We start from the raw sequence: 72089 nt of genomic DNA on the forward strand, positions 1-72089 counted from the left end.
GGAAGTAGTTATATGTATGTGAAAGAATGGATGTAGATGTATGTATGTGAAGGATGTATGTGAAAGGAAAGATGTATGTGTATGTGATAAGTGTGGATGTGGATTAGTTGCATGGCCATGTGGTAACACATGCCACAAGGCACGCCATAAAAATTAATTAAAAAATATATAAGCAAGCCAATTAGGCCAACAAGAGAAACTGAGGCTGGGCATACAATGGATAAACCATGTTAAGCGAGACATCAAAAATCCGCAAGCATCCAAACAAGGAACCACATTACAACCAACACGGTAAAAGACCTAGGAGAAAAGCTGGCAATGCTATTGAAACCGAAAAAAAGGCCTAAGAATCAAGCAGGCTCCACATCTCCCTCCAAGGTGCAAACCATGCTTACAACCTTGCTAATCAAAGTGTGGTATAGATGCCCAAGATACCAATGCAAATCTACATGATGACAATGCCAAGTCGGCATTATTGGCAATCCAAAATTTCATCCCCAAGTCGGCATTATTAGAAAATGCTCTAGAATGCTTCACTTCTTATGTGGATGTGGATGTATGAATGTGGATGTGAAAATGGATGTATGGATGTAGATGTGAATGTGGATGTATGAATGTGGATGTGAAAATGGATGTATGGATGTAGATATAGATGTGGATGTGAATGTGGATATATGAATGTGGATGTGAAAATGGATGTATGGATGTAGATATGGATGTGGATGTGGATGTGGATTTATGGATGTATGGATGTGGATGTGGATGTACGAATGTGAATGTGAAAATGGATGTATAGATGTGGATGTGGATGTATGAATGTGGATGTGGATGTGGATGTATGAATGTGGATGTGAAAATGGATGTATGGATATAGATGTGAATGTGGATGTACGAATGTGGATGTGTATGTGGAATAATGAATGCGAATATGTATGTGAATGGATATGAAGTCGATATGAACAAATGGATGAGATGAGATATCATGTGAATTAGAATGTGAATGAATAATATAAGATGTGAACGAATGAGATGTAATGAGAAATGGATGTGATGAGACGTAATGTAAATTAAGAAAGATAAGAATGGATGTTATGTGAAGTGAATGAATCTGATGTGATGGGATGGAAAATGATGTATCTAGTTAAGAATGGTTACACATATGATTTGGATTTGGGTTAAGTAATATGGATTGATGTGGAACAATCTGGATTATAGAAACTGTATTTGTAAACTGTTTGTAAATGACTGTTTTATGTCAAGAATGCTGGGAAAGCATTTTGACTGTCTTGAGAATGTGGTCGTGGAGACCTACCTCATAAAGTTGCAATAGCTGACGGAGAGTCAACGAAGGACGTCTCGCGTAGCAAGGTCGGTCGAGGTCTTGACCAGCCTTGGTTCGATTTAAATGGTGAGCTTCCGATACGGTGGATGAAGGACCAAGGAAGCGGCCTATGAAGCGCTAGGTGACCTGCGAAGGATCCTAGAGGGTGCTGACCATACGGTGCTCGGGCTCTGGGTCATCAAAGATACCCACACGTGCATCGTGGAAGATATTGGAACAAGGAGTAAGAGTTGTTTTCTGAAACCGAGCATGGATCTGGTTGATTGACCTTACTGGTCCTCAACGGATGAGTCCATGGCTCTTTTATATGGATCTGTTGGGGTTGATCTTGCTGATCTTCAATGGAGATTCCATCTTGATTTTTCTAAGTGATTATATTGCCGAGTACTATGAGCTAGGAACTATTGAAAAGGCCCCTGAGTGGACAGGTGGTGAGCGTTCTGGTTGCCAATGATGCCATAGATACTCTGATGAAGGAACAATTGAAAATTAAGACTCAACCGGATATTTTGGAGGATTGTGATCAGTGATACTATGGTTTCATTAAATGATTGTTTTAAAGATGGCTGAATCTGTGAAAAAGGAAATTTCATATTGGGTGTGTAAGTGGTGTGACTAGTTTTATGTTTGCATGAACATCCGGCTAGGGGGCCTGGGAACTCTTTTCCCTGGTACCCGAGACAAAACCTAACCAAATTTCTAATTGGATCCCATCACTACAATGGTTGGGCGGTTGGCTAACCCATGGGATTGGATGGGGTGGACTGATGGGTCCGTAAATCAAGACTCAATTTCTGTTTAGTTCGATAGATAAAGTAAATCCCGGACAAAAATTGTTCTATGGAAAAAGAATCAACGGCTATGCCTCTCGATGAGGAAAAAAGCGTTGGTCTCTATGATCCAAGTGCAATCTGTCCCTTGATCTGACTATGAAACTTACGAGTTCGGTCAGATCAGTTCAGTTAGTTAAGGCTTTTGACTACGCTAGGGAAAAGTTATCCTGGTGGAATCGCCTGTGCTTTTCGGGCAAAGGAAGTTTTTTCGGGTTTGGTTTTGGATAAACCGATGGATTAGTCTCTTGTCCGAATATCCGTGGTGGGCGAGGCCTTGAGTGTGGGACCCTGCCCCGTGCAAGAAGTGCTACTTCCACTGCTAGCACCCTAAAATTTGTTGCGCAGTGGGGTCATGGATCTCACAGTTGGTATCAGAGCTATTTGGCTAATGAGGATCAACCAAGAAGCCAAATATGTCAAAAATTTATCAAGAAGCACTAAAAGGTTGTAATTATGTGATAAAATTCATACAATTTGATATTCAAATTGAAATTCGTAAATTAGTAATTAGGTCTTCAGATGGAAGTACCGCAATTGTATAGAATCCCTGACTTGCTTGAGGCCTAGACATGATGGTATTTACCTTATAGTTCCAAGAACCATGACTACCCGTATATACCGAGGGTATAACTGTAGCTCTTTACTGGCAGTATATACAAGTAAATCTAAGACTTGAAATTATAAGCATTAATGCTATCCAGATGATGAATTCAAATGTGATTAATATGATTTTAAATTCTGATTGAGAAATGATGAGTTGATTTGGATTCTGATTGAAAAATGAAGATTTCTGAATTTTGGCTGAATTGTAATAACTAAGCAAAACCTCAATGAGGATGAATGGGACGAGTCCCTGTGATAATGTTCGTAGTTACAATGACATTAATGACTCCAGTAAATCACTATGAGATTAGTGGATTGTGCTAACAGATTGCTGCTGTTAACACTTGACCCAGTGGATCAAGTTAAAGGAGGTTAAATTAAAAATCTGCATAAATGAGAAATTTCTATGAAGGACTGTTCAGATAGAAATTTCAGTCTAATGGACCATTATTGTGATAAGGAATTGAATGTTATGATCTGAGTGAATTGTTATTTAATAATGAGTTTTATATAAGGGATCTTAATCCGAGGATTTTGTTTGGGTTCACCAAAATATAAGGAACCCATAATCAGTTGGATCTTAAGAAAAAGAATTCTCCTCTAGTTTTGTGAGATGAGGACATCTCACGTTTTTGAAGTGGGGTAGAATGTAAGATTCCTCCCCAGCCTCTCAGGATGTCCAGTATCTTTCCCTGTAGTCAAATCCCTCTTCAGAAATATCAAAGATCTTGTTTCTACCTGTTTTGGCCTAGAGAGAGAAAATATTCTAGAGAGAGGTTATTCAGATTTTGGATATTTTTGGATAGAAAAATATCTCTTCATATTTAAATAAGTTTCCTCAAAACATAAGTTCAAAAAGATTTTCAGAAGGTGCATTCGAAATAAATTATAATCTGTTCAAAAGACCTTATCGTGGGAGTCCAGATTTTCTGAAAATTTTAAATTAAGGTTTTGAGGGGCCAATCAAATTCATCCAAATGTGTGGAGGAGATAAATGGAACAAATAAAGAAAATCCCCTCAAAAATGAGTAAATGCTCACATAAGATGAAGAGTTGACTATGTACAAGCGTTATTAGTAAAAAACTATGAGTATTACTAAAAAAATGAGATATTTTGGGTATAATGATTCCATTTTGACACATGTGTAAGGAAGGGGAGTCCCTTCAAGGAGGCGCCTACTTCACATGCTTGAAGGAGTTTTAAACTAAAAAATAATGTGATATTTTTATCTCTCCTCTCTCTTGGATCAAACCGAATCAAAAAGGAACCAAACTAGGTCCAAATCTGGTCCAAATTCAACCAAACTGAATCTGGAAAAGTCTAGAAATTAGTTGGTCTTAGTTAGAGCCTCCCTCTCCTATAAATAGAACCTGAGCCCTTTGTAAAAAAAATAGGAGAATTATACTATGCCAGAATTATGCTGAAATAATGATAATTTTTACTATTCTCTAAAATTCTCTCCAAATTGAAGAAATTGGAGCTTCCCTCCTTCTTCAATCTCCATTGGTGGCTCCATCAGCATACCAAACCAATTGATTGGTTGGGGGCCTCTACCGTGATCAAAGAATCAAGCAATTTGTAAGGTAAAGTGTGAATTTTGATCTTTTTCCATAATTTCTCAATGTTTCTCTCTTCTCAACCCCTCTCAAGCTTGAGAAGCTTAATTGGAATGGCTTTTTAATGCTATTGAAGTTAATTGATGAATGGCTTTTTAATGCTATTGAAGTTAATTGATGAATGGAAGTAAGGAAATACATAAATTCCCATGTATGCTCAATTTTTTATGGTTTTTTATGATTTTTGTCTTCTCTAAAATGAATATGACGTTATGCCTCATTGAAAAAAGGCATTCCCCTCTCTTCTTTTTAGTAAATCCAACCATTCTTTATCCTAGATGAATGATTAATAACACCATATTAGTGAATTTGGGAATTTCCCAATTCCCATTTTTGAATACTTAAAAAAGGGGACATGGATAACATGTTTGTAAGTTTCTCAAAACCCTATCATATGACCTGTCGTTGGAAAGCGCTTGAAAAATGGAATCTAAAGAGCTATAAAGCGCTCATTTTGGATTAGTGGTGTTCAAGTCATGGTTAATCCAAACTTTTGACCACGTGTCCCAAACTTGTGAGAAATTCCCATATTCCCCAATATGGTGTTTAATGGATAAAATCAAGTTTTCCATAATGTTCCTCTTAAATAAGTAGAAAATGTTTACATTAGAATAATTTGAATACTCTTGGTGAAATTCTAATTAATTTTAGAGAGTTAAAAATTGAAAAATGGTCAGCTATACAAAGGAGGTTATGGCAAAATTTTCTAAAATTGTGTAAAATAAGTTTTTTTTTCTTCAAAAAGAGTAATTCCCATTGTATATGTATTCTTAAAGTGTTAATTTTCATGCTAGATATAAGAAAATGCATACTAGAAATATTTTATTAAAAAAGTGTTACTTCCTTTAGAATTAAATTCTATGCATAGAAAGAAGCATATTGAAATTGTTATTTTGATTATAAAAGTGTTATTTTCATCATAAATGATTTTATGCATAAATTAGATGCATAAAAGAAATTCTTTTATATTAAAAGAGTTATTTTCATCATAAATGATTTGTATGCATAAACATATGCATAAAAGATATAAATTCCTACCCCCTGTATGCACTCAGAGAAGTCGCAAACTTCTATCTCAATTTTGTTTCCATCCTACTGTGCTCTCTTGAATTCAAGGAAAACCTCAAGTGCACTTCTAAACTTGTCAAGAGATGTGTGCTTCTCTTCCATCTCTCTAGCTTTATCTGAACTCTTTCCTTGCGACGAATCTCCTCTAGCTTTTCCTGTTCATCACACACATCTTCCATCAACTCTCTTATGTTTTCAATAGCTCTTTGCGCTTCAATAGTCTACTCTTTCTATGTCCTGGATTCTGTTGTTGTTTGTAGGTGCAAAGCTTCTTCTGCCATGTGCTTTGTGTGCAATGGTGATACTGTAATGGCCTTCTTCACACATTATTGCTATCCTCTCGTCAACCCATGCACTATGAACACCTGTGTGTGGGCTATAGTACATGCCGCTCATGTGAGTTGTTACCACATATATTGTGTTGAGAAGGTCACGCTTCTCCCTCTGTGTTAGGAGATATGTTGTTCACCTTGCTTTGATAGGTTGTGAGTCTCCATTAACCAATAGAATGTCCTATTGTAACCTCTAGTTTGAGCTTCACTTGCAGCTTCTCTACTAGTGCTACTACAACTTCTTGCCTACATATACCTCTATCTTGAGGTTCAACCATAGCCATTAAAATAGCTACCATGAGCTCTCCATATGTAGAATGCTCTTCCATATACATGCCAACATCTTCAAGGGTGCTCTTGATAGATTTCTTTTGAGAAACCAAAGGTCCCAAAAAACATTGTATAATAAGCCTTTCCTGGCTTCCACACCACTTTTCTCATCTACCATGAGCAAACTATTATGCTTCACCATGGATTGCAAATTAGCTCACAATCACTTGCCCCCAACACTACAACAGAATGAGTGTCTAGCAGTGTTTTTATAACTAGAAGCGTAGCTAGGTGTCGGGTCATTTTCGCTGCTAGAAACACTGTTATTTTCCCTGCAACAGGTTTGCTGCTCAGCAGCAAAAAATTTGCTGCTATTTTCGTTGCTCAACAGCGACTAATATTTTCTACAAAGTAGCGAATGCTCTGCACACAGCAAAAAAAGAGTTGGGGTAAACTCGGGAGTCTGCATAGGACTGCCCAATCTGCCCTAGCTCTTTTTTTTAATTAAAATAGAGTCACATATTCAGATTTATAATAGAAACATAAACACAAGAAACACATACATTGTGGATAATGCAATTGCCCAAAAAGTTATTATATTTCAAAAATTGTTGGGCCTTTGGCCATATATACATAAAGTCTTTACAAAAGAGGTATGAAGAGGCGGGTATCTAACTAGAATCCTCATCAAATTTTGAGTGATCTTCATCATCAGATTCTAGTTAGATACCCACCTCTTCATACCTCTTTTTTTAAAAGAGGTATGAAGAGGTGGGTATCTAACTAGAATCCTCATCAAATTCTGAGTGATCTTCATCATCCAATTCCTCATCTTCTTCACTTGCTTCAAGCTGATAAATCTGGATCCTCCTCTTCTTCTTCCCCTTCATCCTACATACATGCCATCAAGCGTAAGGTAAGGAAAGCATGGAAATACAATTAGACATAGAAAAGAGAATGATTTAGGCAACACATTACCTTATCAGCTCGAGTCCCCAAAATGGACTCATCCAAGCATACACCTCGTGTACACATCCATACCCACAATTGCGGATAGGGGACTCTATACCCATAGTCATGTTTCTCCTTTGTTGGGTCACACCCAACAAACCTCCCTCTACAAAAGACAATGAAGAAAATATACAATTATTTCAAGAAAACAGTATAGTACAAAACAAAATGAAAGGAGAGAGGAAATGATACGAACGAAACGAGCAAGAAAGAACACCATATTGGGGAATATGGGAATTTCCCACAAGTTTGGGACACGTGGTCAAAAGTTTGGATTAACCATAACTTGAACACCACTAATCCAAAATGAGCGCTTTATAGCTCTTTAGATTCCATTTTTCAAGCGCTTTCCAACGATAGGTCATATGATAGGGTTTTGAGAAACTTACAAACATGTTATCCATGTCCCCTTCAAAAATGGGAATTGGGAAATTCCCAAATTCACTAATATGGTGTTAAAGGAGGATTTCCCGCCGGAGCCAAAGTGCGAAGCCCCTTGCTTCTGTAGTCGGGAAGCACTCGCTGTGCCGCTTGTTGTTGAAAAGCAACTGGGTGCTTTCTCACGAAACTGCGTGCGTGCCTCCACTCCTTGGCTGTACACATGCTAAGCTTCTCCAAATTATTTTTCGCAGCTCTCTTGATATTTGCTCTCCTATTAGAGAGAAAAATCTTGATGCCTCGCTTCATCCACTCCTCACAGAAGCACAGACCCGCATGTGGCATGAGGAACTCCGTCTTAAGAACATCGATAACATATTGCTTAGAAAGTTCATCTTGTGCTTTTAACTTTTAGCCTTTAAACTTTAAGTTTATATCTCTATCTCAATCATCTCAATTAAAATAGGTTTGGCAACCTCCAGACATCATGCATGTCCGAATTGCGGACCATCACTTGTTTCGGAAAGACCCTCTACAAGGTAGCAACAACGAATAGTATTGTCGGTTTGCTTTGTGCAGGGTAGCAACAGTGTGTTTGCTGTGTTTTTTTCTCCTATAGGCTGGCTTTTTGATGTTGATTGCTTGATTTGAGGCTTGGTGGCATCTTCCCCTCTTGCTCGAGACTTGTACCAGCATGTGTTTCTTGTTTGATGATTTTGAGAGCAGGTATATACATGTGTTTCTCTCTCTCTCTCTCTCTCTCTCTCTCTCTCTCTCTCTCTCTCTCTCTCCTGTGTTTCCACTTTCCCATCTTCCACTGTGCATTCCTTCATGGTTTCAGAACGTCGGCCACTTACAACATTAGTTGCTCCCTCCTCTTTCTTGCGTTTTCTTTTTCTCAATCTGCTGCTGTGCTGCTGGTCAATTTGCCCTCTTCTAGGCGCTTCACTATTGCACTTTTGTGGTCAATCTTCATTAGCCTATGTCCCTGGGAAGCAACGGTTTCCTTGATTCTCCTATAGGCTTGTTTGATCTGTGTTTTCAAATTCTGCCTTATCTACTGCCCCTTTCACTTCTGCATTTTCAAATTTGGAGCCCTATTTTGCTGCGTTTTCTAGACTCTTCCTGCTAGTAGCTCTACCTTCACTTGGGCTTTAGCATTTGGACCTGAAGGTACTTTCTCTTTAGCATTTTTTCCTCATCTGAGGTGTGGAAGCTGGTTGGCTTTTATTTTCAAACTTGCAGCCTCTCTGTTGGCTAAGTTTTTTCTTCTCAAGTGGACACATCACTTGCAGAGGGGGTTTTGTGTGGATTGTGGCTTTGGTGACAGTTTGGTACCTGAGAAAGGACACTGAATTTTGTGATTTCAGTCAGTGTTTTGCTGATTTTGGAGCAGCTAAACCTACGTTTTGTTCCTGGCCTACACAGTTTCCCGGTTTCTTCATGTTCCTTGCCTTTTGTTGGCGGTGGAGTGTTGTTTTTTGGCAGTAGTGTTTTGGCTGTGTTTTGCTTCCCAAAAGAGTTTTCTACACCACTCAGAGGGGGCCCATCCCCAGCTACTTCACTTGAGGATCAACTTTGAGAGCTGTTTTGTATCTGTGGAGATTTTCTTTTGCGAGACTGGAGTTTGCAGATTTTGGAGGAGAGTAGTTCTTTCTTGAGGGACGAGAGTAGTCATCTTTTCAAAGATCTTGAGTAGAGTTCTTTTTGTCGAAGCCTATGTTCTTTGTAGTGTTTGCAGAGAAAGTAGGGTGTTTTGCTTGTGAGGTGTGATCCTTTCACAGGGATCATTTGTTTGTTGCTAATTCTTGGGATCTGATTCTATGGAAGAGTCTTTTTCTCTCAGTGATTCTTTTGAGGACTTTGTTACCACTACAGTTTATATTCCTGCTTCCCTTCCTCATTTTAAGGGGTCTACCTCTGGCTCTCTTTGTGATACTTCTGAGGCTACCCCTCCCCCTACTAGTTCTGCATTTGGTTTGATGTGGCGTGAAGGGTTGTTTTGGAGGATGGACTTTTGAACCCGATGGGATACTCTGGATTTGTTGTTTCCATTGATGGCTTCAAGAAACTCTACCTCTATAGCTCTGTCTGAAGTTCACCACCTTGAGAGGAGGCTAACACTAGCACCAAACCCCAACCAAAAGAAAAAACACCAGAGGACACCAACAACCCCAACTAATGATCCCTGGCCCTTAATTGACACAACAAAAAACTTCACTACCCTCCCATCATCCCTATCATCTCATCTACCTATTCAAAATGTCCTCTAAGGTCAACACTGACCTCCAATGCCTTCAATCTATCAGTTCAAAACCTGTATTGACTACAGCTGATGCTCAGTTGACAAGAGCCACCTCGAGCAGATGCAGAAAGGCTCAAAATCTGCCTCTTATGTCCTCTCTTTGTTTCCTATCAGAATCATGTCCTCTAGAACCTAAAGTGTCCTCCACTATCATATGGCTTCACAAATAGGTCTCTAAACCTTTAGGAACTAGCCAGCTGACCTCTGTCTGACTAGAAGCCCTCCTGACCAACCCAAACTTGTCAGAAACCCACTGTCTTTTGCCTCCAAATGATTATTTTGGTACCTAGGCAGAAAATTGTCCTCCAGACTCACAGATTGTCCTTTAATAGTCAGCTGACCACATATCCACAACCTCAGAGGCCTCCTTGATTCTCTGCTGACCCACTTTTGACCCCTCCGCCGCTGGACTGGGTTAAGCTGGCTCCACAGTTGAACTTCCCCCTCATCTTCCTCAGAGCTTTCCTCCTCCTCTTTTATTGTACTCTCAATGGAGTTGGTTTCTTCATCATCCTCTTCTTCTGATGACGTGATGAGCTCTCTTTTGATATCACCTCTCTTTCTTTTCCCATGTCATATCTAACTTTATTTCTGTAGGCTGATCCAAACCTTGGATGAGGTGCCTCTCCACTAGTCTTGTCTTGCCTTCATGGCTATCAACAGTGGTCTCCCTAATATTAATGGATAGGCCTCTAGCTCAGCTTCTAGACCAAGTATGGTTACCTTCAGCTTCTTCACCACCCCGAAGCATCTCACCCTCGCATTGTTGGCCATTCTCACTTTGAATTCTGAAGGAGCACTCACCTTTAATCTCAAGGCTTCCATGGTGTGTTGGGTCATAACACAGACTTGAGCACCACCATCTATGTATACTTTTGGAACCTTAAACTGCTCTATCATAGGCAGGTAATCCTTGTCACCTTTAACTCTTACTATGTTCAGTTGTCCTCTCTTCTTCACTTTCTTGGGAATCCTTATGCTAACCAGTCTGCTCTTCTATAGGTTCTCCTAAGTTTGGGACACATTTGCAACAACTAGGGCCAAGATAGAGTGGGTCCTTTTTCCTGGAGATCTTTCTTCATATCATACTCTTCCTCCCCTTCTCCTAGTGGAAAGTCCTGCATCCCTATCTTTCTCTTGGGTCTCCTCTTCTTTTCTCCTTCCTTGAATTGATCCTCTACCTGCTTCTCCTTTGTTCTTCTAGATGGTCCAGCTTCATCCTCACCTTCAGCACCCCTGGTCCTTTTGTTTGCTAACAACTCAGCTTCTTCATCCATTCCCAGCAAATTAATCTCCCCAGGCCTAGGTCCATTTGCAGGTTGTGGTTGCACTTGAGGTCCTTGAGGAACTGGATTCTTCTCTTCTCTCATGGAATCCCTGTCTCTCCTCCCTTCTAGGTTCTAGAGGATATATGTCTCCTCCCATTCTCCTAGGGTAAGGACGTTGAGGGAAAATATTCCCTCTTTCCATGCAATTAAAACATTGAACATTTAGGTTGGGACCACCTCTGCCCCCCTAACTCTCATTCCATCTCTTTCTCCTACCCTAGGGGTATTTATGCCTCCCTCCAGCAAACTCAGACTTAAATTCTCCATCTGCTCAGTCAACTGGTTGATCCCTTGCATCAATTGGTCAACAGCAGGCAGCTAGAGCTAGGGCAGTTTTAATCTCTTCAGGACTTCTCTCTCATATTACAACAGGTCTGGTCTCCACTAAAACCTCCCTCTGCTTCTTTATTAGCCTCTAAAGCTTCCACTCTTTTTCTCTTGCTAGCCTCAAAGCTTCGTCATATGTACCTGGTCTTTTTAGGTTAACCTTCTCCTTCAAGTCAACATGCAAAGATTGAATAAACATATCTCGCTTCAAAATAATGGGAGGATGCGATTGCTAGCATGCTTCACCCACCCTCTTGCTCTAGTTTTCTAGTGTGGGCGCCCTCCCTCCCTGGTTGTCTCTTTTGCCTATCCCCCCCCTCGCCTGCTCCTCCCCCTCTCTCTTCACTTCTTCTCTCTCCCCTTTGCTACCTTCACCTCTCTTCACTTCTTCTATCTCCCCTTTGCTGCCTTCACCTCCCCCCTGTAAGATTCCTCCCCAGCCTCTCAAAATGTCCAGCATCTTCCCCTGTAATCAATCCCCTCTTCAGAAATATAAAAGACCTTGTTTCTAGCTGTTTTGACTTAGAGAGAGAGAATATTCTAGAGAGAGAATATTCAGATTTTGAATATTTGTAGATAGAAAAATTTCTCATCTTATTAAAATAAGTTCCCCTAAAACAGAAATTCAAAAAGAACTTTCCAATGTGCAATTGGAATTAATTGGAAATGAGTATGAAGGACCTTAATCTAAGGGTCTAGATTTTCAGAAATTTTTGGATTATGGTCCAATTAAGGTTCCTATTGGCCAATAGCATCAATCCATGTGTAGGGAGGAGATAAATCCAATTTTGTAAAAGAAGATACCCAAAAATGGGTAAATGCTCACATAAGATGAAGAGTTGACTATGTACAAGGTTTATTAGTAAGAAACTATGAGTAATATCAAAAATATGAGATATTTTGAGTATCCAAAAATGAGTAAATGCTCACATAAGATGAAGAGTTGAAAATGTACAAGGTTTATTAGTAAAAAACTATGAGAAATATTAAAAATATGAGATATTTTGGGTATCCAAAAATGAGTAAATGCTCACACAAGATGAAGAGTTGAAAATGTACAAAGTTTATTAGTAAAAAACTATGAGCAATATTAAAAATATGAGATATTTTGGGTATAATGATTCCATTTTGACACATATGTAAGGAAGGGGAGTTCTTTAAAGGAGGTGCATATTTCACATGCTTGAATGAGTTTTAAACTAAAAAATAATGTGATATTTTTATCTCTCCTCTCTCCTGAACCAAACCAAATCAAAATGGAACCAAACCGAATCAAAAAGTAACCAAACTAGATCCAAATCTAGTCCAAATTCAACCAAACTGAATCTGGAAAATTCTAGAATTCAGTTAGCTTTGGTTAGAGCTTCCCTCTCCTATAAATAGAACATGAGTCCTTTGAAAAAAAAGGAAGAATTTTATGCTGAAATAATGCTAATTTCTACTATTCTCTAAAATTATCTCCAAATTGAAGAAATTGGAGCTTCCCTCTTTCTTCAATCCCCATTGGTGGCTCCATCAACATACTTAACCAATTGGTTGGTTGGGGGCCTCTACCGTGAACAAAGAATCAAGCAATTTGTAAGGTAATTAGTGAATTTTGATCATTTTCTTTAATTTCTCAATGTTTCTCTCTTTTAAACCCCTCTCAAGCTTGAGAAGCTTAATTGGAATGGTTTTTGAATGCTATTGAAGTTAATTGATGAATGGTAGTGAAGAATTACATAATTTGATGAATGCTATTGAAGTTAATTGATTAATGATAGTAAAGAATTACATAAATTTCTATTTATGCTTAATTCTAATGGTTTTTATGTAATTTCTCTCTCTCACTCAAGAAATGGTCATACTTATGACCCATTCTCAATCCAAATGAAGCTTTTCATAAAGCTTTTCCTTAATCCAAGATTAATCTATGCTTGAGGTCAAATTAATGGTTTTTTTTTTATGCTTTTAGTTTATGTATTTCATGAATATTGATGATTCAATCCATTATTGGGTTAATGATCCAATTAGGGATCATTCTAATCATTCTCTTAATGATAAGCTTTATCCTTCAAAATAAATTGAGATTTATCAGTCATAGTAGCGGAGCTATGGCAAAATTTTTATAAAAATTACACATAAAATAATTGCACTCAAAGCATGAAAAGAGAACTTCCTACCATATTCTAGGAATTATCATCCTAGATTAATTGAAAGAATTTTATTGTAATCATGGAAAAATTAATTTTTATGTTATGCATAATTGATGATTATTTTATTATAAAAGTATTACTTTTATCATATTTGGATTTCATGCATAGAGGTATGCATAAAAGAATTATTGTTTTAATATAAAAGTGTTTCTTTTATCATATTTGGATTTCATGCATAGAGGTATGCATAAAAGAATTATTATTTTAATATAAAAGTGTTTCTTTTATCATATTTGGATTTCATGCATAGAGGTATGCATAAAAGAATTATTATTTTAATATAAAAGTGTTTCTTTTATCATATTTGGATTTTATGCATAGAGGTATGCATAAAAGTTGATTATTTTATTATAAAAGTGTTACTTTTATCATATTTGGATTTCATGCATAGAGGTATGCATAAAAGTTGATTGTTTTATTATAAAAGTGTTACTTTTATCATGTTTGGATTTCATGCATAGAGGTATGCATAAAAGTTGATTGTTTTATTATAAAAGTGTTACTTTTATCATATTTGGATTTCATGCATAGAGGTATGCATAAAAGTTGATTGTTTTATTATAAAAGTGTTACTTTTATCATATTTGGATTTCATGCATAGAGGTATGCATAAAAATTGATTATTTTATTATAAAAGTGTGACTTTTATCATATTTGGATTTCATGCATAGAGGTATGCATAAAAGTTGATTATTTTATTATAAAAGTGTGACTTTTATCATATTTGGATTTCATGCATAGAGGTATGCATAAAAGTTGAATTTTTTACTATAAAAGGGTGACTTTTATCATATTTGGATTTCATGCATAGAGGTATGCATAAAAGTTGATTATTTTATTATAAAAGTGTGACTTTTATCATATTTGGATTTCATGCATAGAGGTATGCATAAAAGCTGATTATTTTATTGTAAAAGTGTTACTTTTATCATATTGGATTTCATGTATAGAGGTATGCATAAAAGATATTCTTTTTATACTAAAAGTGTGATTTTCATCATAAATGGATTTTATGCATAACTTAGATGCATAAGAGAAATTCTTTTATTCTAAAAGTGTAATTCCTACCAAATTGAATTTATGCATAAGAAGATGCATAAAAGATTGATTTTTAAAATCAAAGTGTCATTCTCATCTAAATTGAATTTATGCATAGGAAGATGCATAAAAGAATGGAATTTCTATTCAAAAGTGTTATTCTCATCCAAATTGAATTTATGCATAGGAAGATGCATAAAAGATGGATTTTTAATTCAAAGTGTCAATTCTCATCTAAATTGAATTTATGCATAGGAAGATGCATAAAAGAATGGAATTTCTATTCAAAAGTGTTATTCTCATCCAAATTGAATTTATGCATAGGAAGATGCATAAAAGATGGATTTTTAATTCAAAAGTGTCAATTCTCATCTAAATTGAGTTTATGCATAGGAAGATGCATAAGTGATGGAATTTTAATTCAAAAGTGTCATTTTTATTTAAAATTAATTTATGCATAAGAAGATGCATAACAGATTGATTTTCAAATGAGATGTGATAATATGTAATAAGATGCGTATGGGAAGTGATAGGATGTGATAAGAGGTGTATGAGATGTGATAAGATGTGATAAGATACGCATGGGAAGTGATAGGATGTGATAAGAGGTGTATGAGATGTGAAAAGATGTGATAAGATGTGTATGAGATGTGATAGGATATGATAAGAGGTGTATGAGATGTGATAGAATGTGTTAAAATGAGTTAGGATGTGTTAAGATGTGTATGGGATGAGGTAGAGAGTGTATCTGATGGGATAAGATGTATATGGGATGTGTTAGGGTGAGAATGGATGTAGTATGGATGTATGGATGTAGATTCGGATGTGGATAAGAGGTGTATGAGATGTGAAAAGATGTGATAAGATGTGTATGAGATGTGATAGGATATGATAAGAGGTATATGAGATGTGATAGAATGAGTTAAAATGAGTTAGGATGTGTTAAGATGTGTATGGGACGAGGTAGAGAGTGTATCTGATGGGATAAGATGTATATGGGATGTGTTAGGGCGAGAATGGATGTAGTATGGATGTATGGATGTAGATTCGGATGTGGATATATGTATGAATGAGGATGTGAAAATGGATGTATGCATGTAGATGTGGATGTATGCATGTGGAAGTGGATGTGGATGTGGATGTATGGGTGTAGATACGGATATGGATGTATGTATGTGGATGTGGACGTATGAATGAGGATGTGAAAAATGATATATGCATGTAGATGTGGATGTATGGATGTGAATGTGGATGTGGATGTGGATGTATGGATATGGATATGGATGTGTATGTATGAATGTGGATATGGGATGTGGATGTATAAATGAGGATGTGAAAATGGAGGTAAGCATGTAGATGTGGATGTATGGATGTGAATGTGGATGTGGATGTATGGATGTGTATGTATGAATGTGGATATGGGATGTGGATGTATAAATGAGGATGTAAAAATGGATGTTTGCATGTAGATGTGGATGTATGGATGTGAATGTGAATGTGTATGTGAATTAATGTGTCGTCGATATATGAGGAAATGGATGAGAATGAGTACACATTGAATGGAATGTAAAAAAAGTAATGTGGACTAAGGAGGGATAATGTGGAAAGACGAGAGTTCGATTTAGAAACTGTATTTTATGACTGTTTGTAAATGACTGTTTTATGTCAAGAATGCTGGGGAAGCATTTTGACCGTCTTGTGGATTAAGGTCATGAAGACCTAACTGTTAAAGTTGCAACTGCTGTGAAACGGAGAGTCAATGGAGGACGTCTCGCGTAGCAAGGTCGACTGAGGTCTTGACCAGCCTCGGTTCGATTTAAATGGTGAGCTTCCGGTACGGTGGATGAGGGACCAAAGAAGCGGCCTATGAGTGAAGCGCTAGGTCACCTGCGAAGGATCCTAGAGGGTGCTGACCATACGGTGCTCGGGCTCTGGGTCGCCGAAGATACCCACACGTGCGTCGTGGAAGATATTGGAACAAGGAATAAGAGTTGTTTTCTGAAACCGGGCATGGATCTGGTTGATTGACCTTGCTGGTCCTCAACGGATGAGTCCATGGCTCTTTTATATGGATCTATGGGTTGATCTTGCTGATCTTCCACAGAGATTCCATTCTATTATATGAATATATTGCCGGTTACTATGAGTTAGGAACTATGGAAAAGGCCCCTGAGTGAACAGGTGGTGAGCGTTCTGGTTGCTAATGATGCCATAAGTATACCGATGAATGAATGACTGGAAATAAGGATTCAACCAGAGACTATGAGGATTGTCATCAGTGACATAATGGTTTCATTAAAGGATTGTTTTAAAGTTAGCTGCTGCTAAGAAAAAGGCAATTTCATATTGGGTGTGTAAGTGGTGTGACTAGTTTTATGTTTGCATGAACTTCCGGCTCGGGGGCCTTGGAACTCTTTTCCTTGGTACCCGGGACAAAACCTAACCAAATTCTTAATTGGATCCCATCACTACAGTGGTTGGGCGGTTGGCTAACCCATGGGACTGGATAGGGTTAGGCTGGACTGATGGATCCGTAAATCGAGACTCAATTTGTGTTATTACGATAGATGAAGTAAGTCCCAGATAGTAATTGTTCTATGGATAGGAATCAACGGCTGTGCCTCTTGAAGGGGAAAAAAGCGTTGATCCCAATGATCCAAGTGCAAGTTTCTTCCCTGATCTGACCGAGTATCTTTATAGGTGCAGTCAGATCAGTTTGATCACTAATGGTCTTGACTACGTTAGAGTAAAAAGTTATCCTGGAGGAATCACCCGTGCTTTCTGGATAAGGGAAGTTTTTCCGGGTTCGGTTTTGGAAAAACCGACGGATTAGTCTTTTGTCCGGATATTCGTGGACGAGGCCCCGAGTGTGGGACCCTGGCCTGCGCAAGAAAGGCTACTTCCGCTGCTAGCACCCCGAATCCGTTGCGCGGTGGAAACAGGGATCTCACAGTTGGTATCAGAGCTAATTGGCTAATAAAGATCAACTGAGAAGCCAAATATGTCAAAAATTTATCAAGAAGCACAAAAAGATTGTAATTGTGTGATATAATTCATACAATTTGATATTCAAAAAAAAATATAAATTAGTAATTGGGTCTTCAAATGGAAGTTCCGCAATTATATGGAATCCCGGACTTGCTTGAGGCCTAGACATGATGGTATTTACCTTATAGTTCCAAGTACCATGACTACCCGTATATACCGAGGGTATAACTGTAGCTCTTTACCGGCAGTATATACGAGTAAATCTAAGACTTGAAATTATAAGCATTAATGCTATCCAGTTGATGAATTCGAATGTGGTTGATATGATTTTAATTATGTTTGGGAACTGATGAATTGAATTGGATTCTGATTGAAAAATGATGATCCCTGAAAATGGGTTGAAATGTAATAAGTTGAGCAAAACCACAATGAGGATGAATGGGACGAGTCCCTGTGATGATATTTATAACTAGAATGATGATAATGATTTTAGCAAATCTCTATGAGATTAGTGGATTGTGCTATCAAATTGCTACTGTTAACACTTGACTCGGTAGATCAAGTTATGGAATGACAAATTGAGAACTTGCTTGACTGAAATTCCCGTGGAGGAATGTTCAGAAAGAAATTTTTGAGGACATCTTGCACTTTTTAAGTGGGGTAGAATGTAAGATTTCTCCCCTAGCCTTCGAGGTATACAGGAGTAAGAATCCTATAATTATTCCCTCTCTAAATAAAAGAAAGATTCTGTTTAAAAAGGGAAGACACTTTACCCAGAATACCTTCTCAGGAGCCCACCTATTTTAAGGATTCAGAACGATGAGTTCAGAAGTGAGAAACGGTGTTTTGGATGCCAAGGTTTTGGTCATCAGTTAAAAGACTGCCCGACTCCTACCATGAAAAGGGCACAGGGAAGTCTAGAACCCAAATTGAGAGACCAATTCCTTCATACCAATCTAATCAGGGTCCCGTCTCGGACAAGATTGCTTAACTCCATTAACTAGGTCCGACCCATTGATTAGGGTCGAGATGACCAGTCAAATGCTTGGCGACTTAGAGCAACAGATGCACGCAATTCATAAAGATATAAACGCTGCCCAGGATCGACAGAGACAATATACAGATAAGAAGAGGACAATCACAGAATTCAAAGAAGCTGTTATAGTCTTCATTTGAATATGGACCAAAAGAATTTCTTTATCTCTAGGGGAGTATAAGTAGTTATCCCCCAGATATTGTGGACCAAAGAAAGTAGGTGACTTAGCCTACGAACTTCTTTTATCTCTTCATCTCAAAGTTCTTAATGCCTTCTATAGAAAAATGTGCCAAACCCAAATCATGGAAAGACGGTAAAACTTCAGTGGCAAGATACCGTTGGCTTCTAAGTTACGCTAGCTCCTTCCTTTATATAAGTCGTAACTTTTACTTGTCACTCACAGTAATCTTACTTCCATCGATCTCCCTTCTTCTTAATCTCCTTCATGGCTTGGCAACAGGAATTAGTTTTATCCATGATGATTTCTCACCTTCAAGACGCAAGTGAGTCTGTGAAGAAGGATTTTATAGAACAGTATGAGCGCTCACTTTGGAACTTCTGTAGCTCAGACCAAATGGCGGACCTATCAAGATATAACTAGGGTAACACCCTGGGGTCAGCAGCACTTTCGTAACAATGTCCGTTTGGCCATGGTTATTGAAGCCTTGGGTTTGGGTCCCCGATACTACTGCGTCATGAGATCAAGACATCTTGGGTTTTCTGAGCGGGTCTTCTTACTGGCGTGTTTTCTTCCTCATCAAAAGATATGCCTTTACCCCGTTTTTGGCTTGCCTCTCAGAGGTCCTTTTGTTAGATCACCTCATACCACTGAGATAGGTGCGGTAATAACCAACAGAATTATTCCCATAGATGAGTTACCTTATACGTGCGCAGCTTGTGAGTGCTGCTTTTGTGATCATATGATGGACGGACTTATGGAAGTGTAAAGAGTTCTTCTATCTTTACTGTATATGTTCCAAGAATGAATAAAGTTTAAATCTTGTTCTTGTCTGGACCCTTACTCTCTTTGAGACTTTTTTATTTGGTGGTTAATCTTAATTAAATTTTTCTCTAAGTCTCACGTTCGTGCATCTTGCGAAATTATCCCAAGTTTGCGAGATGAGGACATCTCCCGCTTTTCAAGTGGGAGAGAATGTAAGATTCCTCCCCAGCCTCTCAAAATGTCCAGCATCTTCCCCTGTAATCAATCCCCTCTTCAGAAATATAAAAGACCTTGTTTCTAGCTGTTTTGACTTAGAGAGAGAGAATATTCTAGAGAGAGAATATTCAGATTTTGAATATTTGTAGATAGAAAAATTTCTCATCTTATTAAAATAAGTTCCCCTGAAATAGAAATTCAAAAAGAACTTTCCAATGTGCAATTGGAATTAATTGGAAATGAGTATGAAGGACCTTAGTCTAAGGGTCTAGATTTTCAGAAATTTTTGGATTATGGTCCAATTAAGGTTTGTATGGGCCAATAGCATCAATCCATGTGTAGGGAGGAGATAAATCCAATTTTGTAAAAGAAGATACCCAAAAATGAGTAATGCTCACATAAGATGAAGAGTTGACTATGTACAAGGTTTATTAGTAAGAAACTATGAGTAATATCAAAAATATGAGATATTTTGAGTATCCAAAAATGAGTAAATACTCACATAAGATGAAGAGTTGAAAATGTACAAGGTTTATTAGTAAAAAACTATGAGAAATATTAAAAATATGAGATATTTTGGGTATCCAAAAATGAGTAAATGCTCACACAAGATGAAGAGTTGAAAATGTACAAGGTTTATTAGTAAAAAACTATGAGCAATATTAAAAATATGAGATATTTTGGGTATAATGATTCCATTTTGACACATATGTAAGGAAGGGGAGTTCTTTAAAGGAGGTGCATATTTCACATGCTTGAATGAGTTTTAAACTCAAAAATAATGTGATATTTTTATCTCTCCTCTCTCCTGAACCAAACCAAATCAAAATGGAACCAAACCGAATCAAAAAGTAACCAAACTAGATCCAAATCTAGTCCAAATTCAACCAAACTGAATCTGGAAAATTCTAGAATTCAGTTAGCTTTGGTTAGAGCTTCCCTCTCCTATAAATAGAACATGAGTCCTTTGAAAAAAAAGGAAGAATTTTATGCTGAAATAATGCTAATTTCTACTATTCTCTAAAATTCTCTCCAAATTGAAGAAATTGGAGCTTCCCTCTTTCTTCAATCCCCATTGGTGGCTCCATCAACATACTTAACCAATTGGTTGGTTGAGGGCCTCTACCGTGAACAAAGAATCAAGCAATTTGTAAGGTAATTAGTGAATTTTGATCATTTTCTTTAATTTCTCAATGTTTCTCTCTTTTAAACCCCTCTCAAGCTTGAGAAGCTTAATTGGAATGGTTTTTGAATGCTATTGAAGTTAATTGATGAATGGTAGTGAAGAATTACATAATTTGATGAATGCTATTGAAGTTAATTGATTAATGATAGTAAAGAATTACATAAATTTCTATTTATGCTTAATTCTAATGGTTTTTATGTAATTTCTCTCTCTATGCTTAATTCTAATGGTTTTTATGTAATTTCTCTCTCTCACTCAAGAAATGGTCATACTCATGACCCATTCTCAATCCAAATGAAGCTTTTCATAAAGCTTTTCCTTAATCCAAGATTAATCTATGCTTGAGGTCAAATTAATGGTTTTTTTTCTATGCTTTTAGTTTATGTATTTCATGAATATTGATGATTCAATCCATTATTGGGTTAATGATCCAATTAGGGATCATTCTAATCATTCTCTTAATAATAAGCTTTATCCTTCAAAATAAATTGAGATTTATCAGTCATAGTAGCGGAGCTATGGCAAAATTTTTATAAAAATTACACATAAAATAATTGCATTCAAAGCATGAAAAGAGAACTTCCTATCATATTCTAGGAATTATCATCCTAGATTAATTGAAAGAATTTTATTGTAATCATGGAGAAATTAATTTTTATGTTATGCATAATTGATGATTATTTTATTGTAAAAGTATTACTTTTATCATATTTGGATTTCATGCATAGAGGTATGCATAAAAGAATTATTGTTTTAATATAAAAGTGTTTCTTTTATCATATTTAGATTTCATGCATAGACGTATGTATAAAAGAATTATTATTTTAATATAAAAGTGTTTCTTTTATCATATTTGGATTTCATGCATAGAGGTATGCATAAAAGAATTATTATTTTAATATAAAAGTGTTTCTTTTATCATATGTGGATTTCATGCATAGAGGTATGCATAAAAGAATTATTATTTTAATATAAAAGTGTTTCTTTTATCATATTTGGATTTCATGCATAGAGGTATGCATAAAAGAATTATTATTTTAATTTCTTTTATCATATTTGGATTTCATGCATAGAGGTATGCATAAAAGTTGATTATTTTATTATAAAAGTGTTACTTTTATCATATTTGGATTTCATGCATAGAGGTATGCATAAAAGTTGATTGTTTTATTATAAAAGTGTTACTTTTATCATATTTGGATTTCATGCATAGAGGTATGCATAAAAGTTGATTATTTTATTATAAAAGTGTTACTTTTATCATATTTGGATTTCATGCATAGAGGTATGCATAAAAGTTGATTATTTTATTATAAAAGTGTGACTTTTATCATATTTGGATTTCATGCATAGAGGTATGCATAAAAGTTGATTATTTTATTATAAAAGTGTGACTTTCATCATATTTGGATTTCATGCATAGAGGTATGCATAAAAGTTGAATATTTTATTTTAAAAGTGTGACTTTTATCATATTTGGATTTCATGCATAGAGGTATGCATAAAAGTTGATTTTTTTACTATAAAAGTGTGACTTTTATCATATTTGGATTTCATGCATAATAGAGGTTTGCATAAAAGTTGATTATTTTATTATAAAAGTGTGACTTTTATCATATTTGGATTTCATGCATAGAGGTATGCATAAAAGTTGATTATTTTATTATAAAAGTGTGACTTTTATCATATTTGGATTTCATGCATAGAGGTATGCATAAAAGTTGATTATTTTATTGTAAAAGTGTTACTTTTATCATATTGGATTTCATGTATAGAGGTATGCATAAAAGATATTCTTTTTATACTAAAAGTGTGATTTTCATCATAAATGGATTTTATGCATAACTTAGATGTATAAGAGAAATTCTTTTATTCTAAAAGTGTAATTCCTACCAAATTGAATTTATGCATAAGAAGATGCATAAAAGATTGATTTTTAAAATCAAAGTGTCATTCTCATCTAAATTGAATTTATGCATAGGAAGATGCATAAAAGAATGGAATTTCTATTCAAAAGTGTTATTCTCATCCAAATTGAATTTATGCATAGGAAGATGCATAAAAGATGGATTTTTAATTCAAAAGTGTCAATTCTCATCTAAATTGAATTTATGCATAGGAAGATGCATAAAAGAATGGAATTTCTATTCAAAAGTGTTATTCTCATCCAAATTGAATTTATGCATAGGAAGATGCATAAAAGATGGATTTTTAATTCAAAAGTGTCAATTCTCATCTAAATTGAGTTTATGCATAGGAAGATGCATAAGAGATGGAATTTTAATTCAAAAGTGTCATTTTCATTTAAAATGAATTTATGCATAAGAAGATGCATAAAAGATTGATTTTCAAATGAGATGTGATAATATGTGATAAGATGCATATGGGAAGTGATAGGATGTGATAAGAGGTGTATGAGATGTGATAAGATACGTATGGGAAGTGATAGGATGTGATAAGAGGTGTATGAGATGTGAAAAGATGTGATAAGATGTGTATGAGATGTGATAGGATATGATAAGAGGTGTATGAGATGTGATAGAATGTGTTAAAATGAGCTAGGATGTGTTAAGATGTGTATGGGACGAGGTAGAGAGTGTATCTGATGGGATAAGATGTATATGGGATGTGTTAGGGCGAGAATGGATGTAGTATGGATGTATGGATGTAGATTCGGATGTGGATGTATGTATGAATGAGGATGTGAAAATGGATGTATGCATGTAGATGTGGATGTATGCATGTGAAAGTGGAAGTGGATGTGGATGTATGGGTGTAGATACGGATATGGATGTATGTATGTGGATGTGGACGTATGAATGAGGATGTGAAAAATGATATATGCATGTAGATGTGGATGTATGGATGTGAATGTGGATGTGGATATGGATGTATGGATATGGATATGGATGTGTATGTATGAATGTGGATATGGGATGTGGATGTATAAATGAGGATGTGAAAATGGAGGTAAGCATGTAGATGTGGATGTATGGATGTGAATGTGGATGTGGATGTGGATGTATGGATGTGTATGTATGAATGTGGATATGGGATGTGGATGTATAAATGAGGATGTAAAAATGGATGTTTGCATGTAGATGTGGATGTATGGATGTGAATGTGAATGTGTATGTGAATTAATGTGTCGTCGATATATGAGGAAATGGATGAGAATGAGTACACATTGAATGGAATGTAAAAAAAGTAATGTGGACTAAGGAGGGATAATGTGGAAAGACGAGAGTTCGATTTAGAAACTGTATTTTATGACTGTTTGTAAATGACTGTTTTATGTCAAGAATGCTGGGGAAGCATTTTGACCGTCTTGTGGATTAAGGTCATGAAGACCTAACTGTTAAAGTTGCAACTGCTGTGACGGAGAGTCAATGGAGGACGTCTCGCGTAGCAAGGTCGACTGAGGTCTTGACCAGCCTCGGTTCGATTTAAATGGTGAGCTTCCGGTACGGTGGATGAGCATTAGGGAAAATTTGGACTCAAAAAGGGGCCTTGTAAGAGATCCCTTGGGATGGTGATGTGGACAAAGCAAGCCAATAAATCCACATATAATATTGGAGGGCACGTGCGTCGTTTTTGAGTTCTTTATTCCATTAACTGACATGTAGGGTGTTTTTTAATTCAAAACAATGCATCTTGAGTATAGTTTTTTATTCCCACTATGGTGCCTTATTTTATTGAAAAAAGACACCACTCTCTTTCTTCATTACACTTTTGAATGTAACGAAGCCAACTCTGCTAACTGAACTTCGTCCCTGCAACCCATCATCTTGCATTGTCTCCCTCATTGTCTTCCCGATTGCACAACCACTACCACTCCAAATCCGAGTTTTTTTGAGCGGGAGGTTTTTGATTTTCTCTTCTTCTCAAGGCGGCAAGTTTTGAAAAAGGATGGAAAAGTATTTGTTCTTCATGCGCCATACCTGCTTGTGCATGAATAACAATCCCATTTCTTACCTTTTTCAAGTGAGGGTTGTGCTTACAAGTACTCTGTACATTTTGGTTCATCCAGGATACCAACAAGTTTGTTTGATGGACAAGGAGGTATTATTTAGTGATGTTGTCTTTTGGTTTTAATGAAGCAATCTTCTTCACGGGAGATAAGTGTAATATCTTTGGTTTTTTTTGGTTAAAGTGTGAGTTCATTATGCTTTTTGGTGTTGTTAAAGCACAGAACAATGCAATGGAACCTGTGCAGCAAAAGAGGAAAAAGGTGGACATCCACTTCCAAGTAGAACCCGATTATGCTCCCTGCTGTAAGAGAAATTGGTCTAGGCCAGCATGCGAAGCCCGCATTACTGAGCTTCGAAATGAAGGAAAGAAAAATATGGACCTTTGGTTGGATGGTAGTATTTACCCACCAGATCCAACCTCCTCTCAATCTCCATCATTCTTTGGGTTGACAAGTTTCTTCAAGTTTGTGTGTGAGGGTGAAAATGGATTGCTTGGGTATTGCAAAAGACTGTTTGGCCAATGTCAAAGTATCTTTGAAAGACATTTGAGTGATAGAGATGCCAGGATAAAAATGCTTGAAGGTGCGAATTTTTACTTGGCATCGATCACAACAGCTTTGCAAGCTTCAAACGAGGACAAGGCAAAAGTTTGTGCTGGGTTACAAAAAGAGTTTGATCATTTGCAGCAGACTATTTGTAAGATGCAGGACACTATTAAGGAGAAGAATGAAATTTTGGCAGTTCGAGAAATCAACAATTTCACATTGGAGAGTGAGAATGCACACCTTCGAAAACAACTTGAAAAGTTCAACAGAAAATTGCAATATTTGAAAGACACGCCATTGGGTGCTCGATTACGCAAGAGACAGATCAAACCATTGGAAGAACTCAATGTTGGAGGTGGCCAATGGAAGCGTCGTGTAAAAGCTTGCAGGTATTGGGATCTATAATTTCTTTGAGCTTAAATTTCTTTGAGCACTCACTTTCATTTTCATCTTTAGTTCCTTTCTTGGAGATGGGGGATTGGGTGTGGGGGTGGTATAGTTAGATGAATGGTGGACTGAAATAGCTATCGTTGTTGCTTCAGGATGGTCACAGATGTTGTGGGTCCAAAAGAGCAAGGTTCTGATATATTTGGCAAAGTTCTGACAAAAGACATCGTGGAGTCAGCAATACAGCATCCTAAGTTTGCAAGACTTCGATCAGACATAGCAAAGCAATCCTTGCAGGAGGTGAGTGAAGCATTCACGCCTGCAGATGCACAAGGTATATGTGACATGGCTGGTATAAGCACAAAGTCTTACAGGATGTTGTTTAATAAAGTAAAAGAGGGTTTCAATTGCAAGCTTGGAAAAAAAACAGTAATTTCCATTCCAAAACCATTTCACGTAAACAAAGCTCGAAATATTCTCAACTTGGGAATGGTCGAACTTGTTGGAGAGCCTTGTCACGTGTCTAGCACATTGACAGTGACTAAAAAGAGCGGGGAACAGAAAATTATAGAGCTTACAGAGTTCAACAATTTCATCATGGATGTTCGGAAATTACAAATGGCTATGGTGAAATTTTATGACATCAGTGTACATGAGTGCAATGGAAGGCTGAAATTTGTTTTGAAACTTGATGAGAGTGAGGTGATCAAAGGACAGAAGCTGGAAAGGGTTAGCATTACTTTAATGAATAGAGCTTTGGATGCAAGTATCAGTAATGCTGATGAGAAGCACTTTAGTGTACAATCCGAAAATGAGATTTGGTGGCTGGCTGCATTTGAGGTGACGTGCTATCCATTTTTAAATAAAGAATATTATGTTGCTATCCTCTTGTTATGATGTTGTAGACAATCTAACAGTTGTTGTTAACAGGTTCCAACAGAGACCCATGAAATTCTGAAGTGATACTTCAACCAGACTGAGCTTCCTTCCACTATCCAGCAGCAGTCGAATGGCGAAAAGCTTTATGTAGAAGGATATGGTGAATATGAGATTGAATGGCACCTGGCTGCAGATCTTAAAACCTTGAAATGCATGTTTGGTATTTCCCAAGGAGCAATGGCCAAGTATCCTTGCCTGTATTGTATGACCGAACGAGGTGTCTCCAAAGGAGGAAAAGAGAGAGAATGGAAATGCCTAAATGCAATCAGTAATAGGCGTGAATCCCCAAATCGTGATGCTCGAGGAGTGGATCCTACTTGGGATCCAATTCTTCCTATCCCTTTGATCAGAGTTCATATTTGTGTTTTGCATGCGCTGGTTAGAATAATTGAGAAACTAGTCTACATGTACATCGAATTTTCATGGAATATGAAGCCAGCAGTAGAGAGTGAAAGAACTATTAAAAAAATAGAGCAAGTGCTTTCAGATGCAGGTTTACATTGTGGTCAAGTGAAGATTGAGAAGGACTTGAGAAGATCAGGGAAGACCGGAAATGTTCCTAGCAAACCATGTTTTGGAGGTGCAAAAGCCAGAAAGTTCTTATCTAATCATACCCAGAGAGGTCATCTGGGTACAGATTTTGAGGTGTGGAGGAAGCTTCATGCAGCTGTACCTGACCGAGGCTCTTCAGGACAAGCAAGGGTGGCAAAGGCCAAAGCGTGGTTGGCACTTGATCGCCTAGCACCTTTGTTGCAAAAAGCAAGGTTTGAAGATGGGGATGTTGAGAAATTTGAGGCAGTTGTGACAGAGTTCTACACTAGCTATGAAAAGGCATGGGGTGCGACAAACTTGACACAATACATGGTTATTACTTGAAAACCTACAGCTTTGAGTATTTTTTGTTGTTCAAAAAATATTGTATGATACTAAATGTCTTGTTGTTGTTGAGCATTTGTAGCACATTTTGCATGCTTGTGAAAAGGGCATAGCAAGGCTCTCTTCTTATCACATGGCACCTTGTGCCAATCCCTGTTTAACCTCTGCTTCTTCTCCGGCGACACCTTGAGATTAAAATGAATGTGACTTTTCCCATCAATCATCATTGGTTCTTCATTTGTGAGCTCGTCAAACTCTTGCTTTGCCTCTTCGAAGTATCCATGATGGCTAGACAATGTATCCTCCAGAGAAAAATCGCAATTGAACATCAACGAAATTGCAGGGTGCAAATCATGATGTCGACATTTGTAGAGGAAGTCATATAATAGAGTTGCAGGTGTTTCTTTAATCTCTTCGTCCACATCAAATTCGACTTGAACTTGCGCCATGGCTGAATTCAAGTCTGTAGAAAAGACATGGAAAATATTAGTTCAGGCAATGAATCAAGAGACAGTCGATCTTAAACAACAAATCTCTGCGTGGTGTAAATGGATTCAACATAACGCGAGAGGAGATGCCAGAGGAATCCAGGTATTCCTCCTCGCGTTGTAGTGAATCTATTTTCCCTAACGCAAATAAAATTGCAGCTAAGTCAAGGACCTCTTCTCGCGTTATGGTGAATCGATTCACCATAATGCGAGGAGGAATATTGTGCTTCCTATGGGACCTTCGCTCGCGTTATGGTGAATTGATTCACCGCAACATGACGACTTTATCATCCTTTGGCAACGCCTCTAACGTTATGGTGAATTAAAAATAAAGATAGTTCTCCAGTACCCATACTGAGAGAGGAGGTGTCAAACGAATTAAAATACTCTTCTTCGCAGTCAATTCACCATAAGGCGAGGAGTCATAGGTTTTCAATTCACCTTAACGCGATGAAAGGACAAAGCAAGAAGTTCTCCACGACTGAAACCAAAACAACGAAATAACAAAAGAAGAAAAAAGCACAAAGGAGATAAAAATACCAGGAAAACGAATTGTATACAATCGTCGCAGGAGATGGAGATGAAGGAGGTTGGAGGTTTGTCTTTGACGTTGGATACAGGAGGATGATTGATGAAGGAGGGTTGGAGGAGATAGTCAGTCGTTGATGGAGATGAAGGCCGTTGGTGGGGAGATAAATGAGAATACGAACTCCAAGAGAGGCAATAAATGAGATGAGTATCCTAGAAAATCCATTTTTAATGCTACGCGACACGTCAGCGCCGCGTTTTCACCCGCCATTCCATGAATGCCACGTGGCATCCCGCCGTGTACCTAGCATGTGTACAAGCTATAAAGTTTAATCAAAGCCCTTTTTAATGCTATACGACACGTCAGCGCCGCCTAGTCGCCCTGGCAGCCCGCCAGCACGTGTGTTCGCTCTAAAGACTAATCAAAGCCGTTAATCACGCCACCTTTTCGTCCTCTTATCGATTTTGCCTTGTCCGTCCTCCTGCTTGCCTCCAGGTGACTTCCGACTACCGCCACAGTACTGAACCGACTTTCCAACTCCTGCACGACAGTCTCCATCCATTCACACACAAGAAATGTAAGTTCTTGTATAATACTTGATTGTTTTGTAAGTTTCTTGTATATTGCTTGTTTGTTTTGTTTTTTCTTCGACTGTTTGCCCTGTGCCATTGTTTCTTCTTCGACTGTTTGCCTTCTGCCGTGGTGATTCGATTCACCTTAAAGCACACGACGGGCCATTAGAATCTCAATAAGCTCCATGTCTTATGGTGGATCGAATCACCATGGCAGAAGGCAAACGTAAGAGATTCGCGAAAATCGATTCACTATAACACGAGGAGGATTGTTTTGCTTTGACTGGCCCTTAGACTCGCGTTATGGTGAATCGATTCACCATAACGCATGACCAAGGGGCAAAGGATTCACGATAATCCACCTCTTATTGGTGTCAATTAAATCACCTCCTACACAACAGTCTCCATCCATTCCCACTCATAGAATGTGATGAAAGTGTATTACTTGATTGTTTTGTGTTTCTTGTATAATACTTGATTGTTTTGTTTTTCCTTCGACTGTTTGCCCCCTGCCATTGTTTTCTCTTCGACTGTTTGCCCTCCGTCATGGTGATTCGATTCACCGTAAAGCAGACGACGAGTCATTAGAATCTCAATACTGCTCTATGTGTTATGGTGAATCGACTCACCAAACTGCAAGACGGAATGGTAAGAGATTCGGGAGAACCCTCCTCCCGTTGTAGTAGATCGATTCACTATAACGCGAGGAGGATTGTTTTGATTTGACTGGCTCTTAGTCTCGCGTTATAGTGAATCAAATCACTTTAACGCAAGATCGAAGCTCAAAGAATGCACGATAATCCGCCTCTTATTGTTGTCAATGAATTCACCATAATGCGAGAAGGATTATTGTGTTTCTGTGGACCTTCATCTCTCGTTATGGTGAATGGATTCACCATAACGCGAGGAAGTGCATATTGCTTTCTTGGCCCCCCTCTCTCGCTTTATGGTGAATTGTTAATCGTGTACTACTGAATAGCAAAGTTTTCTGCTTTTTCTTGCGTTTTCAGATGGCTCGTGTAAGGCATACAGCTAGACCCATTGACAATGCAGCTCCCTCATCTACTGGGAAGAAGATGGGCGTTCTGAAAGCCTCAAGATCAAGAAAATCAAGCAGTCCTTCCCGATTGTCCAAAACGCAGCCTAGACTAAGGCGTTTCGCAGAGCATTCGGCAGCCCTGCGAGAAATCAAAAAGTTTATGAAGCACCCGACAGCTGCTATTCCCAGATTGCCATTCCAGAGGCTTGCCAGGAGAATTTGTGAGCAGAATGGAATTTTGTTTAGGTGGAAGGCATCGGCCTTGTTTTGCTTGCAAGAGGCCACAGAAGATTGGATGATCGAATTTTTTTTGGATAGTTACGTTCTTGCTGCCCACGCACACAGGGTGACAGTAATGAACAAAGATTTTTTCAGCCTAATAGCCCTTCGTTTTAGATACGATAAGTTACTTAGACCAGTTACGTTTACTGATGAACGAATGTTACAAATTTTGGATGTCCGGCCTGTACAAAAAGTGAGAATTGAAGAGGTGACCGAGGGAGGTCCAGATCATGAGCATCAGACTCGGGCAAATTTAATGACAAGCGCTCAAAGGGAACATCAAGCTGCAATGCTTGCATTGCAAAGAAAAAGGGAAAATGTTCGCGCACTCCACGCCATGAATCGGGAGGCGCTGCAATTTTTGTTGCCGGAGTTCTATGTACCCTTTAATATTAGAGGGCATAGATGTTATTTCCCGATTCATGCTGAAGAAATCAACATTTTGTTTGATCCCAAAACTGAAGTCAACGACAAAGTGCTCAGATGTGTTTTAAGGTATACTCTTTTCTCTGTCCTCCCACAATTTTTCATTCTTGGCTCTTAAAGTTGATGCCTCACTCTTGATATGTTTCCTTGTGAAGTTTTGTTATTTCGCTATTGCCCGAGGATGTACAGCAACGAGTGTTCCAGATTGATTCACTGGTCTCAACACTGTTGCTAGTAGAGTCAGTTCCGTACCTCGATGTGCTGAACTGGTTTCGGGAGGTCCAGCTGGACGATGCCCGAGTATTTTTTTTGGCATATCATGAAAAGTGAGTTTCTCTCTCTCTCTCTCTCTCTCTCTCTCTCTCTCTCTCTCTCTCTCTCATGATGTTTATAGGAATCACCGTACACGAGTTATATAGTGCTTCCTTTGGATTGAAACTAATAGAATTCTATTGTGCAGTTCCCATTGGAGTCTTCTACTAGTCGACGTGCAAGAAAATGTCATTTACCTTGCAAATTCGACATCTGGTGTCCATGGAAATGTTTTGCTGTAAGTAAAAATCATTAAGATACATATTATTGTTTGAGTTAGAAGTCCGGATTGATCAGGATAATGATTGGTCTCTGTTTACAGTGGAGTCAGGAAACTAATGGCAGCTTACGAGAGCCTCAGCATGGACATCGACACCCTGGATTGATCGACCATCCGAAGGGTTAGTGTCCCCAAACAAGAAGATGGCTACAGCTGTGGGTGGAGGGTTGCACTTAATGCAATGTTGCTGCTACGAAGCATTTTTCAGCTCCCTTCAGAGGATGTAAGCATTTTCAGCTCCCATACGCATTTGTGCTCTTGTTTATCTTCTTATATATTGTCATGTTGATCTTATTTATGCCTTGATGAATTGTGATGGCAGTTTCCATCAATGTCTCGCTACGTGGACCTAGACGTCCAAACGTTTAGGGAGGAAACGATTGCGAAATTGATCGAGGTCGCTGAAGTTATGCCTCCAGACGGGCCAGTGGACTTCATCCCGCCCAATCCACGAGGGGGGATAGGCCCCTCTGAGCCTCTTACATGGGCTCCATACTTGGGAGAAGAGCCCTGGCTCCATCTTGAAGCCGATACCTATGGGTTCCAGCCATAAATAGTTTTTTCCTTCTTCCAACAAATGTACGTTTGTAAATATGCAGCTATACATGTATTGGAGAGAGAACATCAAATGTAAATACACTTATCATTTGAAAATCAGAGGATCAAATTTGCTACTGTGTTCCTTCACTGCTTGCTTTCTTACTTTAAGCCTTTTTTTGTGTACATAAAAATTCAATTGGGGAATTCTTGCCTTCATTACATTGTTTTAAACAATAAAGCATTACAAAAGCAATGTTCTGAATAGATAAGTTTATTGCATATGGAAAATACATTGTCACCGTATACATGGTCACATCATATATCTTCTAGTGCCTCCAATTCATGTGGGGCTGCAACATCTTTACAAATGATCTGATGCTCTCTTCTTTTACTTAGCTTCCGACCATCGAGCTTGAAGCAAAATTGATCTGGAGGATTTTGAATAGCTACTTCTAATTCCTTCCTAACATATTCGAGAGTCCAATTCTCTTCCACTTCCAATGTCAAAGATGGGTGACCCTGTCGAATCATAACTATATCTATCAAGCAAGAGTGGCTGCCATCTCTTGTATCTTGGTCCATGCTTTCCCAGTTGTTGTTGATCCATCGCCACCTTCTATAAGTAAATGACATGCACAGATGTTGCCTGGCAATATAGTATCTGATTCCAAAATATCATTAGGATAATTTTTCGAGTATAATCAAATAAGCGTTGTAACTGTTTCACAAAAATACATTTTAATGTTTTAACACTCACCGAAATGCAATGTCGGAGGTGTTCAATCGACATTCGATCAAATCATCTCCCTTTGATGATTTCACTCTCCAACCTTTGTCAAACAAATGATCAAGCCAGGCTTCATCTACATCTTTGCACACAAAAGTTGTTCTAGTTTTTCTCAATTGTTTACAATCAGAAAATAAATGAACAAAGCATGCAATTGGAACAAACAAACTTAAGTGCACATTTCTTGCACCAATGCTAGGCTTCATAGCACATTTAATATCATTAAACATTTTGGTCCTGTATGACTCTATCACTTCTGTGTCAAGCAATGGCCACTCCGGACTATCAAGTGCGGGCAACGGAATACGTTCCAACTTTCCATGTCGACTCGATTGAGTGGGCAAGGTATAAAATGAGTCATAGAAATATGTTCTACTTCTTGCGAGATCACTTGGTGCACGACCTTCATATTGAAGTTCCCCCACCTCACCATGTACGACATTCAAGAACCCCGTCAAGCATTGTGCAGGCTCCCACTCCTGAAGATTGGATGGGTACAAATTTGTGCAAGGCAGAAAAATGTATATCAATCACCTTATTTGCAACATTGAAATACAAAACACAAGCACCTACAATGTGGTCTGTGTCTTGGAAGTCCTTCCAATGGTCCCACGTTGATCTCTTTTTGCATGAATACATGCTGGATCAACACTTCTTTGACAGTTTTCCCTCCTGGTGCCATCTTAAAGTCAAGGATCCTTCCTTTCCAATGTTTGGCCAAGTCTTCAGATGCCTTTCCCTTCACTCGGTAGTGGCCTTGTTTTCCTAGCTGCATAGTGACCCAAGAGTACTTCCTGTATACTTGGGGAATCCATTCTTCGTTCTCGTCTTTTATGTTATACAACACAACAGATGAGATACTGCTCCTTGCTCGTTTCAGTCCACTTTCGGGTGCCATGATAGATTAACAGACGTATGAGAAAGAAGAAGTAGCAGAAAGTGGATGACTGGGCTAACCGCTTTTGTGGATCAAGGAGGGAGGATGAAATGAGGGACGGTGTGTTCTTTTGGGCGCCAAAGATGTTTCAAGATTCAAAAGTGGAACCAAGTTGAGGGAATAACCGGGAGAATGTGTATCTATCTATTCCAAGCATTCAAGCTTCATTAGTTCTAGGGGTGGTGGAAAGAATTTTTTAGTGCTCCACGTCTAACACAGGAATGTCGAAAACATTCTTTTATTGTGTTAGTTTCTGACAAAAAAATGGTTTTAAATATTTTAAGACAAGGTGATGGTTTTTTTTAATATTTCATGAAGATAAGAGTTTCTCCACGTTTTGGGTGGGTTTGTACAGAGGTCCCACCACCGGTGAATCTCGTTCGTAGATTACATGTCACTCAATCTATGTGTCTATTATTATATTATTGTTGAAACAGCCCTCTTTTGAGTCCAGAATTTTCCTAATGGGACCAAGGAAGCGGCCTATGAGTGAAGCACTAGGTCACCTGCGAAGGATCCTAGAGGGTGCTGACCATACGGTGCTCGGGCTCTAGGTCGCCGAAGATACCCACACGTGCGTCGTGGAAGATATTGGAACAAGGAATAAGAGTTGTTTTCTGAAATCGGGCATGGATCTGGTTGATTGACCTTGCTAGTCCTCAACGGATGAGTCCATGGCTCTTTTATATGGATCTGTGGGTTGATCTTGCTGATCTTCCACGGAGATTCCATTCTGTTAAATGAATATATTGCCGGTTACTATGAGTTAGGAACTATGGAAAAGGCCCCTGAGTGAACAGGTGGTGAGCGTTCTGGTTGCCAATGATGCCATAAGTATACCGATGAATGAATGACTGGAAATAAGGATTCAACCAGAGACTATGAGGATTGTCATCAGTGACATAATGGTTTCATTAAAGGATTGTTTTAAAGCTAGCTGATGCTAAGAAAAAGGCAATTTCATATTGGGTGTGTAAGTTGTGTGACTAGTTTTATGTTTGCATGAACTTCCGGCTAGGGGACCTTGGAACTCTTTTCCTTGGTACCCGGGACAAAACCTAACCAAATTCTTAATTGGATCCCATCACTACAGTGGTTGGGCGGTTGGCTAACCCATGGGACTGGATAGGGTTAGGCTGGACTGATGGATCCGTAAATCGAGACTCAATTTCTGTTATTACGATAGATGAAGTAAGTCCCGGATAGTAATTGTTCTATGGATAGGAATCAACGACTGTGCCTCTTGATGGGGAAAAAAGCGTTGATCCCAATGATCCAAGTGCAAGTTTCTTCCCTGATCTAACCGAGTATCTTTATAGGTGCAGTCAGATCAGTTTGATCACTAATGGTCTTGACTACGTTAGAGTAAAAAGTTATCCTGGAGGAATTGCTTTCCGGATAAGGGAAGTTTTTCCGGGTTCGGTTTTGGAAAAACCGACGGATTAGTCTTTTGTCCGGATATCCGTGGATGAGGCCCCGAATGTGGGACCCCTGTCCTGTGCGAGAAGTGCTACTTCCGCTACTAGCATCCCAAATCTGTTGCTCGGTGGGAACAGGGATCTCACACCCCCCTTTGGTTCGCCTGTGCTTGGCCCTTCCCCTCTTCTCCCCCTTGCCTGCTCCTCCCCTGCTCTTGTTTCTTCCCTTTCCCCTTCGTTGCCTTTGCCTCCCCCCCTCTATTTCACCTCTTCAGTTCTTCTCTCTCCTCGCGGCCCCCCTCTGGTTCACATGCGTCCTTTCCCCTCTTCTTTCCACCTGCTTCTTCTCGCACGCTCGCCCTTTCTCTCCCATCATTGCATGTCCCCCATGTCTTTTTTCTCTCTCTTTCTTTTTTCTTTTTTCTTTCTTTTCCTCTCTTTTATTTTTTCTCTTTCTCTTTCTTTCTTCTTTTTTTTCCTTCTTTTTTATTTTTTTATTTTTTTGTTTCTTCCTTTTTCCTTTGGTAGTGCCCTCAGCTTGTGGGCAATCCTTTATTTTCAACAAGTATTAGCCTCTTCTCTGGTCTTCGCCCCTACTAGGAGGACTCCATGGCAGCTACTCCGTCTCCCCCAACCGAGTCCGTCGTTACCTACCTTTCTTTTTCTGAAATGGACCTGCAGCTTCTTGCTATGACTGTCGCATCCCTAGAGGCCCCCACTCTGGTATGCAAGATTGTTGGTAGCCGTCCCGTGCATGGCTAACTCAGAGATCTTCTTCATGCTAGCCTCCTAGGTGCACTTGCAAAGATCGCAAACATTCATCCTTTGGGGCATGGCTACTACCAGGTTGAGTTTGACTTGCCCCAGCAGTGTCTGATCGACCCAACATCCCACCCTCTTGCTGAGTTTCATGCTTCCCCACCATGACAATCTTCTTTCCAAGCCTTAGGAAGTAATACCTTCCTCTTATCATGGTGATTGGTGGTGCCATTGGGAGAGTGATGGAATCCCCCACCATTACCTCGGCCCTCATACGAGCAGCCAAGATTCCATCTCTTTGCATCTGTGTTGCCTCATCGAATACTGTGCCTCACATGGTATCTATTCCCAACCTTTGAGGGGGGTGACCCCATTATGCAGTGATCGGAGTACTCTGGCCTTCCAAGCCAACAATTCTTTATTTTTTGTAGACAAATGGGATGAATGTGCGTAGCCCTAGGAGTCTTAGCTTCTCTCGATCGGATAGGAGATGCACTCGCCCCACCAACATCTCTCAGCCGATGGACAAGTTTTACGTTAAACGAGTGGGCTTGCAGCCATGGGGTCATGGTTTTGGTATCTTGGCAGGCACTAATTTTTCATATCATGCCCCAGTTATTTTGTCCCTAGAGGACATGACAAACATACGAGCTCCAGGATTCCAGACAACCTCATTCAAGACCCCGAGATCTGTAACCAGATTGAGCAGACATGAGCGGGACTGGACTTTTCCTCAGGCTCTGCAGCATGCACTTTACATGGTGGCTTGGGGGAGATCAATGTTTTCTTACAAGAGGCTCCCACAGTAGATTGAAGGGATTTCGGGAGCATGAGAGGAGTCTCAGGAGGGGACTAGCCTTTTTATAGTGTCTTCAGGAGAGTTCCCCAAACAGCCCATGGATAGAGAGTCAACTTGCTGCCTCCCGTAGGGAGATTGAGTCCATAGAGGAGAGGAGGGTGGAGTAGAGATACCATGCCAGGGCTTCATTCTAGACCTAGGCCACTGATAGAGTGAGATAGCTAGCCCCCATAGGAGGAGAGATGGTATTTGTAGGCTGTGTGGCCAGGATGGAGCTATTGTTTCTGATCCCCCCCATGTGAGAGCCATCGCCATGGATTTATTCTGATCTCTTCTCACTGGTGACCCATTATCCCCCAAGGTGATGGATGCATGTGAGAGGGTCTGGCGACACACAAGAGAGGTGGTTCTTGAAAGAGTGCACAAAGCGGAAGCATACAAGCACTAGAGTGTGCTGAGAGAGAGTGCAAGAGAGAGAGAGAGAGAGATATGAAGCAACTATGCTAAATATTACCCAATGAAATAGTCCCAAGTAAGAGACATAAATGGTCTCATAAGTGAGGGATACAAACTAAAGACTAGACTATGAAAAAAGAGGGAGGCAAGCCCACCTATAAATAGGTAAAGAGGGCTGGCCGACTGGACACCTAGAGTTGGCTGACTGGACACTATGTAGCTGGCGGACTGGACATAAAGTACTTGACCTGGGAAAAATGCCAAAAAAATATGGAAAAAATAGGATGGCCAACCCACAACCAAGGGCCATGAAAAGGGACCAAAAGGAACTCCAAATATGAGCAGAAACTAGGGATGAATGTGCTAACACCCCCTCTCAGCAGCACGAGATGCTTAACAAACTCCGAGAAGCTGAAGATGAGGAGCCAAGGAAGCCTAAGAAGGTGACTTGGTGAACAAATCTGCTACATTCTTTGCCAAAGGACAATACTCCAAACTCAAATATCCAGCAAAAGAACCCATTCACAAACATAGTGATATTGAATCTCAATGTGTTTCGTACAAGCATAAAACACAAGGTTCTTGGCGATGGTGATGCAACTTTGATTGTCATACCAAAGAAGAGTAGATCCGGTAGGAGGAAAGCCAAGCTCTCCCAATAATCTCTGCAACCAAATCGCCTCACATGTAGCATAACAAACTGCATGATACTCCACCTCTTTAGAGGAAAGCACCACAGTAGGCTGCTTTTTACTGCTCCATGAAATGGCTTCAAACCTAAGTGAAAAAATAAAATTAGTGCTTGAACTCCGAGTATCTAGATCTCTAGCCCAATCTAAATCATAACATCCAAGAAGAGTGCACCCTTGGCCATAGAAGATGCCAAAGTCCAAAATACCATGCAAGTACTGAAGAACTCTGAGAGCACACTGCCAATGTTGCTGATGGGGTTTGGATGTAAAAGAACTCGATAGGATAACTGCGAAACAAATGTTCAATTAGGAGTAGGTAAACCAAGCTAAACAACCAATGAGAACCCGATATTGTCCCTGATCAATCCCTAGAGAAGCATCAAGAAGAGAAAGCTTCTCACGTATCTATAGGAGAAGATATTGATCTACATCCAATCATCTAAAACTTGTCAAGTATCTCCCGTGTGTACTTCTGTTGAGAAGAAAATACCCTTAGAGGTCTGTCGAATCTCAAAGCCAAGAAAATAATGCAAAAGACCAAGATCTGTCATCTCAAACTCTGTCTCCAAAGCATCCATGACTGAACGGATCAGAACCTGTAAAGATGAGGTCATCAACATAGACCACAATGATAACAATCAACCTCCTCTCAAGGAGGATATAAAGGTTTGAATCTTCATGACAACGGCACAGGCCAAGCTTCCAAAAGAACTTCTCAATCTGCTGGTACTACCAAACCCGCGAAGCCTTCTTCAAACCACACAAAGCTTTCTTCAGCTCTGCTGCTCGTACACCTGATCCTGTTTGTCTGGAACCTGAAATCTCGGCGGTTGATCAACATACACTTCCTGTGTAAGCTCTCCATTTAGGAAAGCTGACTTGATGTCCATCTCAAATACGGTCCATCTATGATGTCCTACAAGATCAAGAACGGTGCGATATGGTAGTCTTACGGGTCATCGGAGCGAAGGTCTCATTGAAGTCGACTCTAGGGCGTTGAGCATAACCCTTGGCAACCAACCTCACCTTGTGCTTTTCCAAGATACCATCAGCTCAAAACTTTGATTTGAAGATCCAATGCACACCAATAACCTTACATTGCAGTGGCCTAGGCACCAAAATCCAAGTGTCATTACGTTCAATAGCATCCCAGCTCTACCTGCATAGCACGACGCCAAGGCTCAAGTGAACGAGCCTTGCCTACAGAAGTGGGATCAAAAGGACCATGAATAATAGATGACATAAGAGCATAGTTCACAAACATGTTGCCCTCATGAATTTATTTCCATGAAACTCTGGAAGATCACGTGAGAGAACCAGGTGGAGGAGCAAAAGGAAGCTCACGTAACCTAGAATCACGAACTGTCTGAAAATACCACCCATGCACAGATCTGCTCGAACTAGCTGAAGGAGGAGCAAAGTCATCACTCATCATCTAACTGAGAATCCACAGCTGAAGCTATAATAGAAGCAGGGGGAGGAGGAGGAGAAGGCAGAGCAGGAGGTAGAGAAAGAAGAAGCTCACCACCCCCCTCTGAAGATGTAGGAGTCTCGTGAAACACCACATCACGGCTCACAACAACTTTGCCAGCCTGTTGATCATATAGACGATATTATGCCTTGGACACAGAACTGTATTCGAGAAAAGTCATGCGCTAAGCCTTTGAGTCCATCTTAGAGCGATGCTCCTTAGGCACATGTACATATGCCGAACAACCGAACACCTGAAAATTAACAACAGAGGGCTTCTCACCATGGGAACTGGTCTCTTTTTCCACCTCAACCCTCCAATCACAAAAGTGTTGGAAAGCCTCATCCTTGGAATTCAGAAAAAAGACCCAAGTTTGGAGAAGTCATCCACCATCACAAGCATGTACAACACCTTACTCAAAGATGCGGTACTCATAGGACCACATAAGTCTGCATGAACAAGAGCAAGTGATGTCAGAGATCTATGTGTCACCTCTTTCAGACTTCAATTAAATTATTGATTAACACGAGCGGGTTTTGGAGTATTTGGTTATGGAGCCTTCGAGCACAGGTGAAGATAAACCTTATGCAAGCTGCAGCTCTCGCATTTTTTGGTTGTTCACGGGTGCTAGCGGAAGTTGGAAGTAGGGAGGCCTGCCAAAGTAGGTCGAGGACACGTCGATGTCAAACGTAGTAGGGAAACAACCTCTCTCTCTCTCTCTCTCTCTCTCTCTCTCTCTCTCTCTCTCACTCTCTCTCTCTCTCTCTCTCTCTCTCTCTCTCTCTCTCTCTCTCTTGCGTGGGTTCTCTCTACCGCCGTGCAAGTTCTCTCTTGCACCCGAGTTCTTTCTCTCTTCCTAGTCTCTGCAGCACAAGTTCCCTCTGCTTTCCTATGTCTGACACTAAGGTTTGAGCATTAATTTCTATGCGCAGGCTACGTCTGAACCTTAGTGTATACTAAGGATCGGGCATTAATAAATTAATGCAGGCCCCGCCTGAATATGTCATTATATCCCATTAATACCATTTTAGAAAACAATCGTTGCTCATCAACAAGGAGAACCCATTAATTACTTATAATAAACATTATAGAAATCTTAGAATTATTGAAAATCTAGCCCTATATAACCATTGATAACAATATTTTATAACCTAATTATAAACATTGAAGACAATATCCTATATAACCATTAAGACTATTCATAGATTTTATATAACCATTAAGACTATTCTTAAAACAAGATATTGATTAAAAAATATCTTATATAACCATTTAAGACTATTCATAAATTTTCATGATGTAGGGGGTTGGGTGAGTGCACTTGTGATAACATTCATGGCCTCTACAAAGATGGCAAGAGCAACAACAGCTGCGTGGGCTAGCCGAGTGAGTACACAAACAGCTGCATGGGCTGGCCGCTGCGCCTGTGATTACATTCATGGCCTCCACAAAGATGGCAGCAGGCAAATTAAACATGCTTATTGCCTTGATAATCGAAGTTGAGAGAGAGAGAGAGAGAGAGAGAGAGAGAGAGACTCTCTCTCTCTCTCTCTCTCTCACGCGTTCTCTCTGCCGCCGTGCAAGTTCTCTCTTGCACCCGAGTTCTTTCTCTCTTCCTAGTCTCTGCAGCACAAGTTCCCTCTGCTTTCCTATGTCTAACACTAAGGTTTGAGCATTAATTTCTACGCGCAGGCTACGTCTGAACCTTAGTGTATACTAAGGATCGGGCATTAATAAATTAATGCAGGCCCCGCCTGAATATGTCATTATATCCCATTAATACCATTTTAGAAAACAATCGTTGCTCATCAACAAGGAGAACCCATTAATTACTTATAATAAACATTATAGAAATCTTAGAATTATTGAAAATCTAGCCCTATATAACCATTGATAACAATATTTTATAACCTAATTATAAACATTGAAGACAATATCCTATATAACCATTAAGACTATTCATAGATTTTATATAACCATTAAGACTATTCCTAAAACAAGATATTGATTAAAAAATATCTTATATAACCATTTAAGACTATTCATAAATTTTCATGATGTAGGGGGTTGGGTGAGTGCACTTGTGATAACATTCATGGCCTCCACAAAGATGGCAAGAGCAACAACAGCTGCGTGGGCTAGCCGAGTGAGTACACAAACAACTGCATGGGGTGGCCGCTGCGCCTGTGATTACATTCATGGCCTCCACAAAGATGGCAGCAAGCAAATTAAACATGCTTATTGCCTTGATAATCGAAGTTGAGAGAGAGAGAGAGAGAGAGAGAGAGAGAGAGAGAGAGAGAGAGAGAGAGAGTCTGTGTGTTTTTTGATTGCTTACTGCTACGTTGATCGCCGAGTAATTATAAAGATGATAACCTGCTACGTTGATTGCCCATTTCTAGAGATTCTCTCTCTATAGAGAGAAAGACTCTGAGTGTGTTTTTCATCGCTTATTGCTATGTCGATCGCCCATTTATTGAGACTCTCTCTCTATAGAGAGAGTGGAGAGTAGAGTAGTTTATTATCGTCCACGGAAGGCCAAATTATGACCCATGGGACCTTTCCAGATATACAATGAGTCTCCTCCCCCATTGTAGGAAAGGGACGTAGCTACAATGAAAGAACGATCTATGCAGCGTGGTTCTCCCGAAAGCATAACATGCGGGTGATGAGAGCCCCTAACTTCGATATAGGAGTAGTGGTCAGAAACTGGTGAAGTGGCCCCTGTAAAGGGATATCAAAGTCAGCCCGTATGTGTACATATGCTGGGCATGTCATAATCATGTGCTCCTCTGATTCTACACTCTGAGTGTGTTTTTAAAAATCGCTTACTGCTACGTTAATCGCCCATTTATAGATACGATAACCTGCTACGTTGATCGCCTATTCATAGAGACTCTCCCTCTCTCTCTATAGAGAGAGGGACTCAGAGTGTGTTTTTGATCGCTTACTACTACATTGATCGCCCATTTATAGAGACGATAACCTGCTACGTTGATCGCCCATTTATAGAGACTTTCTCTCTCTACAGAGAGAGAGACTCTAAGTGTGTTTTTGATTGCTTTACTGCTATATTGATCGCCCATTTATAGAGACTCTCTCTCTACAAAGAGAGAGAGAGACTATGAGTGTGTTTTTGATCACTTACTGCTACGTGATCACCCATTTATAAAGACGATAACCTGCTACGTTTATTGCCCATTTATAGAGACTCTCTCTCTCTCTCTCTCTCTCTCTCTCATGCCCGCATTATCCTCGATGACCTTACCTTCTTTTGTTTGGACCTTTGATCAGTGTTCACAGAAAAACAACGAAAACATTTTTCTCAAACACGTCCTTAAACTTGCACTTTCAAAGAGAACTTAAAATATACAAATTTTTCAAATTTGACAAAAATAAAGTTTATAAGAATGCAGGCTCACATCATTGGGCATTAGTTTATGTGACCTAAACGAGGATTATATGTGTGTGTGTGTGTGTGTGTGTGTGTGTGTGTGTGTGTGTGTGTGTGTGTGTGTGTGTGTGAAAACCTAGACATCCTTGCCATACATGTTGAATGCATGGGCACTAGTAACACATATCGAGAGTCATGAAAATACCATAGAGATAAATAAGACACCAAAGAAAGAAGTAGAGGACCAAAACGGAAAGTAGTTCTCAACACTCTGTGTCTATCTCTCATCTTCTTCAAAATTACTACTCATGCCACACAGTGTTTTAATTAGCCACACAGTGTTTTAATTAGCCACAAGGAGAAAGGTGGCAGTGTAAATGCCATGGACAAACATGCAGACCAAGAGATCTTATGAGGGAGGAGGGGACCTTGGGATTCATCCTTAGTAGCCCATTAATACACTATATTAATGAAAGTGATAATTCTAGCACAACCAATTCACAAACCTATGATTCAGAGGCTTGTGTATCGGTTAGGCTAGAATTATCACTTGATGAGCATGTTCATTCCTTTCATTAACTTCCAAATAATTCAATAAACTACTTAAATGTCTAGACCATGTAAAATGAGCAGTTTTTGTAATCATTGGGATCATTTTGGTAGTAAAACTAGCTATCCATTTGGCTACATGGAATATTATTTCTCCTTATTCTTCAGATTGCTACACATTTGTCTCAAGCAAATTTATTGACATACCAACTTTTTAAAAAATTTGTGAGAGCTAGACATGCACTAATATAATGTATGTATATTAGTGCATGTATGCCACGTGATTGAATACATGTATCATGCTATCAATGATCCCCCTTTACCTTATCCAAAGGTGAGAACCAAAGGGAAATGAAGAAATCATTCACCCGTATGAGGAAGTAGTGGATCTTTTTTTCTAAGTAGTGGATTAATTTATTCACAACATCCATCTGCTACAATGAGCATGAATCAAATCCGTGGTGTTGCACTTACAAGGACACTAATTGTTTACCAACATTTGAGCTACACTATAAGCAAGGATGATTTTTGGTGGGCTTGGTCGCCCTTCGAAATGACGAGTTTAGTAGAAATAGTGCATGTTTTTCCACCTTTTATCTTTGGTTGTTTAACAGTCACGTGGAAGTAATTATAATGACCAAAATCCCCCCCCCCCCAAAAAAAAACGGACATGATGTCTATCAAAAAGCAACCCTAAATGTGAGGGGCATGAGGAGACTTTTCAGGTAATATTATTTCAATGAATTTTGGGATTTTGGAAAGTAATCATTCTCCAAAGATAGGCTGATGTAAAAGTGCCTAGAACTTTCATTTCTCTCACCTTCTATAACTTAACCCTATAGCACATTCATGCAAAAATATGCTCCCTAGCACATCTACATTATCCAAAAAAAACAAGAAAAACTACAAATTTATATTAATAATCTACAAAAAGCAAGAAAAACCACAAAGTTATATTAATAATCTACAAAAAGCAAACCATGAAGGTTGTCATTTGTTTTTGCTTAATCTCTATAGTTTCTAACAATGATGATACATTAGAAAGCGTTAATGTTCATGCAATTTTTTGATGTGAGGTATTGGCAAAGGCCCACCTTGTTAATCTCTCTATTGGCAAGTGTATTAGTGATAATTAGAAAGACCTCCTGCATTGATTGGTTTTCTAAAACCAGTTCTTGCTCTAATTAAAAACTCCCATCCTTCAATAATTCAATGGATTATTGTTATCACTAAACCCCATTCTACTGTCCCATTTGTGCCAACAATTAATTCATTGTTGTCAAGCTGGGAGATACATAATTAATTGTTTTATATCATTATTTTTAGTTTCCAGCCTTTATATTGCAGTGCTCCAAAGCATATTAATCACCACAAATATGGTGTGATGGTCACTAAACTCGGTGATGATCATTAGTAATCGATTAAAGCTCACCCTACATAATAAAGCAACAAAAGCGTTCCATTAAAATAATCATATTTCACTAATCAAGCTTTGTGTAAGCCAAGATTACTACAAAGATTACCTATTCACTAATCATATTTCTGTGCAAGCTAGTGTTACCACTAAAATTACACATAATTCACTAGCAACCGCTACATTAATTTACCCAAAAGAATAGTAAGAAATAAGCTTAATAATATATAATGGTGATTGAAGATTGTCTGGAAGGTGTTAATGCGTGAGATGACATAATTGACTAATCATAGTTGTGTTAAGACTTACAATGAATGCTTAGGGCATAATTTGAATGCATTAATAGAGCTTAAATGATACCCACAGAAGGCTAGCCGGAGTAGTTACCACCAGTTCATGCAAAGCGATTAGGTCAAAAGCAACATAAAAGATTAAGAGAGTCCTAGTATAAGCTAAGCATGTGAAAAAGGATTAAGAGAAACAACTACATTCATGGTCTATTCTTTGCAAGCTCTTATATATATATTTGTATATGTATATGTGTGTGTGTATATATATATAGCATATATGTATACATGTAATAGTATAAAAGATTAAGAGAGTCTTAGTATAAGCTAAGCTAAGCTAAGCTAGGATTAAGAGAAACAACTACGTTCATGGTCTCTGTTCTTTGCAAGCTCTTATATATATATATATATATATTAATTATATATATATATATGTATGTATGTATGTATGTATATGTGTGTGTATATATATATATATATAGCATATATATAGGAACTCAATGGAGTCTTCTTGGGCCCTTTAATTTGGACGTTTAGTGAAATGCTTAAAATGCTAATCCATCTTTGACCAAGCCTAGAGGCCTAGTCCTAAAAGCATATATTTGATTTTTCACAAAAACAAAGAAAAATGAAAAAAAGGAGATATTCTTAGATCTGGCCACCTAGGTGACTTTAAAGCTTTGTAATGGGCTGTCAGTCAGTTATCATAGCCTTCTCTACCTTTTCGAACTCCAAACATTCCAAAAATTCGTCACTTTCTTCCCCCCTTTTTTGTGTGTGCACCAGATCTCTTTCTCTCTCTACATTCTCTCTCTAAAATGCCCTGCACTCCTTCTCCATGGAAAAAAGCATCTTTCTCTACTCCAAAAGCCATAGCTAGCATATCTATACTCCTAAATGAGCCTTCTCTCTCCAAACCCACAGTAGTAGCCAAGGAAGAAGCTTACCATGAGCATTCTCTCTACAATACTTGGTCCTCTCTCCATAGCTAGCAGATCTGTACTCCTAAATGAGCCTTCTCTCTCCAAACCCACAGTAGTAGCCATGGCTTGCAAGGAAGAAGCTTACCAGGAGCATTCTCTCTACAATACTTGGTCCTCTCTCCAAACCCACAGTAGTAGCCATGACTTGCACAGAAGAACCTTTTCATGATGTATTCTCTCTCTATATTGCTTAGCAGCCATAGCTTGCACTAAAGAAGCTTCCCATGATGCATTGTCTCCTTTGCATTTCCTTCTCACCATTGCCAACCCTCTTTATGTTTCTTTGGCTCCCTTTGTGGCTTCTTTCTCTATCCACAATGCAGCTCTAGAGAAGCAACCCTCATGTAAGATTCCTCCCCAGCCTCTCAAGATGTCCAGCATCTTCCCGTGTAATCAAATCCCTCTTCACAAATATAAAAGATCTTATTTCTAAGTGTTTTAGCCTAGAGAGATAAAATTATTCTAGAGAGAGAATATTTAGATTATGAATATTTTTGGATAGAAAAATAACTCATCTTATTAAAATAAGTTCCCCTGAAACAAAAATTCAAAAAGAATTTTCCAATGTACAATTGGAATTAATTGGAAATGGGTATAAAGGACCTTAGTCTAAGGGTCTAGATTTTCAGAAATTTTTGGATTATGGTCCAATTAAGGTTCCTATGGGCCAATAGCATCAATCCATGTGTAGGGAGGAGATAAATCCAATTTGTAAAAGAAGATACCCAAAAATGAGTAAATGCTCACATAAGATGAAGAGTTGAAAATGTACAAGGTTTATTAGTAAAAAACTATGAGCAATATTAAAAATATGAGATATTTTGGGTCTAATGATTCCATTTTGACACATATGTAAGGAAAGGGAATTCTTTAAAGGAGGTGCATATTTCACATGCTTGAATGAGTTTTAAACTCATAAAAATTGAGATATTTCATCTCTCCTCTCTCCTCATACAAGTCTAGTTCCAAAAAGTTAGCTTAACTGACCCAAAAATGGTCAAAAATTGACCAAACTGATTTAGAAAATTCTAGAATCAGTTTGTTTGGTTAGGAGCCCAATTTTTCCTATAAATAGAAGCCTCCCCCTTGTTGAAAAAATATATAGTGTTTATGCATTGTTACTCTACTCCACCTAAGCCAAGAACTGTGAATTCATTAATAATTCATTAGTTTTTGGCACTTCCCTCTTCTTCAATCCCCATTGGTGGCTCCATCAATATACTTAACCAATTGATTGGTTGGGGGCCTCTACCGTGAACAAAGAATCAAGTAATTTGTAAGGTAAATGGTGAATTTTGATTCTTTTCTATAATTTCTCAATGTTTCTCTCTTCTCAACCCCTCTCAAGCTTGAGAAGCTTAATTGGAATGGTTTTTTTGAATGCTATTGAAGTTAATTGATGAATGGTAGTGAAGAGTTACATAATTTGATGAATGCTATTGAAGAAAATTGATTAATAATAGTTAAGAATTACATAAATTTCCATTTATGCTTAATTCTAATGGTTTTTATGTAATTTCTCTCTCTCACTCAAAAAATGGTCATACTCATGACCCATTCTCAATCCAAATGAAGCTTTTCATAAAGCTTTTGTTTAATCCAAGATTAATCTATGCTTGAGGCTAAATTAATGGTTTTTTTTCTATGCTTTTAGTTTATGTATTTCATGAATATTGATGATTCAATACATTATGGATTAATGATACAATTAGGGATCATTCTATTTATTTCCTTAATGATAAGCTTTATCCCTTAGAAAATTTGAGATTTATCAGTCATAGCAGTGGAGCTATGGCAAAATTTTTATAAAAATTATGCATAAAATAATTTCTTTCAAAGCATGAAAAGAGGACTTCCTACCATATTCTAGGAATTATCATCCTAGATTAATTGAAAGATATTCATTGTAATCATAGAGAAATTGATTTTTATATTATGCATAATTGACTTTCATGCATAGAGGTATGCATAAAAGATTATTATTTTAACATAAAAGTGTTACTTTTATCATATTTGGATTTCATGCATAGAGGTATGCATAAAAGATTATTATTTTAACATAAAAGTGTTACTTTTATCATTTTTAATTTTCATTCATAGAAGTTATATGCATAAAGGATAATTTTTTTATATCAAAAGTGTTACTTTTATCATTTTTAATTTTCATGCATAGAAGTATGCATAAAGGATAACTTTTTTTATATCAAAAGTGTTACTTTTATCATTTTTAATTTTCATGCATAGAAGTATGCATAAAGGATAATTTTTTTATATCAAAAGTGTTACTTTTATCATTTTTAATTTTCATGCATATAAGTATGCATAAAGGATAATTTTTTTATATCAAAAGTGTTACTTTTATCATTTTTAATTTTCATGCATAGAAGTATGCATAAAGGATAATTTTTTTATTTCAAAAGTGTTACTTTTATCATTTTTAATTTTCATGCATAGAAGTATGCATAAAGGATAATTCTTTTTATATCAAAAGTGTTAGTTTTATCATTTTTAATTTTCATGCATAGAAGTATGCATAAAGGATAAATTTTTTATATTAAAAGTGTTACTTTTATCATTTTTAATTTTCATGCATAGAAGTATGCATAAAGGAAAAAAAATTTTATATCAAAAGTGTTACTTTTATCATTTTTAATTTTCATGCATAGAAGTATGCATAAAGGATAATTTTTTTATATCAAAAGTGTTACTTTTATCATTTTTAATTTTCATGCGTAGAAGTATGCATAAAGGATAATTTTTTTATATCAAAAGTGTTACTTTTATCATTTTTAATTTTCATGCATAGAAGTATGCATAAAGGATAATTTTTTTATATCAAAAGTGTTACTTTTATCATTTTTAATTTTCATGCATAGAAGTATGCATAAAGGATAATTTTTTTATATCAAAAGTGTTACTTTTATCATTTTTAATTTTCATGCATATAAGTATGCATAAAGGATAATTTTTTTATATCAAAAGTGTTACTTTTATCATTTTTAATTTTCATGCATAGAAGTATGCATAAAGGATAATTTTTTTATTTCAAAAGTGTTACTTTTATCATTTTTAATTTTCATGCATAGAAGTATGCATAAAGGATAATTCTTTTTATATCAAAAGTGTTAGTTTTATCATTTTTAATTTTCATGCATAGAAGTATGCATAAAGGATAAATTTTTTATATTAAAAGTGTTACTTTTATCATTTTTAATTTTCATGCATAGAAGTATGCATAAAGGAAAAAAAATTTTATATCAAAAGTGTTACTTTTATCATTTTTAATTTTCATGCATAGAAGTATGCATAAAGGATAATTTTTTTATATCAAAAGTGTTACTTTTATCATTTTTAATTTTCATGCGTAGAAGTATGCATAAAGGATAATTTTTTTATATCAAAAGTGTTACTTTTATCATTTTTAATTTTCATGCATAGAAGTATGCATAAAGGATAATTTTTTTATATCAAAAGTGTTACTTTTATCATTTTTAATTTTCATGCATAGAAGTATGCATAAAGGATAATTTTTTTATATCAAAAGTGTTACTTTTATCATATTTGATTTTAATGCATAGAAAAATGCATAAAGATAAATTTTAATCGGAGATCGACGTAAATGAATATTCCTCAAGAAATCCATGTTTTTGAAATCAGTAAACAAATATTCATTGAAAGAAATTTTAGAAAAAAAAAAGAGAAATTGAGATAGTACCTTCGAGAAAGATAATTTTAGGACCTAAACTCTGACTCAGACTATTGACCAAGACCTAGTTCCTTCGTCAGTTTCAATCAATGACGATGTACCAGTTCAGGAAAAATGTACCCAAATCACCCACCGAATCTGAAACTAAGTTAAGATTTGTGATTTTGATCTAAGGATCAAGTTAACAGAATTCGAGGAATTCTGTTTAGAATTGAGAACTGGATCTAGAAGTAATGAGATACGGATTTAAGATATACTCATGGTATTCAAACAAAATCAAAACTGTAAACTTGCATAGAAACCCTGCCTTCTTAAAAGACTGTCTTACGCCAGAATGTTGGAGGGAGCATTTGGCATATATGTTTATCTAAGGGAAGTTCGGTTGCAACAACTGGCGGGGAGTGTTCGAGGGATAGCTCACGCGGCAAGGCTTGCCGAGGTCTTGACCAGCCTCGGTATGGTTAAAATGGTGCGCTTCCGATACGATGGACGAGGGCCGACGAAGCGGTCCCTGAGTGAAGTGCCAGGACACCTAAGGAGGATCCTGGAGGGTTCTGACCAGGAGATGCACGGGCTTGCGGTACCGAGGACATCCATGCGTATGTCGAGGAAGATTTTATATGATGGACCTATGTTTTTTGTAATCTGTCTCATTGGATCTCGTTGTTGACTCGCTGGTCTCAACGGAGAGTCGTATGACATGTATAACCCGTAAATTGTTTATCAAGGATTGTTTTTATTAAAGTTTAATCAAGAGGAGTGTGTGCGTATCTGTTTTCTAAAGCTAAAGTTAAGAAAGGCATTTCAATTATGGGTGGGTGAGTACTTGTTTGGTTCCACCGATTCCAGTGGTAGGGTGGTGGCTAACCCATGGGCCGGATGGGGTTAGGCTGGAATCAGTGGAGTTTTAATAATCAAACTGAAAAATATTAGAATTACGCTAAGATTTGAATAGTTAGACAATTCCCTGATAAATTTTTCAAATAAGTGGATCAACGGCTGTGCCTGACCTTGATCAGGAAAAAAGCGTTGAATTTACTAAAATGATCAAATTATATTAGTGATAGTTTCCTTCTATCTAATAATTCAGTAGAAGGATAGCGTAGAATTGTTCACGTTAGAAAAATTTTTATTTAAAAAAAAATCATAAAGGTGGAATCGTCCCTGCTTTCCGGGCATGGGAATTTTTCCCGGTTTCCTTTTTTTGGAGTGACCACCAGCTTAGTCTCGTGCCCGGACATTCAAGGGCGAGGCCCCGAGTGAGAAACCCTGCCTCACGCGGAGGGGCAGAGGGATCTTACACCTCATCTCCATTCTTCCCATTATTTTTTGATACCATATCCTGCTCCTTCCACTCCTATTCAACCCAAGCTTACAAGCCTACTTTCTTGTAGATGGCACTACAAGACATCACCAATAAGCCTTCTAAGATCCGCCTTCAGGTTGATTTGGAGACAGAATTCGCAACCCTACGCAGTAGGCATGTTGCACCCAATATTTCATACGATCAGCTTCGAATGCAAGGAGCAAAGGCCATTGATCTTTGGATTGATGGAAATCTTTATCCACCAGATCCAATATCTGGTGCCCCTACACCATTCAAAGCATTACAAGTTTTTTGAAGTTTGTTGGTGATGGTTTCAATGGGCTTCTTGGCTATTGTAGGAGATTACACATGTTGTGGCTAGATGAGGCAGCTGGAAAGAGGCAAACACAATTTGCCTTCGACCAGCTTCAAGCGGCATCGACTAAGCAGATCAATAGTTTGATGCAGAGGATTAAAGAGCTCTCAGAGGAGCTTGAGGTGCAGAAGAATAATTTAGTAGATCGTGTGCACACAATAAATCAATTTATCGATAATTATGTTTGTCTTCAACACTCCACTCGTAATCTTCGGCATCGTGTTCACCATTTCACTCACCTTCCCATTGGATATCACGCAAGGCAAAGAAAACGTAAAGCTGTTGGGTTACTTTCTAAGACAGCAGGCGCATGCAAGAGGCATAAACAAACAACCAAGTAAAAAATTTTGTAGGAATTATAGCAACTTTGAAAAGCAATTAATGAATAAAGCATCTCTCATGGGTGACTCTTGCGATTGTAGGGCATGTGCAACAGCTATACTAGGATGTAACAATGCTGAGGACAATGTTAATGTCTCCCTTCTTCAGCATGTCCTTCAGGAGAAGGATATCATGGAAATGATAACAGGTTCTGGTAATGATAAGCTGCGGGAGACCCTTCGTCAACATTTCTTGAAGGAAATCAAAGAAATTGTCACACCCAAAGAGATGCTTGATATATGTGACTTAGCAGGTATTAGCCAGAAAGGTTACAGAGTAATGTACAGGTCAATCACTTTAGGGTTGTGAGCAAAGGGAGTTACGCAATCCTTGCTTCCAACACTTTATAGCTTACATATGGCAAAGAAGTGTGCTAATGGTGATATTGCATCCATGTTTAATGGGTACAAGTGGGTGGAGGATATTATGCCAATGCCAACAAACAAACCCTTTGAATACAATGCATATAACAATGTCTACATTGACATGGAAGTGCTACAAAAAGCAATGATTCAGTACTATGGCCTCACACTTGAAGAGACAGGTGGAAATGCTGTGTTTGTCTTGAAGCTGGAAAGTGGTTAAAGGTCAAAGACTGGAGCGTGTTAGTTTAACCTTGATGAGCCGAGCACTTAGAGGAAAGCCTTTAGAGACCCAAGAGTTGGATGCAACTCAAGACAGCAATAATAGGGGTCAAGGGCATAAGCAAGACTACTACGGCATTCAATCAGAGAAGAACATCTGGTGGCAAGCAGCATGGGTCCTCCCAAAAGAGAACCATGATACCTTGAGGTGGTATTTTGAACGGTCTAGCATTCAACATGTCGTCTCTTGTCAAGTCAATGGTCAAAAGCTTGATGTTCCCGGGATAGGCTGCTTTAACGTTGGGTGGCGATCTAAAAACCTTAAAGTGTATGTTGGGTTGTAAAACAGGTGCGAATACTATATTCTCATGTGTTTACTGTTGTCATTCCAAGACAGCAGTAGACTCAAGAGTAAAAGGGAAACAACCTAGCTGGCAAAAGTCAAAAACAGGTGGGTGCAAAAAAAGCAATCGTTTTTGATGCTGAACAGAGGAAAGGATCAAAGGTATGGCATAATGGCATATTAAGTTGTGACCAGAGCAAGCCACCTAGTCGTGACCAAGAGGACAATGCTTGGAACCCAATCTTGGACATTCCACTATGTCAAGTGCATGTGTGCACATTACATGCAAGACTCAGGATTTTGGATAAGCTATTGATGCTCCACATAAACTATGTCTGGAACATGGAGCCCGAAGATCGACGAGAAGAGTCAATACGTGCACTAGAGGGTGTACTTTCCTCTATTGGATTACATGCTAGAGCAGTGGTCTTGACAAGACACTTGCTATCAAACCACTTGGGTTCTCATAGCCACACTAACTTTGAAATTTGGAAGAACATATGTGATGTTACAACATATCGAGGAAATGATGCCAGGCTTGGCCTAAAACGTGCACGTGTATGGGAGGTGTGTGATAAAATGGTCGATCTTCTAGAGCGACCTCACTTGGATGACCATGGTATTGAGGCACTTAAACAAGCCACTTGTAGATTTACAGAAGAAATGGTCTAGGCATGGGGAGAAACACACATTACTCACTACATGGTAATGTTATATTTCTTGTGTCCTTGTAGTATGTTCTTCATACTGTTTGTTGACTTTTTGTAATTTTCTATGCAGCATATATTGTATGCACATGGGCCATACTTTCTCGATAGATATGGCTCTTTAGCACTTTGGAGCAATCAAGGCATGGAGAAATCACATTACCAAGCAAAGGCCGTGTATTTTAAGGGCACTCGCCATGGTGGTGGCAAAGTCAAGAGTAATGCGCTCCATGAAATGTTCAACTGGTTCTATCGCATTCTGGTTGGCAAAAAAAGGCAGAAATCTCGCGGTAATTTGTCTCTTAGGCGTCAAATAATGAAAACTATTAATGCAAGAAGAATCGAAGGTTACAATAGATCAAATGCTAGGGAGAGACTACGGCAGTGGGTAGCAAGCAAGCGTTGGTGTGGTTCCTCATGGGCTTAAACTCTCTGATTATAATCTTTTTGTGTTTTTAAATTTTCTAAAAGTTTTAAAAAAATATATTTATAGACATATTTAAGTCATTTTTCATTTATAACCACCACATTTCAATTTCTTCTTTGTGCTCTACTCTCTCTTATCCTCCCACTATCTCTCGCACACGTACATACCTAGGCCATGCCAGAAGAACAGGAGCAAGACGAGCGGTTTTTTGATCAACTCGGCCCACTACCTGCTATAGCAAAAAGGACAAATCTACCTATAGTAACAGAGCAAGAGGCAAAGGAGATGAGAGAAGAAGAGCGCAGGAAGGAGGCCGAAGAAGCGCAACGCAGGAAGGAAGCTGAAGAAGCAGAGCCTAGTAGAGAAGCGGAAGAAGAGCGGCATCGAAAAGAAGCCGAGGAAGGTCAAGAGCAACCACCCGAGATTGTTATTGAGGCCGACACCCTAGAATAGCTAGAGGTTATCTTACAGAATAGGGAGGTCGAGCTCTTGTCCTATGGCATCACGAAAGATACCATTGACAAAGAGTTTGCTCTTGTGAGGGTGGCTTGGGAGAAAGAAATGCAAAAGAGACAGCAGCCCAAAGAGGACGCAAGGAAGGCACGCCAAGCACATCCACAAGCAACCACAACATCCAGACGTCCAGTCAAGACATGTGGCAAAAGAATGGAGGGCAAGTTTCGAGACCAGCTAGAAGAGGAAGAGCGTGCACAAAAGAAAAAGAAGTTCAGGTCTGAACGACCACCGTGGGAGAATCAAAGGCCACCACTGCCTCCACCGGTTACAAAGAAGAAGAGAAAATGGAGGCCAGGGACAGTCGCGCTATGAGAGATTAGGAAATATCAGAAAAGAATAGATCTTCTCATCCCCAAGGCACCATTCTCTCGAGTGGTGAGAGAAATAATGGAAAAATTTACTGACAGGGTTGACCGCATACAGAGCACAGCTCTTGAAGCTCTTCAAGAAGCTGCTGAAGATATTGTAGTTTTCGTTTTTGAAGACTCAGTGCTGGCTATGGTACATGCCAAGAGAGTCACTATGAAGCCTGTAGATATGGCCCTAGCCCTACGCCTATGTTTAGAGCATAGCCTTCTACCTCAATAGGCTAACCCACTTTGTAATTCTCCCTACAAACTTTTGTAATGTTCCCAAAATCCTTTGTAGCATTTTCAAACATTAATGGAAGCTTTTTGAGTTGTGTTAAATTCTTTGTTGAGTCCAATTTTTTTTGTATGCTCAGTGCCAATGAACATTTCATTAAAAAAAATATAAAAGTACTATACACACAGGAAAAAACACACACAAACACACACACACACACACACATATATATATACACACACACACATATATATATATACACACATATATATATATATACACACACACACATATATATATATATATACACACACACACACATATATATATATATATATATATATACACACATATATATATATAAATACACACACACACACACGCATATATATATATATTTATATATACAAAAAAGGTAGAGTCTATAAAGTCACCTAGAGACCCTTATTGAGGGCCTTATGAGCCTCACAAGACCAAAAAAATCCAAAAAAAAATGCCTTGTGCGCTACGGCGCGGTAATCGCCAGTTTGACCAGGTCAAAATACAAATTTTCGTGCCGTAGCGCACATGACATTTTTTTTTTTGATTTTTTTGGTCTTGTGAGGCTCATAAGGCCCTTTAGGTACCCTAATAGCCCCAAAATCTTATATATTTATATAAGATATTATATATATATATATATATATCTTATAATAGCCCCAAAATCTTATAATATCTTATGCCTTATATATATATATATATATATATATATCCTATATATCTTTTATATATATATATATATATCTTTTAATAGCCCCAAAATCTTTTATATATATATAGGTACACACACACACACACACACACACACACACACATATATATATGCGCACACACACACACACACATATATAAATATGTATATATATATACATATATGTACATATATATACATATATGTGAGTGTGTATACATCTATAAATACAACATTTTTTTGTACCGCTCTAACCCAATCTCGAATACTTTTTTTAATCACGATCACATTTAAAATGAATCCTACACAATATTTTCTATTATTAACACATGAACAAAAGCTTGAAATTGCGAGGCTTGAAATGGTATATCACAAGTACGCCAGGAAAAATCACAACTTACAATGCACAACAAAAAAATTTTATTAAACTTGGAAGAGAAGTTTGCATTACATCTTTTTAATAAGCTCTTGGAAGAGCTCAGGAGAGAGAGTTCTAGAGGCTGGTTTCTGGCCTAAGCTTTGGAATATATCACTCGGCTCATTGATTCCTTGAGCCTGAGAAAGGGCACAATGGCTTAAAACTGAGCCGGGATGCTTGCCCGTAAAGCAATACAAGGTAGCTTCCCTAGCTACCAAAATACATTTATTTATGTTTGAGGCTAAGGGATTCTCCGACAAGACTGCACTAATAAGTGCTTTACATTTTAGGAGCTCGGCATAGGCGATCTCTGAATAGTCTAAATGAAAAACCCGCACTATGTCGGCTCTGAGGGCAGGTATGTAGTGCCAAATAGATGCATCTCGACCCTCTGACTTTGGCCGCGTTCCTCCTACGTGCATAGCAAACTTGTTCCACTTCAAAAGCAGTCTATCAACATGTCAATATAGAAGTTAGGAAGCGTGAAATGATACAACTAAAAATAATTTGCTTTACAACTAAGAAGTTAGGACATACCTTAGTTGCATCGTCACTTGCAACTAGTTGCTCATTTGTCAAGTTTATGCTTCCTTGGTCTTGAGCATCGATCAAGGGCATGTGTGGTTCAAAGGCAGCTACGCTCTCATAGAATTGCACATCTTGCTTTATTTCAACGAGCGCTTTGGCCACTACATCTTCCAAGGAACTGCTACCAATATCATATGCAAGCGCTTTTGTGAGGTTGTCATCTTCAAAAGAGATTTTCACTTTCCCTTTGTCTTGACCCCCAGCATTCACGGAAATAAGAGACAGTGCCTCATCCTTGCTAAACCCGAGTGTCTTGGCAATGTCATCCAGAAACAAAAATTCTTTCCCATCAATAATGAGAATTGGATGCAAAGACATGACAACAAGGTCTGGGACCTCCTCAAGTACTTCATCGCCCTCTAGAACTAGGTCCGAAACCTCCTCGGGGACATTCTCTTGTAGAGCCACCAATGCCATTGAGGCCTCCCATTGTTCTATAACATTCTCTTCCTCAGCATGGGCCTCTTGGACCTGCTCCATTAGCTTTGCTTTGCCCTTTTCTTTTTCCTTGCCACTTTCTTTCGCCACACCCTCTTGTAACAGAAGGACCAAAACCATGTCCCAGCTCATGAAAGAAGTGCCGATGTTGCCCATTTGTAGATCCAAGAGCAAGTATTCCTCCTCATTCCTGTAGTCCTTTTCTGTGAGGGATTTTAAAAACCTTGATAGGCGGAATCTAAAATTCTTGTCTTCCCTGATTGATGAGGTCAATCGGAACCCATAGGCCCTCATCACCCTCAAACATGATGGAGTACGTGCTGATGTGTTGATCCATATACTCAATGACATCTGTAAAAGCATCCGCGTATAGATGCATTGTTGCACGCACATCAATTGCTCCCTCAAACATAGGGACAATCTCGTCAACCCTATGAAGTAGCTCAAGCTTTCCTAGCTGTGCAATAAGTGCGTCAAGTAGAGGTGCCATGAATATGAGTGATTGCAAGAAATAGAGAGTGTGTGATACAGAAAGGTGTGCGAAATTGAGAGCAAGTGTTAGGAGAGAACGATAATTGTCAATTGATGAAAATGAGTAAAGTATCGTTTATAAATGGGTGACCTTGTTATAAAATTTTTAAAAACTTTTCAAATTTTTAAGTACCAAATTTTTTTTAAAAAATGGTATGCGAAAGCAAGAACGTATCCTTCCATCACAAGGTCATTTCTAATTTACTAGTGGCTCAAGCCACAGATGCTTGTGTGACCAACCTTACACTATCATAAAAAAATAAAACTTACACAAGACAATTGAAAAACCTTAATAAGACAGTGAGGCAAAAAATTTGAAATTGTATTTACTTTAATCCAAGATTACATATCCAGTGGTTGTTTGATAGCTACATAGCCAGGGAATGTAATTTCTCTACAAAGAAGAGATCGTTCCTGCCTTTTGCGCACTACTCTACCATTGATTATCAAAGCAAAATCACCACTCAGTGAGAATAGAAATAAGTAGTCACGTAAGTTGGCAAGGGACCAGTCATCATTCACAGCAGCAACATCTTCTACATCCCCACCTTGCATGGATATATGTAGCACACCCTGTTCTGTAGAGGTTGTGTCAGAGTCTAACGCCTCCAATTCTCCATTTGTAAGCTTCCATCGCCTGAAAGGAAACGCAATGGACAACTGTTGCTTGGCAATATGGTAGCGCATCACTTCTCAACTACTATTACTCCGCATCTGATGGTGTCTCCATTGTGTTGAACAACTTTTTTATCCCATGCAGGTGATAAGAAACAAGTGAGAGCTCTCTCCCCCTTTGCAATCCATAAAGTTGGGGTGCGATGTGTGTCACTTGTACGAAACAGGTACACAAAGAGGTGTAGAGGTATGAAGCAGGTTATGGTTGCTTTGTGAGATCCATATGTGCACTTCATAGCATTATGCACCTTGCTTTCGATCTGCAAACAAGCCATGGCCACTGAAGCATTGTCTGGAATTGGCCATTCAATAGATGTGAGAGTTGGTGTAAGTTCTGGAACTAATTTTCCAGTACCATTTGCTGTCGTGGGAACCACATATGTATCCTCATAGAAGAATATGTTTCGTGCAAGAAGTTGTGCAGCTGGACACCCTCCAAAGATTAAACTACCAAGCTCCACATGGTATGCTTCAAAGGTTCCTGAAATTGCCTCCATAGGCTCCCACTCCTATAGTTTGAGGGAAAAATATCTACGCAGAGGAACCCAAGAACAATCAAAGCAGTGCTCAGTATACCATTATTAGCACACAATTGATTTAAAAACAAGAATATAAAGTGATGAAATGACTTACAATTTGCAGGAAATCGTTGACGTTGGTCATGGTCTGCTAGTGTCAGCTCTGTTGCCTTGTAAACATGTTGGACCTTGGCTAGATTTTTTCCATCACGATCTTGTTTGAGCTCCAATATCCGCCCTTTCCAATGGTGACTTTGTATATCAACATATCGCTTTGACACCTTGTGGGTTCCTCTTGTACTAGGCTGCATCGTAATCCAATTCCACTTCTCGTACTGTTTGATGTTCCAGTGCCCATCCTCATCTTGACCACTGCTACAAGAGAGAGATTGAATACTGATCGGAGGCCTTGGAGCTTTAGAAGAAGACATCAGATGTATATATTAGGGAGATTATAAACCTTGATGGCAAAGGAAAATAGAATGGTGAGGAAAAAACTTAGACTAGGGAGATGTACATAAGAGAAGGAGTTGTAGAGCAAGTTCCAAGGGCTTGGCTGTGCTATTACTGCACTTTGAAAGAGGATATTAGAGGGGGTGAGAGGAGACAATGAGTAAGATTATGAGAGCCAAAGCATTTGCAACTCAAGCTTCCATAGCTTGGCTCTGCTGTTACACTCTATAAAAGGAGGTTGGACAAGGTAGAAGGATGAAGTAAGGAAATGTAAGTGAGGATCAAACTTCCATAGCTTTTGAGAGGAGGTTGCAGATCAAGCTTCCATAGCTAAGCTCTGCTGTTACACTCTGTAAAAAGGAGGTTAGACAAGGTAGAAGGATGAAGTAAGGAAATGTAAGTGAGGATCAAACTTCCATAGCTTCTGAGAGGAGGTTGCAGATCAAGCTTCCATAGCTATAGATCTGGTTTCTGAGTGAAGAGAGAGGTAGATAGCTAAAAGAAGTAGTCTAGAGAGTGAAAAACGCCCTGCTATGAGAAAGGGGGAAGAGAGAGCGTTTTGGAGGGAACATGGGAGAGAGGGATAGTGAAAAGTGAAGGGGAATGTGCATTGAATGCAAGATAATGATGGGAGCTCGTTTTTGGGCCTCTATCACTTTAGAGACCTTACTTAATGATGGCTGCAGCTATCCTTTTCTATAAAAAATAGAGGAAAAATTCATATACGTATAAATTTTTTGAGTTTTAGGTGATTTTAAAAATTAAAAAAGAGCCTATTTAGCCTATTATTCTAAGTTTGACCACTACCTTCTAGGCTCTTACAAACCATTGGTTTCAGTCCACATGTAATCTCCCTATTTGTCTATTTCTTAATCACCTCCATTAGGCAATGGCAAATTAAAGGGCCCAAAAAGACTCCATTGAGTTCCTAATGATCGGAGCGAAGGTCTCATTGAAGTCGACTCTAGGGCGTTGAGCATAACCCTTGGCAACCAACCTCACCTTGTGCTTTTCCAAGCTACCATCAGCTCAGAAATTTGATTTGAAGATCCAATGCACACCAATAACCTTACATTGCAGTGGCCTAGGCACCAAAATCCAAGTGTCATTACGTTCAATAGCATCTAGCTCTACCTGCATAGCACGACGCCAAGGCTCAAGTGAACGAGCCTTGCCTACAGAAGTGGGATCAAAAGGACAATGAATAATAGATGACATAAGACCATAGTTCACAAACATGTTGCCCTCATGAATTTATTTCCATGAAACTCTGGAAGATCACGTGAGAGAACCAGGTGGAGGAGTAGAAGGAAGCTCACGTTGTGTGGCTAAAAATAGAGGCTGATAATGTGTACATACGTGTGCATGGCGTGTGTGAAGGTTTTACTTTTGAGGGCGTTGCCAGGTGTACAGGGTGGACGGTATTGGCTTTGAGCTTGTTTGCAGGCCTGTTGGGTGAGAGGTCAGATGATGGAGATGATGTCCGCTGCTCGGATGTCTGGATATGTGTATGCGTCTCCAAGGATAAGCGGTCGGGCACTCGCGGTTGAAATAGAAGTTGTATGGAAGGCACGGGCAATTAGAAAAGAGGGGCCAAGGTTGCCTTTGCTTGGGTGTGAAAAGGAAAAACATGGTGGCCTTTTTTTTCAAAAATAAAGTAAATAAAAATGATGAATAATGCGGCCTTCTGGAAAGGTGGCGTGGAGATTTGAGCTGCCGCCAGCAAGGTGCTTCTGGAAGCTGGCCAGCGCAGCAATGGAAACGTGGAGTAGCCGTCAGAAAGTGGGGGAGACAAGAGGTCGGCGGCCTGTGTGTTTTGTGTGTGGCGCTGCAGATAGGCGTAGCTGCAAGGGAGAGCCCAAAAAGTGGAAGGCGCAGAGTAAAGAGGGATTCGGGCGCTCTCTGGTGAGTGCACAGAGGCTGGCAACAGACGTTGAGGTGAGTGGAGTACGCTGTGGCGGTGTGATTGCGCAGACCCAGAGAGTGGGAAAAGTGTTGCTACCTTGGATTCGGGGAGGGCTCTTGGGCGCTACAGGAGGTGTTTCGGAGAAGGGCACAGCTGAGGGTATAAAAGGCCTTGTATGTAAGAGACGACGGGGAGAAGGGCCTCGTGTGTGTTTTTGTGGGCTAGCTGCCGCAGGCGCAGCTTAGGTTTGAAGGGAGATTCTCTGGGGGCTTCTGGTGATGCGCAGGTGAGGAGCGCAGTGTGGCGCTGCAGCAGATAGGTGTAGCTGCAAGACCAGAGCCCAAGAAGTGTTCGCGAGTGATTCTGCTGGAGACCACCGTGGGCACCGAGCAGAGAAGGAGCCGTTGGAGTGGGCTGGTTGGCAACTGGCGCAACTGCTAGTTGTGGACGCCTTGGTGACGGGCTGGAGTGGGCTGACGGGCTGCAACAGGGTAGGTGGTGAAGTGTAAGAAGGCAATGGGCTGGTGGACAGCGTGAGTGGAGGATCGTCCTTGTGAAGTGTAAGGGTTTGAAGTGGCTGGCTGGTAGCTGAAGCAAAGAGACAGGAATAAAGCCTGATAGTGCAAAGGGATTGCTCGTGTGATTGGGTCTTGCTTTGAGGACTGGCAGTGTGTTGTGTGTGTGGTTGGTAGCGAGAAGAGAGAGCAGAGTGAAGGAGAAGAAAGTGAGCTGGTGGCATAGTAGAGAAACCTTCAGTTGAGGTGCAGTACAGAGAAGGAAAGAGGTCAGCTGCTGCAGAGAAGCAAGAGAGCGAAGGGATTTTGGAGCGACCAGGAGCTGGAGCGGGCTGATTGCGAGCGGGTGCTTGGTGTAGCTGGTGTCTGGGATATTTTGGGATACCCACCTCTGTAAAGGTCAAGGTCTGTTCTGAAATATAAGTCCTGTTCATGCTCTTTGGTCTGGTGTTCTGGTGTGTTTGCATGCATGTGTGGAAGTGTGGCATGCTATAAGGGCGTAGACAGCTCTACCGCTTCCGTGCCCCCACATTCACATCCATATATCCACATCCACATCCACATGCACATCCATACTTCCACATCCACATCCACATTCACATCCATACATCCACATCTACATCCACATTCACATCCATACATCCACATCTACATCCACATTCACATTCATACATACACATCTACATGCATACATCCATTTTCACATTCATACATCCACACTCCCATTTCCACATTCACACATCCACGTTCACATTCATACATCCACATCCACATACATACATCCACGTCCGTATCTACATCCATGCATCCACATCCACATTCATTTGTCATACATCCATTTCCACATCCTCATTCATACATCCACATATTCCTTCACATCTATTCTTTTACATCACATCCATTCTCGCCCTATCACAACCCATATACATCTTATCCCATCACATACACTTCTTACCTCATCCCATACACATCTTATCACATCTTAATTTATCTTATCACATCCTAACTCATCTCATATACATCTTATCACATCTTATCACATCTCATACATCTCTTATCACATCCTATCACATCTCATACACATCTTATCACATCCTATCACATCTCATATGCATCTTATCATATCCTATCATTTCCCATATCTATTTATGGAATATAAGAGAATTCTTATATTTGATATAAGATTTCTTTACGCATCTATTTATGCATAAATTTCGTTTAAGGAGACTAACACTTTCGAAATAAAAATCAATCTTTTATGCATCTTTCTATGCATAAATTCATTTTAAATGAGAATGACACTTTGAATTAAAATTCAATCTTTTATGTATCTTCCTATGCATAAATTCAATTTAGATGAGAATGACACTTTTGAATTAAAAATCAATCTTTTATGCATCTTCTTATGCATAAATTTAATTTAGTAGGAATTACACTTTTAGGATAAAAGAATTTCTGTTATGCCTTGTTTGAATAAGAGTGGCCAACCAATCTTTGGAAAAGGGAAATGTCAAAAACTAGTGATTATTAATAAATTCACAGTTCTTGACTTGGGTGGATTAGAGTAATAGTGCATAAAACACTATTATTTTTCAACAAGGGGGAGGCTTCTATTTATAGGAAAAATTGAGCTCCTAACCAAACAAACTGATTCTAGAATTTTCCAAATCAGTTTGGTCAATTTTTGACCATTTTTAGGTCAGTTAAGCTAACTTTTTGGAACTAGACTTGAATTAGGAGAGAGGAGAGATGAAATATCTCAATTTTTGAAGATTTAAAACTCAATCAAGCATGTGAAGTAGGCGCCTCATTAAAGGGCCTCCACTTCCTTACATATGTGTCAAAAATGGAATCATTATACCCAAAATATCTCATATTTTTAATATTGCTCATAGTTTCTTACTAATAAACCTTGTACATATTCAACTCTTCATCTTATGTGAGCATTGAAGGGACTCCCCTTCCTTACATATGTGTCAAAATGGAATCATTATACCCAATATATCTCATATTTTTAATATTGCTCATAGTTTCTTACTAATAAACCTTGTACATAGCCAACTCTTCATCTTATGTGAGCATTTACTCATTTTTGGGTATCTTCTTTTACAAAATTGGATTTATCTCCTCCCCACACATGGATTGATCTTATTGGCCCATAGGAACCTTAATTGGACCATAATCCAAAATTTTCTGAAAATCTAGACCCTTAGGCTAAGGTCCTTTATACCCATTTCCAATTAATTCCAATTGCACATTGGAAAGTTCTTTTTGAATTTCTATTTCAAGGAAACTTATTTTAATAAGATGAGATATTTTTCTATCCAAAAATATTAAAAATCTGAATATTCTCTCTCTAGAATATTTTCTCTCTCTAGATTAAAACAGTTAGAAACAAGATCTGTTATATTTCTGAAGAGGGGATTGATTACAGGGGAAGATGCTGGACATTTTGAGAGGCTGGGGAGGAATCTTACATTCACTCCCACTTGAAAAACGCGAGATGTCCTCATCTCGCAAACTGGGGTAATTTCGCAAGATGCACGAATATGAGACTAAGAGAAAATTTAATTAAGATTAACCACCAAGAAAAGTCTCAAAGAGAGCAAGAGTCAAGACAAGAACAAATATTTCAACTTTATTCACTCTTGGAACATATACAGCAAGATAGAAGAACTTTTTACAATTCCATAAGCCCGTCCATCATATGGTCACAAAAGCAGCACTCACAAGCTGCACACGTATAAGGTAACTCATCTATGAGAATAATTCGGCCGGTTATTGTAGCACCTATCTCATTGGTATGAGGTGACCTATTAAAAGGACCTCTGAGAGGCAAGCCAAAAATGGGATAAAGGCATATCTTCTGATGAGGAAGAAGACACGCTAGTAAGAAGACCCGCTCAGAAAACCCAACATGCCTTGATCTCATCACGCAATAGTATCGGGGACCCAAACCCAAAGCTTCAATAACCATAGCCAAGCGGACATTGTTACGAAAGTGCTGCTGACCCCACGGTGTTACCCTAGTTATGTCTTGATAAGTCCGCCATTTGGTCTGAGCTACAAAAGTTCCCAAGTGAGGTAAAAGTGAGCGCTCATACAATTCTATAAAATCCTTCTTTATAGACTCGCTTGCATCTTGAAGGTGAGAAATCATCATGGATAAAACCAAGTCTTGCTGCTAAGCCATAAGAGAGATTAAGAAGAAAGGAGATCGATGGAAGTAAGATTACTGCGAGCGACAAGTAAGAGTTACGATTTATATAAAAGAAGGAACTAGCGTAACCTAGAAGCCAACGGGGTATCTTGCCACCACTAAAGTTTTACCATCTTTCCATGATTTTGGGTTTGGCACATATTTCTTTAGAAGGCTTACATGAAATACATTATGAACTTTGAGATGAGGAGGTAGAAGAAGCTCGTAGGCTAAGTCACCTACTTTCTTTGAAATCAGATATGGCCCACAATATCTGGGGATAACTTCTTATACTTCCCAAGAGATAAAGAACTTCTTTTGGGCCATACTCGAATGAAGACCATATCTACTTATTTGAATTCTCTGACAGTCCTCTTCTTATCTGTATACTGCTTCTGTCGATCCTGGGCAGCTTTTATATCTTTATGATTTGCCTGCATCTGCTGCTCCATGTCGTCAAGCATTTGTCTGGACATCTCGACCCTAATCAATGGGTCGGACCTAGTTAATGGAGTTAAGCAATCTTGTCCGAGACGGACCCTGATTAGGTTGGTATGAAGGAATTGGTCTCTGAATTTGGGGTTCTTGACTTCCCTGTGTCCTTGACATGGTAGGAGTCGGGCAGTCTTTTAACTGATGACCAAAACCTTGGCATCCAAAACACCGGTTCTCACTTCTGAACTCATCATTCTGAATCCTTAAAATAGGTGGGCTCCTGAGAAAGTATTCTGGGGAAAGGGTCTTCCTTTTTTAAACAGAATCTTTCTTTTATCTTAGAGAGGGAATAATTATAAGATCAGAAAGGGAGGTTCTTACTCCTGTATACCTCGAAGTCTGGGGAGAAATCTTACAATACATGTAATAGTATATATATATATATATATATCTACACACTATATAAAGTACAGCATTTATATAGTGCGTAGATATATTATTACACATTATGTATATACATTATATATATATACAGACACTTTGTAAAAGAAGATACCCAAAAATGAGTAAATGCTCACATAAGATGAAGAGTTGACTATGTACAAAGTTTATTAGTAAGAAACTATGAGTAATTTTAATAGTATGAGATAATTGGGTATAATGATTTCATTTTGACACATATGTAAGGAAGGGGAGTCCCTTCCTTACATAAGAAGGGAGTAATTTTAATAGTATGAGATAATTGGGTATAATGATTTCATTTGAATAGTATGAGATAATTGGGTATAATGATTTCATTTTGACACATATGTAAGGAAGGGGAGTCCCTTCAATACTCACATAAGATGAAGAGTTGACTATGTACAAAGTTTATTAGTAAAGAACTATGAGCAATATTAAAAATATGAGATATTTTGGGTATCCAAAAATGAGTAAATGCTCACATAAGATGAAGAGTTGAAAATGTACAAGGTTTATTAGTAAAAAACTATGAGCAATCTTAAAAATATGAGATATTTTGGGTATCCAAAAATGAGTAAATGCTCACATAAGATGAAGAGTTGAAAATGTACAAGGTTTATTAGTAGAGTGAATAAAGTTGAAATCTTTGTTCTTGTCTTAAGTCTTGCTCTCTTAGAGACTTATCTTGGTGGTTAATCTTAATTAAATTTTCTCTCAGTGCATCTTGCGAAATTACCCCCAGTTGCGAGATGAGGGCATCTCGCGTTTTTCAAGTGGGGGAGAATGTAAGATTCCTCCCCAGCCCCTCAAAATGTCCAGCATCTTCCCCTATAATCAATCCCTCTTTAGAAATATAAAAGACCTTGTTTCTAACTATTTTAACCTAGAGGGAGAAAATATTCTAGAGAGAGAATATTCAGATTTTTAACATTTTTGAATAGAAAATTATTTCATCTTATTAAAATAAGTTCCCCTGAAATAGAAATTCAGAAAGAACTTTCCAATGTGCAATTGGAATTAATTAGAAATGGGTATAAAGAACCTTAGTCTAAGGGTCTAGATTTTCAGAAATCTTTGGATTATGGTCCAATAATGGTTCCTGTGAGCCAATAGGATCAATCCATGTGTGGGAAGGAGATAAATCCAATTTTGTAAAAGAAGATACCCAAAAATGAGTAAATGCTTACATAAGATGAAGAGTTGACTATGTACAAAGTTTATTAGTAAGAAACTATGAGTAATTTTAATAGTATGAGATAATTGGGTATAATGATTTCATTTTGACACATATGTAAGGAAGGGGAGTCCCTTTAATACTCACATAAGATAAAGAGTTGACTATGTACAAAGTTTATTAGTAAAGAACTATGAGCAATATTAAAAATATGAGATATTTTGGGTATCCAAAAATGAGTAAATGCTCACATAAGATGAAGAGTTGAAAATATACAAGGTTTATTAGTAAAAAACTATGAGAAATCTTAAAAATATGAGATATTTTGGGTATCCAAAAATGAGTAAATGCTCACATAAGATGAAGAGTTGAAAATGTACAAGGTTTATTAGTAAAAAACTATGAGCAATCTAAAAAATATGAGATATTTTGGGTATAATCATTCCATTTTGACACATATGTAAGGAAGGGGAGTCCATTAAAGGAGGTGTATATTTCACATGCTTGAATGAGTTTTAAACTCAAAGATAATGTGATATTTTTATCTCTCCTCTCTCTTGAACCAAACCAAATCAAAAAGGAACCAAACCGAATCAAAAAGTAACCAAACTAGGTCTAAATCTAGTCCAAATTCAATCAAACTGAATCTGGAAAATTCTAGAAATTAGTTAGCCTTGGTTAAGAGCCTCCCTCTCCTATAAATAGAACATGAGTCCTTTGAAAAAAAGGAGGAGAGTTTTACTATTCTAGAACTATGCTGAAATAATGCTAATATTTACTATTCTCTAGAATTCTCTCCAATTTGTAAGAAATTGGAGCTTCCCTCTTTCTTCAATCCCCATTGGTGGCTCCATCAACATACTAAACCAATTGATTAGTTGGGGGCCTCTACCGTGAACAAAGAATCAAGAAATTTATAAAGTAAGTGGTGAATTTTGATCTTTTCTATAATTTCTCAATGTTTCTCTCTTCTCAACCCCTCTCAAGCTTGAGAAGCTTAATTGGAATGGTTTTTGAATGCTATTGAAGTAACTAATGAATGATAGTAAAGAATTACATAAATTTACATTTATGCTTAATTCTAATGGTTTTTATGTAATATCTCTCTCTCACTCAAGAAATGGTCATACTTATGACCTATTCTCAAACCAAATGAAGCTTTTCATAAAGCTTTTCCTTAATCCAAGATTAATCTATGCTTAAGACCAAATTAATGGCTTTTCCTATCCTTTTAGTTTATGTATTTCATGAATGTTGTTGATGATTCAATCCATTAAGGGTTAATGATCCAATTAGGGATCATTCTAATCATTCTCTTAATGATAAGCTTTATCTTTTAAGATAATTGAGATTTATCCGTCATAGCAGCGGAGCTATGGTAAAATTTTTATAAATATTACACATAAAATAATTTCATTCAAAGCATGAAAAGAGGACTTCCTACCATATTCTAGGAATTATCATCCTAGATTAATTAAAAGAATTTTATTGTAATCATGGAGATGTGGATGTATGCATGTAGATGTAGATGTATAGATGTGGATGTGAATGTGGAGGTGGATGTATGCATGTAGATGTAGATGTATAGATGTGGATGTGAATGTGGAGGTGGACGTATGCATGTAGATGTAGATGTATAGATGTGGATGTGAATGTGGAGGTGGATGTATGCATGTAGATGTAGATGTATGGATGTGAATGTGGATGTGGATGTGGATGTATGCATGGAGATGTAGATGTATGCATGTAGATGTAGATGTATGGATGTGAATGTGAATGTGGATGTGGATGTATGCATGGAGATGTGGACGTATGCATGTAGATGTAGATGTATAGATTGGGATGTGAATGTGGAGGTGGATGTATGCATGTAGATGTAGATGTATGGATGTGAATGTGAATGTGGATATGGATGTATGCATGGAGATGTGGATGCATGCATGTAGATGTAGATGTATGGATGTGAATGGGAATGTAGATGTAGATGTATATATGTGGATGTGAATGTGGAGGTGGAGGTGGATGTATGCATGTAGATGTAAATGTATGGATGTGAATGTGAATGTGAATGTGGATGTGGATGTATGCATGGAGATGTGGATGTATGCATGTAGATGTAGATGTATAGATGTGGATGTGAATGTGGAGGTGGATGTATGCATGTAGATGTAGATGTATGGATGTGAATGTGAATGTGGATGTGGATGTATGCATGGAGATGTGGATGTATGCATGTAGATGTAGATGTATAGATGTGGATGTGAATGTGGAGGTGGATGTATGCATGTAGATGTAGATGTATGGATGTGAATGTGAATGTGGATGTGGATGTATGGATGTGAATGTGGATGTGGATGTATGCATGGAGATGTGGATGTATGCATGTAGATGTAGATGTATAGATGTGGATGTGAATGTGGAGGTGGATGTATGCATGTAGATGTAGATGTATGGATGTGAATGTGAATGTGGATGTGGATGTATGCATGGAGATGTGGATGTATGCATGGAGATGTAGATGTATGGATGTGCATGTGAATGTGGATGTGGATGTATGCATGGAGATGTGGACGTATGCATGTAGATGTGGATGTATGGATGTGAATGTGGATGTGGATGTGTATGTATGGATGTATGCATGTAGATGTGGATGTATGAATGTGGATGTGGATGTATGCATGTAGATGTGAATGTATGCATATAAATGTAGATGTATGGATGTGAATGTACATGTAGATTGGGTTAATGTGGAAAAATGAGATTTAATATAGAAACTGTATTTGTAAACTGTTTGTAAATGGCTGTTTTATGTCAAGAATGTTGGGGAAGCATTTTGACGGTCTTGTGATTAAGGTCGTGGAGACCTAACTGATAAAGTTGCAACTGCTGACGGAGAGTCAATGGAGGACGTCTCGCATAGCAAAGTCCGCTGAGGTCTTGACCAGCCTTGGTTTTATTAAAATGGTGAGCTTCCGGTACGGTGGATGAGGGACCAAGGAAGCTGCGGCCTATGAGTGAAGCGCTAGGTCACCTGCGAAGGATCCTAGAGGGTGCTGACCATACGGTGCTCGGGCTCTGGGTCGCCTAGGATACCCACACGTGTGTCGAGGAAGATATTGGAACAAGGAGTAAGAGTTGTTTTCTGAAACCGGGCATGGATCTGGTTGATTGACCTTGCTGGTCTTCAATGGATGAGTCCATGGCTCTTTATATGGATCTGTTGGTTGATCTTGCTGATCTTCAACGAGAGTCCATCTTGATTTTTATAAGTGATTATATTGTCGAGTATTATGGGCTAGGAACTATTGAAAAGGCCCCTGATGAGTGGACAGGTGGTGAGCGTTTTGGTTGCCAATGATGCCATAGATACTCTGATGAAGGAATGATGGAAAATTAAGAATCAACCGGATAATTTGGAAGATTGTGATCAGTGATACTATGGTTTCATTAAAGGATTGTTTTAAAACTAGTTGAATCTGTGAAAAAGGCAATTTCATATTGGGTGTGTAAGTGGTGTGACTAGTTTTATTTTTGCATGAACATCCGGCTAGGGGGCCTGAAACTCTTTTCCCTGGTACCCGGGACAAAAATCAAATTCTAATTTGGATCCCATCACTACAGTGGTTGGGTGGTTGGCTAACCCATGGGACTGGATGGGGTTAGGCTGGACTGATGGATCCGTAAATCGAGACTCAATTTTTGTTATTACGATAGATAAAGTAAATCCCAGATAGTAATTGTTCTATGGATAGGAATCAACGGCTGTGCCTCTTGATGGGGAAAAAAGCGTTGATCCCAATGATCCAAGTGCAAGTTTCTTCCTTGATCCGAACGAGTATCTTTATAGGTGCAGTCGGATCAGCGTGATCAGTAATGATCTTGACTACGTTAGAGTAAAAAGTTATCCTGGTGGAATCGCCCGTGCTTTCTGGGTAAGGGGAGTTTTTCCGGGTTCCGCTTTGGAAAAACCGACGGATTAGTCTCTTGTCCGGATATCCGTGGACGAGGCCCCGAGTGTGGGACCCTGCCCGTGCTAGATGTGCTACTTCCGCTGCTAGTACCCCGAATCCGTTGCACTGTGGGAACAGGGATCTCACAGCCGAGCCCTTGGAACTTTGCTCTACAACTCCTTCTCTTTTGTACATCTCCCTAGTCTAAGTTTTTTCCTCACCATTCTATTTTCCTTTGCCATCAAGGTTTATAATCTCCCTAGTATATACATCTGATGTCTTCTTCTAAAGCTCGAAGGCCTGCGATCAGTATTCAATCCCTCTCTTGTAGCAGTGGTCAAGATGAGGATGGGCACTGGAACATCAAACAGTACGAGAAGTGGAATTGGATTACGATGCAGCCTAGTACAAGAGGAACCCACAAGGTGTCAAAGCGATATGTTGATATACAAAGTCACCATTGGAAAGGGCGGATATTGGAGCTCAAACAAGATCGTGATGGAAAAAAGCTAGCCAAGGTCCAACATGTTTACAAGGCAACAGAGCTGACACTAGCAGACCATGACAAACATCAACGATTTCCTGCAAATTGTAAGTCATTTCACCACTTTATATTCTTGTTTTTAAATCAATTGTGTGCTAATAATAATGGTATACTGAGCACTGCTTTGATTGTTCTTGGGTTCCTCTGCGTAGATATTTTTCCCTCAAACTATAGTAAGTGGGAGCCTATGGAGGCAATTTCAGGAACCTTTGAAGCATACCATGTGGAGCTTGGTAGTTTAATCTTTGGAGGGTGTCCAGCTGCACAACTTCTTGCACGAAACATCTTCTTCTATGAGGATACATATGTGGTTCCCACGACAGCAAATGGTACTGGAAAATTAGTTCCAGAACCTACACCAACTCTCACATCTATTGAATGGCCAATTCTAGGCAATGCTTCAGTGGCCATGGCTTGTTTGCAGATTGAAAGCAAGGTGCAAAATGCTATGAAGTGCACATATGGATCTCACAA

The 72089-nt window shown here is 38.5% G+C and overlaps 1 protein-coding gene across 1 annotated transcript; it reads left to right on the forward strand.

Moving 5' to 3' along the window:
- The first annotated feature begins 10474 nt into the window (after positions 1–10474).
- On the forward strand, positions 10475–32115 carry LOC147607431 (uncharacterized). Its single transcript, XM_086790748.1, has 5 exons — positions 10475–10585; positions 31260–31396; positions 31531–31620; positions 31705–31885; positions 31985–32115. Exons 1-4 carry the CDS (start codon positions 10475–10477, stop codon positions 31766–31768), a joined length of 402 nt encoding a protein of 133 aa, XP_086646874.1. The 3' UTR covers positions 31769–31885; positions 31985–32115.
- The last annotated feature ends 39974 nt before the right edge of the window (positions 32116–72089 follow it).

The sequence above is a fragment of the Cibotium barometz genome, chromosome 55 (assembly GCF_041138505.1).
Source record: "Cibotium barometz isolate CiBa-2024 chromosome 55, ASM4113850v1, whole genome shotgun sequence".
NCBI lineage: Eukaryota > Viridiplantae > Streptophyta > Polypodiopsida > Cyatheales > Cibotiaceae > Cibotium > Cibotium barometz.

What these genes read in the sequence shown, in the direction of transcription:
- LOC147607431 (XM_086790748.1), top strand. Translation starts at nt 10,475, where the DNA reads ATGGTTACCTTCAGCTTCTTCACCACCCCGAAGCATCTCACCCTCGCA. An exon ending in TTTTTGGCATATCATGAAAA is followed by an intron (nt 31,397 to 31,530) that starts GTGAGTTTCTCT and finishes TCTATTGTGCAG; the next exon opens with TTCCCATTGGAGTCTTCTAC. An exon ending in GTCCATGGAAATGTTTTGCT is followed by an intron (nt 31,621 to 31,704) that starts GTAAGTAAAAAT and finishes CTCTGTTTACAG; the next exon opens with TGGAGTCAGGAAACTAATGG.